Genomic DNA, 72089 nt, shown 5'->3' with positions numbered 1-72089 from the left:
GAAGAGCGTGACCAGCCATGGGAAGTATCTTTGGCCTCAAGGGACAGAAAAAAAAAAAAAAAGACAGGAAGCCCTGGAGAGACACTGCAGGCCATCGTCTCCACCTCCTCCTCCTCCTCTCCCTCCACACCACTTGGCCTTTGTCTTTGCTTGGCATGTGTGTGTGTGTGTGTGTGTGTGTGAGTGTGTGTGTGAGAGTGTGTCTACATGCGTGTGAGTGTGTCTTTGCATCTGCATCCTGTCCTTGCTGCCTGTCCCTGGCTGCACCATTGGAGGCAGCTGATGCTATCTCATGGCCGTATTGTGGCGGCCCCTGCTGCGAATAATCAAAGGCAGCTGTTTGGAAAATACCAGAGATGCCTAATAGGAAGAACTGACGGCCTGGATTCACTCTTTTTACCCAGCAGCCCCTGACATCTAAAAAGACATGTAACAAATCAATAATTATCATTCAGAACTCATGCTCCTTACTTCATATCATCTTCTTGAGAAATTGATTTTAAAGTTTAGAAAAAAAGGCCCACAGACTGAACATTTATTTGACTTTAAAATAAATGTCCTTCTTCCTCTTGTTTCCCTTTTTCTAAATGTATTTTTAGTAAAACTGCTGCTAATAATTCCTGCAGAATGAGCCACATCCCTTGGTTTTTTTGTGGAGTAAAGAGGGGAGGAAAAGACCCATTATTTCTATTATTTGGATTGTGCACCAAGACAGCTTTCGGGGTTTGATTGTGTTTTGTTTGAACAAGTCAGTTAATGAACACAGATCGCGGGATGCTGGTAGTTCTTGATGCATATCTGCTGATCTGGGGGTCCCAGCAGATCTTGGCCAAACACCGGGAGAGGCAAAACAAATCTGTCTGTCAGTATGGGGTTAGGAGTCCTAATTAGAGGTCCTGACTCTCTTTCCACGGCTCCAAGTCAAGCGTCAGCTCTCCCTGATTGGTACAAATCTCGTTTTTTTAAAGCCTCAGAGGTTCAGAGTGAGGGTCAGCTGCTCACCATGATGGTGATTTGCTTATACCTCTAAAAGGCCATTGATTAGGTAATAAGAAAGAGAAAATGTATTAATGAAGGACTAGAATTAGGAGTTAAGCAGTTATTTTTTTGTAAGTTGTGGGAACTTTAGTGCAATGACTGTGAATGCATAATGGGGAGGGCAGTTCACTCACAGAAGTCAGAAAGTTAGCATGGAAACAATGGGTAACATAGTTGATTTTCCTTCTGGTGAGAAGAACAGTAAATTTATCCAATGGTGCCAGCAGGACTCTGATATAGTCAAAATGAGAAAAAGATAAGCCCGACATCTAGTTGGTTGTTCATCAATAAGTCTGGTTCTGCTTGAGGTTTCTGCCTGTCTAAAGTAAAATGTTCCTTGCCACTGTTGCCAAGTGCTCATCTGGGCTTCTTCATCTAATATTACAAAAATACTTGCTCTAGAGTGTCATGAGATAACATTTGTTACTATTTGGTGGTATGAAAATGGGAGAAATTGCTTCCACTTCAGCGTAACTCTTTGATGCAACTTTAGGAGCCTTATAGTTTCATGAGGACTTTTTAAAGAGCTTCTGTATGATGGGCAACAATTCTCAAAGTTCTTTTTATTAATAATGGAAAGAAATGGTTTTCAGAAAGTACTTTTAGGAAACACAGCCTCGTCACTTTTGTTCAATACATATGATTACAACCAGAAATAAGTCCTGTAAAGCGAGATTCTGGTCATAGCATTTAAAACTGTAAAAAAATACATGTGTTTATTAAAACTCTATTCCATGGTATATCAACGTACAGAAGAACACTGTGAAGAAGATCTGTGGGTGCTCTCTTGGTTCAGTTGATGGAGAGGGCTCCCAATGTGCAGCTGTCTGTCTGTCTGTCTGCCTGTCTGTCTGTCTGCCTGTCTGTCTGTCTGTCTGTCTGTCTGTCTGCCTGTCTGCCTGTCTGTCTGTCTGCCTGTCTGTCTGTCTGTCTGTCTGCCTGTCTGCCTGTCTGTCTGCCTGTCTGTCTGTCTGTCTGTCTGCCTGTCTGTCTGTCTGTCTGTCTGCCTGTCTGCCTGTCTGTCTGCCTGTCTGTCTGTCTGTCTGTCTGTCTGTCTGTCTGCCTGTCTGCCTGTCTGTCTGTCTGTCTGTCTGTCTGTCTGTCTGTCTGCCTGTCTGTCTGCCTGCCTGTCTGCCTGTCTGTCTGTCTGTCTGCCTGTCTGTCTGCCTGTCTGCCTGTCTGTCTGTCTGCCTGTCTGTCTGTCTGCCTGTCTGTCTGTCTGTCTGTCTGTCTGCCTGTCTGTCTGCCTGTCTGTCTGTCTGTCTGCCTGTCTGTCTGTCTGCCTGTCTGTCTGCCTGTCTGTCTGTCTGTCTGCCTGTCTGTCTGTCTGTCTGTCTGTCTGTCTGCAGGTTATAGATGGTCTGGTTGTGAGCAGAGGCCACATGCACAAAAGCAAAATAAACTGCAGGGGAAGGAAGTGGTTAACATTAACAAGGATCCAATAAGAAGATTAAATGTAGAACGCTGGCCTTGGTAATTGATGTGTTCCTAACTGTGTGTGTGAAAAAATGCTTGGGTCTTGTACGTTAGCATACGTGTGTGTGTGTGTGTGTGTGTGTGTGTGTGTGTGTGTGTGTGTGTGTGTGTGTGTGTGTCTGTTGTTCATATGGGCTCTCTGTGTGGACATAATTGCTCCCAGATCTGCAGCATAACTCTATGGGTTGATTAGCAAATGTCTCTACTGTAAATAGTTGCCACTAATCATGCAACACCCGGTTATTTGCATAACTGGGAAGGGCAGACATGGACATTGAAAAAAAAGACGGCCTTATGTTTCTGTTTTTCTAGAAAACAGTCAGAAACAGTGATGTAAATTAAATCACATAGTGTAAGATTGTGTCCTGAACATCAAGTTTGACCTGCAAATGATGAGGCCATCAGAAGTGCTCCTCTTCCTGTCAGACTTTTATTGTTATTTTAGACTGAAGTTGATGGACGGAAAGATAAGAACAAATCCTGATTGTTCATTTCCTATCCACCCATAACCACCGAGGACAAGTCTGTGTAGTCGGCTGCTTTATTGAAAAGAGTGAAGCAAACAGAGGCACAGCCTTAAAGGTACAGTTTGGTCATTCCAACAAAGAAATGTCATCCAAATTAAAGTAGATACTACTTTTGCGAAAATACTGATTACAACCAACAACCTGATGTTTGTTTGTTTAGTGATTTTTTTAGGGAGGGGAGGGGGGACATGAAAAGACCAGGGATCTGCATTTTCAGCATGAGAATGGTTCTGGATTCTGTTTGTAGTGCATTTGTAGTCCGAGTTGTATTGACCAATTATGTTTCAGCAGGCTTTGGTGTGTGCAGGATAAACAGTCGATGTGGACAGCTAAAAACAGGCAGAACTTTTTTTTTTAAATAAATGGCATAGCAGCTCCGATCTGCATAAAAGTGCAGCTTAAAAAAACAGATCTAACATTTTAACTTGAGCCTCAAATCAGTTTGGCGCCGTGTCATGATAGCCAATCAGCATTCAGAAGTGAACAATCTTGACTAACTTTTAACAAACAGACTTGTCAAAGGTTGACGTTTTACATTTTACCTGTCAGCATCATGATGATGTTATTGTTATCAAACTCAATTCCCGTTCATTGCAAATAAATCACAAGAAAATGGGTTTCTTTTTCACACTGAAGTGAAGCCACTGTACACTATAAATGGTAAATGGACTTGAGCTTGTATGGCGCTTTTCCTGTCTTCTGACTACTCAAATAACTTTTACATGCAGCTATCATTTGACCCCTTCACACACTGAGGGCAGAGGTCACTATGTAAAGTGGCCATCAGAAGTTACTAATCCCATTCATACACATGCATACCCCTCCTGACACATCAGACATGTTGCTCTCTTCTTCTACGTTTAGGAACAGAGTTACATAATGATAGCAATAAGACCTAAGCCCTTAGACTCCCACTGAAGGAACGTTTACATTTATTTGTCTTCTGAGTTCAAATACTGACAAACTTTTTCAAGGTAATACAAATAAAAATGTATCTCTTGACATTATAAGACGGTGAAGGTCCAATCAGTTCTTTAACCAGTCCTACTTTGTATTCTCAAAGAAATTGAAACAGATGAATTTACTATAATATTTAGATAATATAGAATGATATGCTGATAATTTTGTGTCATATTTTGTCACATACATTGTTAGAGATGATATTGGTTTCAAATGAATGCTACTTAAAATTTCAGAATGAAATGTCTGCCAATTTAAGATTTATTTTACACCTGAATTATTTTTTACTTGTTTATCATAAGATCCATACTCATACAACCCGATCTTTGCAGGTTTCTTTTGAATCTACTAGTTTTCAAATGATAAGGCAAAAGTTATAAAGTTTCAATTTAATTTTTAGAGATACAATAGTGTCATCATTTTACTATCTGTATCAACGGAAATCAAACATGTAAATGTCCCTTCATCATTGCCTGTTCTATCCCTTATGAGTTTTTGAATGTAGGCTGTATTGCAATGGACGGTTGCATGTGTGTGTGTGTGTGTGTGTGTGTGTGTGTGTGTGTGTGTGTGTTTGCTTGCGTGCTTGCTTGCGTCTCTGTGTTTATGCAGATGATATGGGATACTGTAGGATAAGAGCTGTTCTTAGGTTTATTTAATGTGATTTCTCTCTACTGTATCCCTGGATGTACAGGAAATCCTCAAGTGACCTGTATGCAAACTGTGTAACACCAGCTGCTTTTGTTCATGTTCATCACAGAAACACAATAGCACCTTGCATGTCCTGTCCTGTCAACCGGGCTTATTAGGTGCTATCAGTTTGTCTTGAAATCCGCCTACATTCATGAGAAAGAAAGCTTTTAAGTCTTCTATTGCTGCGAATCACAAATAAATTGTCTCTCCTCCAATGTAAACAGAATGCTTTTCAGCTCTCATAAACAAGCAGATAGCGTGCTATTCGGTTGCCTTTAACATGCTGCCACTTTCAATGCTGTGTTAGGGTGACAGAAGCCCAAGGCAAAGTTAGAAAGCACTAAATATATGCCATTATGGTTAATAGATTGAACCAAATCCAAGACATTCTGAGATTATCTATTGAGACGCTGTCAAACGGGGACAATGCGTACCATTGCTGTTCCCATACACTCTGCATTACAGTAAAGCCATACACCTTGGTGTGGAGGAAAATGAGACACATAGGGAATCAGGGAAAATGAGGATAAAAATAAATATAGGATAAAGATAACCTGAGGGCAAGGCGAGTGGATTTAAGCAGCCGTTTATTTCTCTCAGCATGTTCTCTGTATACTGTAGATCCTAAATCCCATGTCCAAAGTGCTATAGAGACTCCATGCAAGGGTATGGATAGTGTCGGAATGTTAATGGTTTTCCGATAATTACCGCTATCTGTGTTCTGTAATCCATCATTCGGAGCAGTTATAAACAAAAAAACTACATCTGTTTATTTTCCCGGTGACAGGCGCAGCAAGCTCTATGCAAAGGTTGTTACTGTACTAAAGTTTACCCGCTTCTTCTAAATAAAACCAAGGTAATCTCCGCTTTGAACCGTGACTGGCGTCGCACGATACCGCATCAGTGGGTGGAGCATGGCGGAGGCATCAAGGCGAATTCATGAGGGGGGATGCAGCTGAAGAAAGTACGAGAATCGGAAATAGTGGTGAAATTGCGGAAACATGAATAAACGTGGCCACCGCCCGGCTGATGGTGGCTTTAATCCTCATTGGAGAGTTGTTGCAAAAGCTTTTTTTTGGACACTAATTATTTTTGCTTAACCATTCGTCCGTTTACTTAACAGTTACTCACTTAATGCATTTAAATGAACAGGAAATGTAACATACATACAACTTGATGTAAGTCACATGGATAAATATGATTACAAATATTTCATTAATAATCATGCCTGGTATGGAAAATGTAGTGGATTTAATTTGTTTTCAGCATCGGGAACACAATTCTAAATGCTGTACTTTTACTTCTACCTGTTTTTTTAGTTGTTTATTAATTTTTTGAGAATTACTAAACCATCACTCCAAACACAATGTGCTCATGACTCTTTCTCACCACCTATCATCAGCTGAACCTGATTATTAACAGCCATTCACTAAAAAGCTGGACATGACATATTCATTTATAAACCTGTCCCAAACAATGGCTCGTCTGCGCCGCTAGTTGCCAAGCTTAACACATTTAACCTTTCGCACGGGATTGGCCATCTTTGCTTTCAACTCAGCGACACAATGTCAGCCTGGTAGTAATGAAGACAGGAAAATCAATCGATTGATGAATGAAAGATTAGTCTATAGACAGAAAGCTAATTAGAGCCGTTAGGGCCGATTGAAGAGTGAGCGCAGATGGATGGATCCCAGCTCCATAATCAGGATATACTTCATTTGACACCCCGAGGAGCATAATTGAAATAATGATTTTATTGATGTTTTGGACGTCAGTTTATTTGTAAGAAGATGTGTGGCTTTGTCAGTCTGTGTGATACATTTGTGCACCATGTAATCATACACCGGCCTTTCTTTTCTTTGTAATTAACTGGACTTTACAAAGTGTTTGGATTACTTTATCACCACCACTGTCCTTTGATGATCAGCCAACAGAGACATGTAAATTCAAAGCCTCTTATGCTAATGGAACATTACAGCTCACAGTTGGATGCTGCGTACTGTAAATAGCATGTGTTGGAGAGGATGTTGTAGAGCACATGCATTTGTCTTCTTCATTTATTGTGTGATATCCAAGCAAAGCGACGTGTAAATGTACATAATGCAATTACAAGGACACATTCAACATTAAAAAGAACCTGCATGATCTGCAGAGCGTGCATGTTAGCATACATACCATACGCACAACACCTCCATTTGCAAGCAAACTGTAAACACTTACTACATTAGTGTTTATATTTTACACCCACACACTCAATGACTGACTTCATGCATCCCATTGAAAGTGTGTGATTAACTATATTACGGCTGATCTGCAACACAGACCTCCTTAGCATGAGTAATTGATTTGTGAGAATTATGGCTGTACACTGTCTTTTGCCTATTCATTAATCATGCGAGCGTTGTTGGAGTAAAACAATGTAGTGAGTAATGATATTGATGAAGTCTCGTCTGCACACAGTTGTCTGGGGAATGGAAATATAAAGCTTAACCGAGCAGATGTCTCATAATACCGGAATTAAGTGATTAGAATAATCGCCTTTGTGCAAATAATCTCAAATAGCAACATCCGCTCTGCCACAGCTGATTGTGCGCTCTTGTGATGCTGAGAAAAGACAGGAGCGCGCCTGTTTTGTTGCTGCTACAGCTAATTTCCCATAATCCACTCTGATAAGGCCCCATGGTCCTCATCTACCTATGCTGCATGGCAATGTGATGCACATTAGTCAATTAATAGTGTGTTAAATGACAGTGGTTCCAGTCAATTGAGTTACTCTTGGGAACAGGGTTGCCGTTGTCCCACAATTTAAAAAGAAGAGCGAGATGAGGACAAAGAAAGGAATGCTGGGAAAAACATGCACAAAAGATAAATGATGATGATAAATCCTTTGTTTTAAATAATGATATAGTGTTCTGATTTTACACCTGCCTAATGTCTCGTTCAAGAGCAACTTAGACCAACATTTTAAACACTGATCCATTTTTGCATGCAAGTAATCTCACATAAGTTAGTAGTTTTGAGCAGTAATGTATCACACTTTGAATATTCAACAGCCTCATATCCCATCCCCCCAACTTCATCTACCCCCACTGCCTCACTCAAAAGGATTGTGGCCCACATATCAAATGGAGATCTTTAGAGCCAAGCATTCCCGCTGGAGAAAGAAAGGAAAATGGCCCCCTATTATGTGACCCACAGTCAAGGCCTTACCTCATGACAAGGGTATTAAAATGAAATAAATCAGCCATTAAGAAGCGGGCGCTGGCAATTGAAACCCTATTAATGCGGAAGGCAGAGAGAGGTAGCCCCAGTGTGATGTGACAATGGAGCACCACAGTGGCCCTTTAATTGCATTTTGGCCAGGTTTTTGTTCCCCGGACTGGGTGAGGACGGCAGGTGTACGCAAGAGGTGAACAGACAAGTTATCAATGAGTTTTAAATGTTAACGTTTTTTGCAGTAAAGTAAACATGCATTCCTTTTTTTTAAAGTCCATAACCTTAAACAGGCGTTACTGGTGATGGTCACTACTTCACAAAGCCACCAACACAAATGTCCGTGAGTTTTCAGTATCAGGCTCCATCAATGTTGCATAGGTTCCTTTCTCATTACCTTCCACAGTTAGACGAGACACTGGGTGATGGATCATGGCCCGGACTGGACCTCATTTGGTTGATGTATCACTTGTGTTCCCCTGTGAAGTGTGTAGGTGATTATACATGGACACAAAGACAAACACAAACACTCGCACACGGCCAAACACAACAAATCGGTCCTCTGCAAATTTAAGGTTCCCACTTAATATGAGCAAATGTTTTGAGTAGCAATTCTTTCCACTATTCTAGTTGTACGGCAGACTGTTGTACTGCAAAACACCCAAAAGGAGTTATGAGTTACTGTGTATGCAGGGATGAGGACATCAAACCCAAGCGAGGAAAGAGGCAGAATGAAATATGTGTCTAACTGCTATTTTGATTTATTTTTCAAACGTATTCTCAACTTTGAAAAGATATATATCATGACTGTTTTTGTTAATCAGGTAATTTAATTCCCGGACTTGGCAGAATGTGATGGAGCAAAACAGATGAAGGGGTCCATGAGAGGTGTTGGAGCTTATTTGAAATTTGGTCAGGAGCACTCCTTCACCTGTCACTGGTTATTGATACATTCATTAGAGGGCCCTATTCTCTTTCTCTGGTATCAGTTTCTCTTGACAGTAGCACTGTTGACAACATCAGTCAACGAATCACTTTACAATTATGATTGTTGATGGCCCATGACACAAACTTGGAGGGGATGTCATTATATGAACATTAAAGTGATACACAGGGATGCTGGGAAGGAGGACCGGAGTGCTGCCACCCCTCCCCCCACTCCTCTGATGCCTTCATTTGAAACAAGAGCCTGTCTTGTATGGCTTTATACCTCAGGATAACCTTATCATAGTTTGTTTTTCTCAATAGACATCTGTAGCTCTTCATCAGATGGTGTATAATGTAGAGTAGCTTTTTGTAATCGTATAGATCAACATTGATTCACATGCTGTGTGATTTGTCCATTCAAACCAACCTATTGTTCTGTTATGATTAACGTTGTGTTGAATGAATTAAATATTTTTAAATTGATACCTCTTTTTTAAAGTACAGGGATTTATTTTTTGCTTTACCAAAGGCTAGTATGTGAGGGATTAAGGTTATGCATGATTAAAGGTTTGGACACTTTGAGTGAAAGGGGTTTTGCCAGAAGTCTGCTAATTTAAGTCAATCATCTTGACCTCTTAGGTATCCATCCTGCTACACATGCTCAGCTCTGGCCTAAAATCAACAAGGCTGGCTTTATGCTATACCTGAAAATTTACAATTATCCACCAAACAATCAGGGCAACAGCAGCCTATGTTACAATCTGTATACCATGTTAATCTCTTACATTTATCTGAGTACTTTTATGGGTTGCCTGCTTTTCTTAACTTAAACTACTATCTGCATTTGCTGCAGTAAATAAAGTCCCAAAATGCCCATGATTATAGACATGCCTGGTCTTGTTCCATTCAGTACAATCTATGTAAGAGTGGTAAATGAGATAGAGGGAAGTTTTTCCACTTGTGTTCCGCCTCGTTCAGAGTGCAGCATGGCTTGTAGCTGCAGTGCATTCTGGTCTATGTTAAAGCTACTATCAGTGAGGAAATTGGTTTCTCGTCCTCTTCTGTGATCTACACAACCGCAAAACGCTGAGCGACTTCAGAAAAGAAGCTCTTTGATTCTGAGGGACCAACATTTGGCCAGTCATCACCACCACTAGTTTGTGGTTTTAGTTTCCCATAATACAGGCATGCGCTAACCTGGGCTATCCTGACCGAGTGTGATGACCTAAAGCCAGGATGAAAAACTTTTTTCAGAGAGAAAATGTCCATGGAAACATAATCAGGGTTGTTGAAATATTCACAGGATGAAATGTTGAGTTCTTGTGGTTCCCATTTGATCTCTATATGGGGTCTGTATATTAAGCTGCTTGTAAATGTGTTCCTCTTTGAGATAGACTCTCATCTTCGTTTCTCATTGCTCTCTTTCTCCCAACACACACACACAGAAACACACACTCACACAATGTGCTGGGCCTTGTTGCCATAGCAGGCTAACGGGTTGTGGTAGCAGTAGATTTGATTGCCTGCCCGGCGCTGAAGTGAAGAAGAGGAGACAGGACTAAATGAAACTCCATCCATCTTAATGAAACACAATTATTTTCCACTTATTAATCATTGAAAAATCAATATGTCTCTTCTCGGCCCAGTGTCGGCTGGATTTGTCATTCCAGGCTGAGCTGTTATGTATCATCCTCTGACGCCAGGACAGTCATGGGTTCAGTCACCTGTGTCCTTTAGGAGGAAGGGGAGAGAGAGAGGGAAGGGGAGAGAGAGAGAGACAGATAGAGGATGAGGACAGTGGACAGATACAGAGGTGGGTGGTGGATGATGTGTGGAAAATGATTTAAAGACGCAAGAAAAAGAGAAAGAAAAAGGAGAGAGAAAAAAAGGATATAAATGAGTGAAACAGAGAGAGGAGAGAAGGATGAAGGGCTGCTCTTGGAGACAAATGGGAACTCATTAGTGGCTGTTGGTGATTGTGTGTTTCTTCACAGATCAATTTACTAAACACATTGTTTAATGGCTCATTATTAAAGTGTAAGGCCTCGTATTGACTGGGAGAAAGGATGCAAGGGAATGAAAAATTGTAGTTGTGTGATTAAATATGATATTTCTCATTAAAGTGAAATTGACTCAAAAGAAAATAATTTTGTATTCATTAACAACCTGTTGTTAGGATTATAATAGAGCATGTGTTATATCCAAACCTAGCAATGTACTCACTGACAACCAGGGGCGTATCCAGAAAGGTGGCCAGGGGTGGCATGGGCCCCCCTTGAAATCTTATTGGCCCCCCCAGGTCATCCAAAATCCTTTACTGTTATTGGCTATTCGCCTTGCCAGACGTGGGACCACCAATCAGGCTGTGTTGCAACAGGTAAGCTCATAAATATCAGTGTGCAGATATTTGTTTGAAATTTTTAAAATGAAAATACTTTAAATTGTGCCTCTGGACGTACAGATTGTTTTGAGTCCTTGAAAAATTAAGCTTAGAAGATATATGTTGCTGTTATCTTGTGTTACTTAAAAGTCCAATTGATCAGAAGGGATACCCTTTATTCAGCTGTGTACACACAAACGTCAGGCCACCCCTGCACAAGTCAGTACATAAGGCCACCCCAGTCCAAAAAATCTGGACACGCCTCTGCTGACAACTAAATCTTTTCTTTGTCATACGGAAACAGTTTTAGTATAAAAGGTTTCCAGGTGCATCACTTCCGAAAAAAGAGTTCAGGAAGTTTAAATAGTGGTAATACAACAAGAGAAAATAATTAATTCATAATGGGCAGGCGATGCAATTGTTTTTGTGTTTTCTTCAAGTGTTCTCCCAAATAACAGATCATTTGAACATTTCACATACAAACTGTGATTTCTGCATTTGAAGGTTTTATTTGAAAAAAAAAAACAATAAAGTTGAAATCTAGGCACTGTGGCTGTAATGAGACCTCTGAAAAATCTGATTTGTTTACCAAATCAGATTTATTATACAGATTGTCTGTATTTGTTTTCCATTGTTTTTTTCAGGAGATCAGATAAGATTTGGCTTTTGATCTGAGAAGAAGTTTGTTTAAATGTTTAATGTTGGGTGCTTTGGTTAAGTGGCACACATCTATTTGTTGTTGCTGTTTTGTTACTAAAATATGTGTAAAACTCAACAAAGACATCAAATGAAAAAAACAACAACTATTTTACAGCTACTATAAAACTGACTGCTGCATTGTAATGTGCACTGAAGAATCGCAATCTGTCATAAGTAACTTTCTCAAACTCTTGAAACATAAGAAGTCTTATGTGCATCCCTCTTGTTTTTCTCTTCAACAGAGGAATGAAATCCATCAATCTGCCATTCATCAATTTTATCGCCCTTGCTCCCCTCCTCGGCCACCCCAAAACCCCAAAAGGAAAGCTTTTGGTGCTGTTTTGAAAAATCGTCCCAAGAAAAAATGATTCCAACCGGCTCAACCCTTTGTTTTCCCTCTCAATAAAGCAAGCGACAAGGCCTGCGCTTGATGTACGAGCGTCGTGGGCGCCCGGGCGTGCAGCAGAGCGCATAAGCAAAGCCATGTTTCACGGCAAACAGAATGTTCTTTACAGTCACCACGCCACCCGGATGAGAATATAATGTTCTACAGCACATAACTGCTTCAGGTCAATACTTGATTTGCTCCAGCATGTTGTCGAGCCTCTGCTCTGGCAGGGGTCTGGGGATGCATTAGGGGCCCCAGAAACAGGACACAGAGGTGGTGGGTTGTGGAGGGGCTGAGGAGGGGTAGGGGGGCTGCTTCTCAGTGTCAGAACTGCCACATTCCCCTGAGTCCTTGAAACCATTTCCAGGTATGTGGGCCTACATTTGTGTGTGTGTGCGAGAGTGCAATTGAGATATACTGCTGCTGAGATTCATGTGTACAGGCTGCATATGGGCAAATCATTTCAAACTTGAGATGGCAAGATTGAAGGAAAAAAAGAAAAAAAAAGTCCCCCTGTGGACATCCTCAAGCAGCAAAAAAAATCAGATCATCATATTATAAGGAAAATTAAGTCAAGTACATTACAGTCCATATGCAGCCTCATGCAAACCATTATCAAACAAACTATTTCCTAACATTTGCAGGTCCACAAATAACTCTCTCTGTAACCGATTCCCTCCTGAGTGTAACCTTTGAGGATCTTTGCTTTTTTTTATATTTTTTTTTGGGGGGGGCGAGGGGGGTTTCAGATATTGGATGTTGCCTGTGTGTCACCCAGAGACAACAATCTGTGAGTGTCAGAGAGCACCCAAATAATGGATGAGGGCAGGACCAGCTGCAGAGGATCCTTAAATATTAATGCTGTTGAACTGCAGTCCATCTCAAACCCTGACACAGCGGTGAAGGGAAATCATTTGCCCTTTCAATGAGATAAAACACACTGTAGACATATCGGTGGACACATGACTCTATATAGAGGGATAAAAGACATCATCACTTGTAATGACGCTGGAGCTGATTGACAGAGTGCTTCTTGAGATTGAAAAAATGGCAAACACTTGCTTGTTTGGAGTCTTACTTGTGAATTTTGTACCTTGACTTCCTCTTTCTTTCCATCTTTAACCTACACATATCAAAAGAAAGTGGTGCCGTGAAAATAGTGAAAAAAAACATATATTGCTATTCTATAAACATCTCACATTAGTTCTTATTTTGTAAGAACTCCCAGGATTATGTTTTTAATAAATAAACTAGCAAATTAACATAAAAACATGCTTTCCAACATGTTCCACATTTTCACAGTCTCAGGAAAAAAAACATGAAACAAACAAAAACAGCAACATAATGTCCAATAGATCTTTCTATTTATATTCTAAATTAATGAGCCTTCTCTGGAACAAGTTTGCCTTCTGGAGGAAACTATTAATTTGCAGTATTGGCCTGTAAACTTTTTTTTTCTCTTTCCTTTGGCTTTTTTTTTTTTTAAACAGAGCTTGTCACAGTTGCAGGCTTGCAGCACGCTAGACCAAGTGCAGGAGCCTTTTTTTATCGTGGCGCTAATCCAGAGCCCCTGGGTCCCCTTGCCACATTGACCAGATGAAAGGCCTTGCTCAGATGTTTACAGCCTGTGAAAGTGGCGGGGAGCTGGTGTCAGATGCTGGCACAGCGCGCCGACAGACAGAAAACAAGGCCGTAAAGCCCCACGCTGTTTATGTAGAGTTTAGGAAGCAGGAGGAAAGAACGCATGTCGAGGGGAAATGATGGCGTCGTAAGATTTGAGGAGCATGCAGGTATGTGTGTTGGAAGGTGTACATACAATAGTGGGGTGCAGGTTAATCTGTTACAGACTATGATACAAAGCAATTCAATATTCCAAACCACTCCCTGCAGTGTAGCACAACAAAAAGCTATCCTCAAAATCTGGAACACCCTGCACAATGACTGTAGTCCCTCTAACCGACCCAACACGGCACAAACGCTGAGTGAATGAGCTCAGTTGGTTCAGGTCACAGTTCCTGGAGGTGTCACCTTGACCCCACTTTGCCAGATGGCACTCACAGTGGCACTGCCATTCTTAGCTCACTAACCTCCGTGTCCCTATTGAGAATGTGTGTTTGTGTGTGTGTGTGTGGGTACCTGCTTGAGTGTGTGCACACATGTCTTTGTGAATGTGACACTGAAGGTCTGTCTCGCCCTTCCAGTTTGTCTAAAGCGCTGGCCATCTGGTGCCCTCTGTCAGGGTCTTTTTTTTTTTATATATAAAGCTTTATCTGATAAAACCTCAGAAACACTGTGTGTATTAAGACAGACGTTCAATGACATGGCCAAGCTGTGAAGATTCCAATGTGAGGTGTGCTATTTTACATCAATAACCAAATAAATGTTAAACCAGATGCATTTGGAGAAGTTACAACTTGGACCAAGGAAGACTAGATGGTAAATGGAGCTCTTTTTCTAGTCTCCTGACTACTCACACCTACCCATTCACAGACTGATGTTAGAGGCTGCTATTTAAAGTGTCCAGTATTTAATCCCATTTGTACACATTCACACACAGCAGAAGAAACTTTGGGTTTAGTATCTTGCCCAAGGAAACATCATACATGTGCCTGCAGAAGCTGGGGATTGAACCCACAACCTTCTGGTTGAGAGACGACTAGCTCTACCAACTGAACCAAAGCCGCACAATGGTAATTTCTATTCTTTTTATTTTTGTTTACTATACATGGCCCATCATTTACATTACACGTCATACGACTGCGTATGAATGGGATTAGTTTCTTCTGATAGTCTCTTAACTCAGCAGCCTCTGCCATCAGTGTATGAATGTGTAGGTGTGACCTGCGGTGTAAAAGCACTTTGAGTAGTCAGAAAACTAGAAAAGCGTTACAAGCTCAAGTCCATTTACAATAAATAAGGCCGAAACCAAATCACAATTAATGGATAAGCAGCGCATGCACTACTCCAAAAAAATGTAGCTTGGAAGATTAGTGTATGTTGTAACTTAGAACTTTTAACTTAAAACTTCTTTTCATGTTTTTTTAAAGCAAGCAAGGCCAACAACCTCCTTACATGCAGATCAGGGATTTTAATTGGGCTTTAGTGTTTGTTTCTAAGCAAGAATTCACAATGTATATTAAGCTTTATTAACCTCAAAGCTATTGACCTGATCTTGCGTTTGAATGTTTGTGCAAAGTTCGGCCTCAGGGCCCTTTAGTTAAGTGTGGAATTATGTAGATGTTGCCTCATTATTGCAATAAGGTCTTGTGTATACCAGGATGCTAATAAACAAATGAGTAAATTGTCTCAGGGAGGGTTTCTCTGACTTAAAATGAAGCAACATTCTCACCTCTCGCCTCCCGTTCACCAGCCCCAATTAGAAAACCTCGCTAAATGAATGTGCTGTGTGTTGCCGACGCCCCCATGTCTCGTGACTTAATCTGGATTGAGCAGGGCACCATTTTATTAGATTACGCGCGGCCGCAATGTGTCTTGTCACTTTGCAGAGACGGTGGCCGATAAAATCCGCTGAATGGAATTAGATTGTCATTGATGTGTCAGTGAGATCGTGAGAAAAACAGATCGATGACCGAATCACTGAGGGATATGTGAAGATGCAGAAGATGGATAAATGAACAAAAGGAATTCAGCAGGGGAAGTTTGAGGAGTCTGTGTACGGCGCGTCTCTTTCTCATATGTGAAAACAGCACCAATGCACACACACATGCACACACAAACAGGTCTTTCCTCACACTTTAGCTTGGAGCGATCCTGCAGCGCTGAACAACAGAGTCAGTGAGAAAGGGAGGGGAAAAAGAAGCCAAACCAATTCCAATACAGCACTAATGGGCCACATCATGCCAATACAATAAATAATGGCCCTTTCAGCTCAGTCAATAGTGAGTAAATGAAAATTTAACCTTTCATTAAATGTGGTCGTATTATTTCCCCCACTTGCTTCCCAGCTCTATTTCCCTCTGACACTTTTTTTTCTCTATTGTGAACGAGAGCCATGTGCAGATGTTCTAATGTAGGGCTGCATGCTGGTGTTACATGGTGTATAGGAGTATAAAGGTCTACAGTCTTAGGTCACAGTTCATACAGTACCTCATAAAAGAAGGTGTTAGCATTCAACTTTATTATATAAGGTACAAGTGTGATGGCTTTCTTTAAAATCAATTGATGACATACTTTGCAAGCAGTCAGTTACAGCAAACTCACAGGAGACTAGAAAATGAAAGTCTTATGGCAAAAACTGAGGCTAATTCCCTTCACAGAACACTTTTCATATGTAGCATACCTGTTCCTAAATCTCCACTGACCGTGCAGCGGCATTATTGGGAGAGGAGGCGATAAGTCTCTAGGCATCCTGTCTGCCAGTAGATGAAAAGGCTCAGGGCCCACTCTCCACTGTGGCCAACCTGCCCTCTTAATTAATTAGCGCTAGCAGGAAGCACGAGCCCACGGGGGAGAGGAGGTCCCTCCAGAGGACTGGACAAGGTGATAATGTCCTAAAGGGGAGACCAAGTCCTGGATTCACGGGTAGCTGGCTGATGCTTTCTAGTTGGAAATGTACAGTATGAATGTCTCCCAATGTGCATCAAGCAGCTGCTAGTTAGGCCTCAACCAATCTAGATATTTTATCAAATCTGTGAGGGTGTAGTTGAATGTAGCCAGCGGCAACATTCGGTATTGAAGATGAAATAAAGAAGGAAGTGCCAAAAATTGCAGTTCATTAAAAGGCCACTTGGTGCTGGCTGCAAAAAAAACGGGTCAATCATCATTAGGCCTCATGTTCAAATATTAAACTTTTGGTCTCTATGGCAACTGTATGTTGGGTAAATATTTATTCATAACTCTGCTTAAACTTGTGCATACTGAGGGGCAGAACCTACATGATGGTAAAAGGACTTGTTTGACCATTTTTTCTGGTCTTCCAGTTTACTCAAAGCTGCTTTTATATGTAAAGCACCCATGCAGCAGTATTAACTAATCCCATTCATTCACCACTGGCATTGCCACTCAGGGGCCATTTAGGGTTCAGTCTCTTGTCCAAGGACACTTCCACATGTGGTTACAGGAGCTGGGGATCGAACCCCCCGACCTTCCAGTTGAGCGATGACAGCCCTCTGATCCTCAGCCGCCCACAGGTTTGGAGCTATAGCTGTCTGCTAGCTTTCACCTAAGCTTTTACCAGTCATTGTACTAGACACTGCGGCTGTGTTTCTGTTGTTCCTGTCATACAAATACTGGAAAACTTGAGACCATGAACACTAATTTATAGATATAACTTTGTAACTAATTCATGAACAACTGTGAGACCAGGCTTGTTATTCTCAAACCTCAACCGGATGTTGTGACCAAGTAACTGTTCAGTTGTGCTTTAGTTCCTTTAGGCTGATAAGTTTACAAAAGCATGAATGAAAAGTGAAGAAATAACTGTTAACAAATGTGTTCATTTACTTAACTGTGCAACTTAGCACATGCATTCATGATTGTCAATATCCTCAATATGCTACTAAAACTGTGACTGCATTCAATTTCTAAATAATTATTGAAAATTAGGAGTATGTAATCTTGGAGAAATGACTTAGGCATCTCAAATGGTAAATGGACTTTAGCTTGTTAGCATTTTTGTAGTCTTCTGACGACTCAAAGCACATTTACACCGCAGACTACACCTACACATTCACACACAGATGGTAAAGGCAGCTATGTAGAGTGTCCATCAGTATTAACCAATCCCACACATTTACACGCCGCCAACAGCATAAAGCAGCGGGAGCAACTTGGGGTTAAGTGTCTTGCCAAAGGACACATTGCACATGTAGCTTCAGGAGCTGGGGATCGAACCCCTGACATCCGGGTTGAGAGGCGGCTGAACCACAGCCAAACATTAATCAAACATTAATACATCATCATTCATCTAACAACATGCATCTACACCTCAAACACCTTCCTTTCTGCCATTCTTACACACTAGATTTCACACCATGTTGGATTGAGAGGTGAATAACACAGTTTCATAATGTATGCTGGACGAACCTGTTGTTTAGGGTTCTTGTGTAAAGCTTCATGCAAATACAAGGCTTGCATTATGTTGCATTGTGTTGCTATTATTCTAACAGAACATTTACTCCAGTCCTCACTCTGTCACAAAAACAGTAAAACTACAAACCAAATATGCTCTCCGGTGATCTGCATGTAAGAAAGTCAAACATTCAGACGACTCGTGTTATTAGTACAACTGTTTCCACTGATCCTCGTGACCCATGTACTTTTAGCATACAAGTTGCGATTCATCCTCGCTTTGTTTGTGTGTGTATGTGTGCACATGCTCAAGTGCGTGTGTGCAAACTTCACTCTCTCTCTCTCTCTCTGTGTCTCCAATAATGAGCATGTGCACCTTTTCCGCCCGGGGCCTTCATACACAATTTAGCCAGAAAGCCATAGCTGATCATGATTTAGCTTTTGACACGGCTTGCCCCGAGGCAGGGGGGGACTAATACAGATATCTGACTCCCAGACTGCGATGGAGGGAAGGAGAGAGAGAAAGTGAGGGGCCTTTTATTGACTAAATGATAAAGAGGTTGGTAATGATAAATAACAGTCATTTTATTGTAGAATTCCCAGAAAAGACACATTCGACACAATATATAAAAAGAGAAATAATAGACGAGGAAGTTGCTCGCCTGGGTCTCGACGTGCTCGTTCCCTACAGAGCGGCCCATTGTTAAACTCCAATATTCTTCTGCTGGGGTGGAGGTCACAAATTGTGTTAGAAGGACCTGCTGCTATGAATACTACATAAGGCTGATGCAAAGTGGCAGCGTCCTCCCTGTCTCTGGCACTAGAAGGAGGGCCTGAGCAAGACAGCGCCAGTCTCGCCCATGGGCATCTTTCTCTCCTACTATCTCTATTCTGTGATTCTCTCTTCCTTCTCGTCTTCAGTCTCTCTCTCTCTCTCTCTCTCTCTCTCTCTTTCTTTCTCTCTTTTTCATCCGCTCCCTTTCTGTCTCTCAGCATGCTTCTCGCACTGTTTTCCCAGCACATCAGGGTGGCAGGGGAGCCTGTCTCTGCTGCTTTCGCTCTCCGCCGCCTCCGAGTCTCCAGGCCTCGGCTATCACTAAGACAAGATGGCTGACCCTCTAAGGACAGATAAAGTCCTCCGTGGTGCAGCATGAATGACATTAGGCGTAGGGTACGAGCTCAGTTGGTTGGAGGAGCAATGAAAGGAGATGGCGTTGCCTGCATTAATGCAGTTTATGAAGAGTAATTCCTTCAGTTTTAGTGCAAAATAAAGAAAAATACGACTGTTGTAAACATATTATGTCCTTATTACCTCTGGCCAATAATGAATCAGGGTAGGAGCTGGTATATATCTTAATTATAAGATCTTAACCTTACATATCATCACATATATCTTAAAATCTCACACACAGTGAATGTATGACATCAGTTAACAAGGTGTCCAGTGTCAGATCCAGCTGTGCTATCTAGTTGGAAGTTCCCCGCTCTGTTGGTGTGAGAGACTGGTGGCAGCCAGTGTGTGTGTTTGCCTCGGGATACCTCCGCAGCTCTGCAGTTCTTGAATACTGAGTGGAGAGTGGCCCAGAAATGAGCAGTCAAATCCAATTAAATTACTCAAATTAAATTGTACAATGGTTATGGAATACCTGATCGAATTACTCACATTCAGGGGATTTCGACAGCAACCAATTAGTTCAAAGTATAAAGTTCACACGCTCAAATTAACACCAAGAGAGGACAGGGCCTTTATTTGAGGGAAATGATACATCATAATTACATCACGTTTGAAAAAATCACAAATTATACAGCATGCATTTAATAAGAAAATGGAAATGGTTAATAGGTCTTGATAAGACAAATCTAGCCCTGTCAACGGTGCAGCGTGGCTAGGTTGGCTAAATGAAAGAGGAGTTAGAGGAAAGTTATTATTGTTTCAAAGGAGCTTAAGGGCCTATTGTTTGCTCAGTCAAACATAGGCGCCACAGAACATGGTCTGCCGATGTCAGAAACAACAGGGAAAACCAACATGAAAGACAGAAACCTGTGCTGCCTGTAGTTACCTCTCCTCCTCTGGTAATTGAGATATGTTGAAGAGGCTGGTCCGACAGTTGATAAGTTTTAATTTTGAAGCAGGTTTTTTTCTTGTTGGATTGGCTAAAATAGACACTCGCTCATTTGCTCAATAATGATGGAATTCTTTAGAAACTCCTGGATTAATTGTACGGGGGACTTCCTGACCTTTTTTACATTTTAAATTTAGCTCCTGAAGGTGCCTTTCCAAGGTGAAACACGTGAGTAATGAGATACAAAATCAGCCCGTTAATTGACTTCGAGCAAATTTAGATCTGCAAGACCAACGTATGCATTCCCCTCTTTTAAAAGTGAACCATTTTAGCTAATAAAGTTATTAATCTTGCCCATACAGTAATTATCTCTGTAATTATGCTGTAATTGCACATACATCAAGGCCACCTCATATAGCGGGCAGGCGTTTTGATTTTCCTCACATCGTGTAAAGACATTACTCACAGAAACTGAAGGGATAGCACCAGCTGAATTGTAATATGAAAAAGTTTGTTTAATTATTTGAAGACTGAATAGCACAACACACACGATATTCCTACAGAGATTTAATGGCAGTTGATTTAAAATATATTATGAGTGTTCAAACATTTTTGACATAATAAAATCACTTGATTAGAAGACTGAGCAAGAAAATGATCTTTCACTGTCATCCCTGCTTGCATGGACGGCATTGAGCCGCAGAAGCAGCATAACATGATAATGCTGCTTTAATTACCCCTTGGTCAGCCCACTTACAAACCTATTGCCGCAGCAGTCAATATCCCCAAAGATCCATTCATGCCTCGGCTGATGGTTAACTTGGGAGCCTTTGCTGAGTGCTTTAGCCTAATTGATATCCTTATTTAGCAATGAGCCAGTGGGAGTCGGAGGGGAGTTAAATGGAGCAGTTTACCAGGAAGCAAGCACGCTAAACAGGATCCCTGACACCACCACCACCACCACCACCAGCACCACCACAACCAGCACGGCTCGCCGCAGCCCCAGCAATGATTTATGCCAGCTAATTTGCCGTTTCAAATTTATGAACGCCACTTTTGTTTTTGTTTTCACTAATGATTTCACCATGTTCTCCTTTCTATCCTCCTTCAATAATACACAACCCACAGCAGCTTTAGCCACGGATATTGTTTTACAGCAAATTACACCTATTTATGACAGGTGACTGCTCCCAGGCCGCTAACTAACACCGGGGCCAGGTCACAGGAGAGACAGAGGCTTTAGCAGCTTCCTAAGGGCATATTGAACTACCTGCTGCACATACACTAAATCAACTCTCCTTACATGTTACATGTTACTCATTTATTTACACATGATGCAATATTTGACACATGTTTGAAAGCACAGTTTGCAGAGCTGCAGACTTTGACTTTGCCTCTCAGTGCAGAGGAAAACAAAAGGTATAACCCAAGCTAGACTCAATCATGAGAGAACAATGCAAAATCCAACAGGTCAAACAAAGCCATCGGGAGCAATGGGAAAATCAGATCTTTCTTTTAAACTGGGTTTGTAGGTCTCTCCCTCCTGCCTGTCTCCCCAGATATGTCTCCCTTAACAGCTCAAAGTAATTAGCAACGACCACATGCCAAAGGTAGGGTAGCTAGCGTACACAGAGTAGGCAGACCTTATCTTTAATTTGAGACGTGCGATGCTCTGTGGGGGCTTGTGGGGGGCTGGGAGCTATAAGGTAGGCATGCAGGCTCCCCCAATCCCAAGGTCGCTTCAGTGAGACGAGCGAGTCTGGGGACAAAGGATACCCACTGCGTTTGATCGCGCCTTTTGACAGTTTAATTAGCAATTTTACAAGCAACCATATTTCATGCAAACCCAAAAGTTGCATAAAACCATAAAATATTGGTCGCCAAAGTCCATCTGTAAATGCAACTCTGCTTCTCTTCTTTTCGCTAGTTCAAACTTTGTTTCTGAGTGATACCTCCTAAAGTCCTGCAGGGCTTTCCATTAGTCACAATCTTGAGCACAGAGCTCAGCAACAAAATGGCCTCCAATCTTGAAAGAGCGCCGTCAGCCCATTCTTTATACTGTCAGGATGAAGAAGAGCATAAAAACTCTGAGTCAATAAAGTCATATGAAATGGTTGATATCGAAACACGGCGCAGGGCGGTGACTGATTAAGCGTCCTGGTCCAGTTGTGATGCTCTTGCATCTCTCGGGATGAAAAATAGAGGAAAAAGAGAAGCCTTACACAGGATTCTGCTCTGGGAAAGCGTGTGTTTCTGAGGCATAATGGCCGTCATTGTGCATTATGTTTCCTGTTTTCTTTAAAAATGACAGAGTAGTGATGTAGAGATTGTCTTTCATCCATACTTTTTTTGGTATGATACTTGGCATTGGACTGGAACATTATTATTTTGCTTTAACTTGATTACAGTAATCGTTGTAGTTAATGATGGAGGCTGTCTTAATAATAACATCAATTGAAAAAGGATGAAAAACATGTGCCATAAAGACAATTATTTCAACTTGACTTCCTTTGTGAGAAAAATGTCTGGCATTGAGACTTTTTTTTTCCAGCTATAAGTCAATATAGACTCAAGAGGAAGACGATGAGATGAGAGAAGGGAATGACAGAGATTAAAAATGAAAGAGAGAGCCACTTTTTGTCCAGATAGTAGGTTTTAGCCTCCAGCACCTGACTGATCTTTTCTTTTTTAACTCAAATACTCCGGCAGCATTCGATCGAACTGAAACTTAAACATCCTTTATGCTTCTGACAGATCCCTATAAGTCAAGAAGTCTTCCAAATGACTGTCTAAACTTTGGTAAAAAAGTTGGAGATGGCACTTTAAATTTGCCTGAGAAAATGTTGGCTTCATAAGCAGCGATATACAAAGTAACCGCTATGAAAGCCGACATCTCTGCTGGGCCCAAACATGACAGGAATTTGACTGTTTTAATGAGTCTGAGTCATATTCAATTTCCACCTCAGAAAGTCAGAAACCACAGCTATGATGTATTTCAACATGATGATCTGATAACTGAGAACTTAGTATCTCCCTTGCGTTTCCCCACATGGTATTTGGAAGGCGTTTTACTTCTCGGAGTATCAAATACAAACACTTTCTGTCAGGATGCAGCTCCAATTTGACATTAACACAGCAACATTCCTGGCTTGAGTGAAACACCAACTTGACATAAATGTTTTTGCACATGCAGGAAGAGAAAGAGAGAGAGAGAGAGAGAGAGAGAGATGGAGATAGAGAGAGAGAGAGAGAGCGGTGCGGTTTTGGACAGACCGTGTTAAGATCAGTGCTCGGGGCTAGGCAGGTTGCTATGCGCTGAAATGCTAATAAGCTTCCTGGCTCTCGGTGCAGGTCGGCTAGCCTGTGTCGACTCGTCTTGACACTTCACACACACGCTGTCTTCCACCCTTTTTAATCATTTTTGATAGGCCTCCCTGGGATGCCTTCCATTTAATTTGAAAGGGTTGAGCCACCCAAACATTTGCACCATCTTTAAATAGAGGTCTGCCTCGACATGCCTGCTGCATTGTGACCCGACAAGGTGAGAAGTAAACTGCTGTTTGGGTTCAGGAGGATAATATTAGGCCACATGGGTGAGGGATGAAAGAACGGTATAAAGACGAGAATCTCAACAACACACAGGTATAGTGAACAAAGGTGGATTTACACAAGAAACAAATAAAGTCATTTTTGTCAATGTTTATTTCTTCTGTCATGAATTTGAAGACAACATATTTTACATAGAAAGAGTGACTTCACCTCTGGACATTTTTATAAAATTGTTGAAAAGAAATGTGAAGAAAAATGCTTCTGAAGGCATGAAAAAATTAAAAACACAAGTCTGCCTTAAACAGCTGCAACCCAAGAGGGAATAAAAACAATATGGGTCAAATATAATAACAGCAGCATAATGTAGCAGCTAAGCTTCCAAATCAATTTGCAAAATCATTTTTGCTGTTGAGAAAGTGTGGGAATGTGCACTCCCTGACAGAGTTTAACAACCACTGTCTTCCTCTATATGTCTTATAATTCTCTGTGAAAGATCTCAGAGCCTGCAGCCAACACAGCACGGTCAGAGACAGAGGCCGACCATGTTGTATGATTCATAGTGAAGAAATAACATATTTTATTGGAGTCTGAGAGATTTATTTGCAGGCGTTGTGCTGGATCTGTAAGGGACACGATCACCGGGGATTTCACCAACCAATTTGCCCGTGTACTCTTCTCCAAAACATCAGTCAGAAGAGATGGGACAAATTCTACAGAAAAATAATCATAAACAAACTATTACATTGCATTTTGGGAATTGTCAGGAGACGCTGTTGACGATGACTATCCGCTCAGAGTCGGAGGCAGAAAAGCCCAAAAGGCAAGTGGGGATGTCTGTGTGCTATATGATATTACCGTGACTCCAAAGATAAAGATATCATACATTATTGGTTTAGACTGGCAATGAAAGAGAGAGAGAGAGGGAGAGAGACCGGCACAAACAGAGAGCGGGGGCGAGAGACACACACATATAGACAGAGAGAGGGAGAATGTTCCAATATATTGCCTCTTAGCTTTGAGCCTTCGATGCCAAACAGCTGGAGCTCTGCATGAAAACCGCACTCAGCTCCACTACGAGCCTGCTTGTTAGTCTCTGACAGCGACTGATCAACTTTTATACCCTCCATGCTCCGTGTGCACCCTGCAACATGTACAGTAAACCATTATTTACTCCAGTCTTATTTAGCTGTGTGTATTTGCATGCAGAGAGGCACATTTCTAAGACACAGTAAACAGAATTATCGTGCATGCGTTTGGTAAAAAAAACACACACTTGCAATCATGGCCGCAAACCAGCATGTTACCAAAAGCTGGAAAAAAGGACTTGACATAATTATTAATTAGTCAATATTACTGAATGGAAAAAGCCTGTCTTTGGTTTCCTCTCTCCAGTTTAATCGAACGCAGCCAACATGAGGCTAAGCTAAACAACACCAGGCAGTTAATCTCCTCCACCGTACAGTTTAGATGCTGATAATGTCCACGGGTCTTAAGCCAGCGAGCGGGGCCCAGCTTTTTTAGATTTACTTGTTTGCTGTTGTTTGCTGTCTGTAAGTGGTCTTTTATTAAAGCCAGCCATCTTCCACAGAGCCTGAATGCTTTTCACTATTCCTAATGCTAATGACGAGCTGAGAACGCATTATTCAGCATTAGTTTCATTCCCCTTTGAGCCTCAAATGGCGACAAACTGTCTTGTAACCATTAGGGTTTTTACTTGCATGAGGCACGCCACCCGCAACCTTTGACAACAAGGTGCAAATGACAGTGGCTACGTTTTGACTTCACATATATGAAGCAAGCCGCTGAAGAGAAGAAATCAAACTTTTTTTTGTGGAAAAGAAAGACAATGTAATTCCCGATAAATATTTACAGACAGTCCCCAAGGAGGAGGCAGAAGCTGGAATCTGCAATCTGTCTCTTCTATCTGACTTGAAAATGTGCTGTTTTTAATGCTTCAATTGTGTGTGTGTGGAAGGAAAGTGTTTTTAGTTATAATTGTATGTATGTGGGCAAAACATCGTCTCTAGAGGTGTGCTTTTTTGTGTTTGTGCATTTGTAGAAAAAGGTTTAAATGCCTTTGAATGCATAGGGCTTTTTATAATCAATCTACATGTATGTACTGGTTCTGATGTGTGTGTGCATGTTTGTATGTGTGCGTGGGTGTGTGTATGTGTGTGTGTATGTGTGCGCATGAGAGAGAGAGAGAACTCCCTGCTGACCTGCTGTTTGGCTACAGACAGCCAAAGTGGAACTGGCCATATTACTGTTCTTACCCTGCCATCTGCTGGCTCACATCATTCCAGGCCCTGCATCCACCCCACATCATAACTGCTCTCTCTCTCTCTCTCTCTCTCTCTCTCTCTCTCTCTCTCTCTCCCACACACACACCCCTTCTGTTTCCTCCTGTTTTATCCATCTTTCTGCTTCACTGTTTCTCCTTCTCTACTTTATGTTTGTCTTTGTCTCTTTTTGTTCCTCCCTTATTTTATTTCTCCGTACGCAGGAACATCATCGGCCCTGCTCGTCCCCCCTCCTCGGAGCGTTACAGAGAAAGAGAGAGAGGGAACCAGAGTGGAGCGGCGGACAATTGTTATCGAAAAATAAGCATGGTGTTTGAAAGGGATTTTAATTGAGGCATTTGTTATATTTGAAAAGGTGAACTCCGGAGGGGACAGAGGGAGAAGAGCGGCGACTCTATTCATATCCTCAGACATTCATGAAGAATGGCATCTTTTGACTTTCCCTTTTAAAACCGGGCAACCTTAAATGGCCTAAATATAGAGGAGGGGAGGCAGACACGATAATTCCCTGCACCTTGGGGGGTTGCCACCAGAGTACAGAATGGTGGGATACAGTCGAGGACTCCAATTAACAATGAGGGAGGGTCCAGCCACCCAAAATAATAAGGGAGATGTCCTCTCCTCAAGGCCCTGAAGGAGACATCAACTTCTTCTCTTTTTTGACAGATTTCAACCAATTTTTTTCTCAATATTTATTCGCATCTTCTTTGCATTCTGTTCTGTTCTGTCTTCTCTCCCCTTCCTCCCCGTCTGTGTGCAGCTATTATATCATTAATAATGTGAGAGCTGGATGATTGTCCCTCTAATACCGCTTGTCCGGTCTGTATTTCTACAGCTTAACTTCGGAGGAAGTCAGCAGGGCGCTCATTTGTTTTTGTTTGCTGAGGTCGGCTCTTTATGAGCCCTCCTTAGAGAAGCAGACGACCCCTCTTGTTTTCTTTTACTCTGTTTTGACCGTCTGACCACCGAGTTAAACTTATATTGTTAGTTTATTATAAAGTTGTTGTACAGGGACAACAGCTCGAGGCAACATACAGTAGGTGTGTTGGTTTTTCTCTTCATGCTGTCTCTCCAATTCCATCCTGTCTGCAGATCAGTCCACATGTGCAGTTCTGTATTGACAACGGTGATCACCCTTTAGCATCAAACTTGCTCCCTCCTGTCATTCGATGTCTGATGCAGTTTTGCTGTGACTATGTGATGAAGTCTTCCTGTATTATGAGTAGAAAGTTTTACCATAACGCGTTGGGAAATAACCCGCAGGCACCGCTCTGTGTAAGCAGCCTTCATGATTTATGCAACGTTACTGTAACCAAAGCGGCATCCTTATGATGAAGTTATAAAAGGTTGTAGGTGGAGCTGAACCCTCAGAAGGTATTTCTCATCAGGCTTTATTTTTCATCGTCAGGATATCTCTAGCATCACACGACATCTGTGAAAACTTGTTAAATAAGAGACTGAAGAGCCGTTCAAGTTATTACAGCCACTTGTTGATAAAATAAGCTCTTTTGTTCTTGTGTCCATTCATGATGAAGATAACATTCCAGCAGGAAAAAGAAGTGATGCCAGGTTAATGAAAGAGCTTGACTTCTCCATACAGCTCTATTAGTTTTCTGCTCACTGTGCTCCTGATTGGGTAAAAACGGTTGTAATTAATTTGTGTGTGCTGCTGTCAGATTATTTGCTTCAAAAACTCTCCCTGACATTGCGTGTTGGATGGGATAAGGCATGCTTCATGACTGGATAAGTGTTGCTGTGTCAAACAGCGGGTAAGTGAAATAATGACAGCCAGATGATAAAAGCTGCTAAGATTAAGTGTTAGTGGGAAAAATGCATGTGCATCTAAAAAACACTTCACACACACATAGGTGCAGATACTTGCAGAAGAATGTGCACACCAACACATTCACACACACGCAAATACTTGTTCTGATCTTACAAAATCCTTGATAACAATGCTGATAATAATCACAGCTCAGTCATAATCACTCATAAAAACCAGCCTCAGCTTTTCACTGAGCTCCTCGCCAAACAAAACCCATTCTTTGTTGCATTTAATTTAGACTTTTAACAGTGAGCAATAAAAATCTCCAGTCCGGCACGCTGGCCAAATCTAACTTCCACTGGTAATGACTGGGGTGTTTGTCTTGAGTCTGATGGGATGTATTATAAAACTGCATGTCTAAATAAGGTGCAGATTACTGGTTGAGATTTCAATTCATGTGATAAGAGTTTTAATTGACTGCTATTGAGGTACATGTTGTGCAGTCGTCTGGATGAGGAACAACATTCTTTACAGTCTTGACCAACAGCCAAAGGCTTTTAAGAAACAACAGTCTTGTAAGTGACATGCACACACTCAAACACCCCATGCATACCTGACTGTAAGAGTGCAGAACTATATATTATCATGCAATTTGCAATATGCATACACTTGCATGCACAGACATTCAAGACCAAATCACACATCTGCACTTCAACAGTTCATTTGTCTCATTATTTTGCAAATAATGGAAACATTTTATTTGATGAAACTCGCATATGACTAAAAGCCAAAAAAGATTTCTCATATTGTGCATGCTATTTTACAGAAAAAACAAACAAGCTTCTGCACTAGATTGCGCACCAATACTCATTTGCAATAAAGGCACATTTCTAATATCAGAGAGCATGTTCTGAGCAAGTGACCAAGTTGAGGTGTGATCTGTTATTTAGACAGGTTGGATGCACTTCCCCACAGCCTGAAATTTCCCCCGGGCTGTCTCCCATTTCTCACTGTCATGGATTTGAATCTTTTTACCACTGAACTCTTACAATTACTGAACATTCATCACCTGCCTTCCTTCTTAGCTACCTAGATACTGTGTGTAGACCAGAGATATGGGGCAGACCGGTGCAGCCGGGAATACCAAGTAACACTGCCGCTAACACGGTAATGAGTTCTTATATGATGGGATGGCAGGGATCTTATTCTTTGTGTGTTTCGGTATCCATGTGTGCATGTTTTTTCTAGATATGGAAATATTTGACAAGGTTTGATCTCCCGTATTTATCATTCTTTTCAATGTTCAGATTATAACATTTAAATGTAACATGGAATGTTTATATTATACATTAACAAGATGGCGGGCAAAACGTTGACCCAGTTTAGAGTTAACTTTTGGTAGTAACATACACATATACATCGGCGGAAGTATTGCCTATATAGACATCATCATATTCACATTTTTTGGGGAATTATTCCTGTTTTCTTTTGCGTCATCCTTCTTACAGCTGTATTTTTAAGATGTAAAGATAATTAATGAAACATTCTCCAGTTTTACCTCTAAACTGTCACAAATTAATTGTTAGTAATACGAAACAACATCACATTGATAATCAATCCACTTTGAAGTGTAGCACCAAATCACAGCAACATTTTCTCATGACTTTGTATTAAAAATCCAGCCTACACCATACTCTTTATGAACAGAAATCCAATATTATTAAACCACCAATGAGCAAACCTTGCAGCAGTGGCAAGAAAAAACCTTCCTTTTAACAGGCAGAAACCTCGAGCAGAACCAGACTCATTGTTAGAAAGCAATCTACCTCAACCTGCTGGGTCAAGAAAGGGGGGATAGATAAAAGAATGAGAAGACATATAAACTTAAAACATTCCCATCCATACCTTAGCTTTTCATTTGACCACAGTAAAAAAAAAAACGTACACTGTGTCAAAACAAAAGGTTGCTGGTTTAGCTTTACAGTAGTGCATTTGTGAATTGTTTATTAAATATTGTTGATGGACCGTTAGAAGTAATTTCAAAAGTCTTTCATTCATCTCCTTAAAAATGTTGACCTCTTACGTTTTGGTATCATGCACCCAACTGCAGCCCTGTATACCTCTGCGGCTTTCCCCTCATGAATAAAAGACCCTCTCTGTGAGGTGACACGACCCCCCCCCCCCCCCCCCCCACATGGCACTCCAAGTCTCGCCCTCCAGTCCTTTGTGCTACTCACGCTCACTTGTAGAAGTCCCTTAACGCTAACCCAGAACGCATAAATATATTATAATCTCATCACCTGTCCATTTATACAGGTGTCACCCTGCCTCACAACTTGATTTCCAGGAGGGCAGCAGTTTCTCCTGTGGCGGTGGTTGAAGTCGCAGCGTTATTATCAGGCAAAATGTATTCATGATAGCAGAGGTCCGAGTGCCCTGTGGGCTCAGTAATATAATACCAGACCTCTTTATCAAATTTAACAGTTTATTGGAAACAGCTTGTACACATGATTTAGGCGCAGAACAGCACGGCGAAGCTGCGGGTATCCTTCTAACACATCTCCAATACACACCTCGACACAACCACACAAGCACACATTTTGACCAACACATTCCGCGCACACACACACACACACACACACACACACACACACACACACACACACACACACACACACACACACAGTGACGCTCAAACACACACACACATTTAATCACACATCTCCCTCCTCCTTGTCTTCCTCTCAGCTCTCCGCATCATATCTAATGCAAAAGCTCTCATTGGATGAGGCAGCGTTTTTTTTTCTGTTGGACTCTTTTGTTGTATGTTTTCTCTGAAGAGCAGTGCGATAACAGAAGCGTGACGTAACAAATGGACTTTATGCCCCGCAGCCAGATTTAAGTGATAGGTTAGTGAATGGGAGCTGCCCTCCTATCTTATTTATACGTCTACATACACAAATGGGGGCACATGTGAATTGACACACAGACACTTGGATGCAGCAGGCCTGTGTGCAAACTTTAAAAATGTCACTTTTATTTACTATTTCATCTTATTTCCAATTTATTTTTACATGCACTTAAACCTTTAACTCTAAACTTATATCCTTTAAATCAACACAGATTTAGATGTTTTATGTAACTTATTTACTTAGTTTTTAAGGCACTATCTGGCGCTTTTATTTTTACCAAATAAACATCAGGATTTTTCCCACAAAATGTGTTTAATTTGAAAGCTCTCTTAGCCTATTTTGATCCATTTGCATCTAAAAAATGACAAATCAAAAGGACTTAAATCAACGCAACAACTCCAGTGTCACAGCATCCTCACGATGAGTCTTCCTCTTCTCCTGAAGGTCTCCTATGGGGACGCTAAATAGAAACCATCAGTTGGCCGGCTAATGATTTAAAGGGATGGTCAGAGGTCGAACGCCAGCTATTAATGATCCCTTTTAACAGAACACACGCACAGGATCTGTCCAATCAGAGGGAGCCGAGCAGACACCCGAGGCCTGGAGAAGAAAATCTGTCTGGTTAAGGTTAGACTGAGGAAGAGCAGAGGCTGCTCTGATGTATGCAAACTAAAGTGTGTGTGTGTGTGTGTGTGTGTGTGTGTGTGTGTGTGTGTGTGTGTGTGTGTGTGTGTGTGCAAATAAGTTAAAGGTCAGCCAACTGCCTATCAAAGTGTGAGAATGCATCTCTGATCTGTTTAATGTACTGTTCACCTCATTTGTTCTATGTATAGCTTTTTATGTACTTTACCTTTATTATATATATTTAAAATGTTTAGTCTTAATGTAATGTTGTGCTTTAAGATAAGTTGGTTTGTTGACATGACAACACATTGGTCTGTAGCCCAACTGCAGTTTGTCTTTGACTAAATCATTTGTGTACTTCATCTTACATGTCAAATTCTAAAAAAAAAATCACTGCAGCTCCACATTTACCAGACACATGGCTTCTGGATAAATCATTTACATTCACTCAGACAAAACTGCCAAATTCTGAATACTAACCCAAAACCTTGCTGGCCTGCCGTAGCTTGAGGTTTTCAGGTTATTTAGCAAACTCAGGGATTTAAGTATAAACTTTCATTAATCCTTTCAGCCATTTCTGCCCTCAACAGTTTGTTGTATGATGGAGTTTATCTGTACAAGCTTCTGTACAAGCTTTGAGCATAACGGACCCCAGACCTCTGTCTGTCAAATGTGATCTTTGTCAGTGTTCTTGTGGTTTCAAAACACGTCTTCTTCTACCATTTTTCTACTTCTTCTATTCTAATCTGTTGTATTCTATTCCTGTTTCCTCTGACTAGGGTGCCCATCAGTCCTGTGGAAGTTAATTATGGGAGCCAAGCTGTTGAGGGGTTGAGGAGAAGCTTTTTTGCCTAAATACTGGATACACACCAAGTCTGGCAACGCCAGCGAGCATTGTCTGCCGTGATAAAATATGGACGGAAGTGCTGCTAGGCAAATCGTTTATCAGCCAGGTTTAGCATGCACATGTGAAAATGAAAGAGTGTGCTATCTGCATAGGTTGTGTGAGCTTAGTTTAGTGTAGCCAACACCGTTTGTTGTGTATAAATGGCGTGCTGGCTGTCGCCCCTGTGGGACGTGATCAATCACACATTGCCGGCTTTGCTCTCTTACAGCTATGGGCAAATCTATTCTAAATATTCAAACTAACATTTCAGTCCCACCTTAACTGCATGCTTTGTTGCTTTGTTGCTTTGCTACTGTGTGGCCGCTCGACAAGACTTTAAAAACCTGATATCCTCTTAATGCATATTCCAAATATTAAAAAATCATCAACTTATTATCTCTAATCTCTTCTGACATGCTCTGGAAAACTTCACCCATTCAGCACCACAGCACTAATGCTCTGTTATGATAATTAAATCTAACATATTTCTTCAACCCCGGACAGGCCATTATAGTGAGCATGAGCTGGCATGTTTGCTCAGTCACAAAGCGGCCTCTAAAATAACTCTGCATGCTCAGTTTAGTCTCCTATTCCCAATTTGCCTTAATGAGCTGGTTCAAGCTGTCAGACACGGGGAGAAAGGAACTGTGATGACTGTCAATCCACGCCGAGTGGAGGGGAAGACGGGGAGAAATGGATGGATGAAGGGAGGGAGAAACAGAGGGAGCTTTAAGGAGGTGGAGAAAGGTCAGGCACAGATTACACTGGCAGTCGACAAAGCTTCGGGCAGAAAAGGGCGAAAAGGATGAGAAAGAGTCGAAGAAATCTGGCTGTTGACAGCTTATGTTCACAGAAAAATCTACCAGAAAACTTTTCTATTTAATAAAATGAAACACATAAATATGTCGAGATTATTGTCGCTTCAAGATCACTTCACAGATTTTTGTATAAAAAAGCTCAGACAGTTTAATAAAGGCAGCAGGGTGCTATAAATCTACATTTCACTTGAAATTCTCCTTAACATATCTTAATGACTTTAATCATTGACCCAAACAATGTCATTCTCATAAAAAGCCAAATTCTCAATGTTTTTGTCAATTTAGAAGGGGGGACCTTTAGTACATGGCTATTAACAAGTAATCACAAGAGGTGTAATAATGAAGAATGCCCTTCATTTTTGCAGAGGGCAAGGTAGACACCGGTGTCCAGCCCTCGTCTTCACAGGAAAATATGGAGGGAACTTAGGTGTTTGATGATGCGTTTAATTCACACAGGAATACATTAATATGATAGTCAGTGGAGCGGTGAAGCCCTCAAGTAAGGTTCTCTCATTAGTATGTTTCTCTATTTCTTTTTTTAATTATTCAAAAAAAAAAAAAAATGAGGAGCAGCATGACAGATGTATCGGTTGTGTCAAGAAGGAATGATTTGAATTTGAATTGTGCATAAAAATCGTGCAATTAAGAGGCCTCATTTGTGTGTGTGAACAAAATGTTCACACGAGTGTTGACTAAAGAGTCAAAGGATGGAGCGCATTTTAATGCAATTATTCTTTTTGAAGAATTCTGCCTTACTTTGAGTTTTTGTTGGATTCTAAAAATGAATGTAAGGGTTATGACAATATATATTGTGCTCATAAACAGCATCCCTAAAAAGTCTAGCACACCCTTTGGCCTCACTGACTTCAAAAGAATACCATTCAGAGTGTGCAACGCCCCCATGCAAAGTGTGACGCTCTCACAAGTCATGCTCAGATCATCTCGGTGAGCTATTATCTCACGTTGCTACTGTCACAACTGGTTGGAGAGCCTTTCATCCAGCTCGTAAGCTAAACACCTGATTGGCACACACTGCACCATTGTCTTCAGCGCTCTGCTTAAACACCTTATGACACCATAATCAGAGGAAAAGTTTGGATGTAAACTATCAACGTTTCCTTACAAAAACTATATGTCCAGCTCATCTGCAACAAGTTTGAAAAAGTTGAATAAATCAAGGAGTTGGAGAATTTTCTTTTAAACATAAAACAGCTTTACAAGTCTGTAAACTTTGTGTATTTATGAGGGAGTTCATCACTTATAGTAAAATGTGTTGGATCTTAAAACACGGACTAAATTGGGGGGTTTTTTTAAGCAGTTTTCTGTATGCAGTGTTTAATGTCAAAGCTTCCAAAACAGAAAGCAGAATCCTGAGCTCTCTTGTTACATAAGCTTTTTTTGTCATTTTCATTTTAGCTTCCTTTTTATTCCACTCAAGACTCTTTGAACCTTTGTCTTTTATGTTTCCATGCAATGAAAGCAATGTTAAAGCCTTCAATGTGTTAACACAGGGGGTTCCCAAACGTTTCAGCTTGTGACCCCAAAAATAAGGGTGCCAGAGACCGGGGACCCCCACTAACACTGGTTACAAGAAAGAACAACACAAAAAAAACCAACAGACTAGAAAGAGGGAAATTATTTTACATAGTCATTTACGAAAAAAAGGCTAGAAGCAGATAGAAATTATTTCCATGTATAGACTTTAGCACTGAGTGGGTATACAACACATTACAAACACACAGGTGGGTGCATCTTTATGTGTAAAGAGGAGACCGACTTTGTTGCTGTCATGTTCAAACTTACATTTGAAGTATTTTTACAAATTCATTTCAATTTGATGTATCTAAATAAAATGTTTTTTCTTTGAAATTGAACTCCTTTTTTGTATCTTTTTTTTTTTACAATAACAGGAAAAAATATAAAATTTAAATTATTTTACATTTTTATAGGTTTTCTTGGAAAGGGGCACGACCCCCACTTTGGGAACCACTATGGTAACATTCCTGGCCAATAAAGATCATTCTTACAAGTATGCATTTCTTTAGCTTTTATGTGTTACGAGATCATTGATTACCTAATAAATATAAATGGTTCCTTTATATTTTTAAGGGATGTGGATCTTTGCCTGACTCTCGTTATTGTCTCTTCTTAATTCACCCTGACACTGTTAACCATAGCGCCTGAAAAAGGTTAGGTAGGTAATTCATTGCTTGATTAGACTCACTCTGCAATTAATCATGCTTAAACGCAAACCCTCACAGTGAACATTACGCAATGATGATTAATGAAATGTCAAATATTTCTCACATTTCACTTCTTATTGGGCAGTGGTATTAATGCGGGTCACAGCTGTCATGAGGTACGGAGCTGCCGGGATCGAGCTTAAAGAAGTTCTCAACAGTTACTTCTGTCTTTTTTTTTTTAGTTTGTGTGTCTTCTTCACTCTTTGAAAAGGCAGCTGTGTGAAGCAGAGTGCAGGAAGTGCTTCTCTTTTTGGGGGGGGAACGTGCAAACATCAAAATACAGGTGCAAGGTCGAGAGGACGAGCGGCGCACCTCGTGGGCATGCGGGGAGGACGTGTGAGATAGTTGTGTGTCAGTGATTGTTGAGTCAATTAATTATTGAACTTGGCATGAGATCAATCGTTCCAGTAAGGTGATCCCATTTCCAACTGGCAGCATATTGAGATGGTAACCTATGACAATATTAATCACTAGCACAACAGCAGGCTAATTCCCACATGTAATTAGTCTACATTTTAATTCATTGAAAACTAGCACTTTTCTAAACTCGCTTAATTATGTACTTACACTTAATTATACCCCTCCCTGGTTTGTTTTCAGTGCCACAGATGGAAAAACATATTTATTTTGGGGAAGAAAGAGATAAAATAAAAAAAGTCCACCTGGGAAAGGAGCGGCAGGTCTCTGCTGAGTTGTGCTGCGTCTGGTAGGAATTTACTGGATTAGCTCAGTCACAAAATGTGAGATGAACCACATTGTCAATCACCCTCAGGGCAGAGCAAGAGAGGAAGAGCTGTCAATCAAAGCGGGTCTTCAATCGTCCCATTCACATCGCCTCCTGGAATCAGTCTCTCCCGCTGACTGCTCTTTGACATTTCACGCACTGGGGCCACGAGGATGGAGAGGGAAAAACATCCTCAGATCCTCCCTTTTCCTTTCTTTCTTTCTCTCTCTCTCTGCGTCTGTCTGTCCTCAATCTTTGTGCCTCAGCAGAGTCGGTGTGTGTGTGTTTAAAATAATGACACTGTTCCTTTAGCGTGAGACAATGCAATAGCTGTGAGGAATAACTGAAACACAGTCTAAAGGTTGCAGTAACTCTTAAAATTCAGGGACAATTCTGTGCAATAAAAGCACAATGTATTGGACTTTGCTGTGTTATGTATTGTTCCCATTCTGATGAATTTCTTCTAATATTCTTTTGAGAGGTGGAAAAGATACGACTTTCCTGCACAGTATCTCTTTTTCAGTTTCTACTTTTCTTCGGAATGCATTATAAAATTCTCACAAATCTCATCAATAAAATACAGGGCATTTACTAAAGCTGCAACAATGAATGCACCCACTTTGCTAGAAGTGTCCATAAAAGAAAGGAGGAAAGAAAACAAACGTCTGAGAAACTGCTAATCTTCTGAACAGATTATTCCTTCTTTCTCTGGAAGATGCTGCCGGATGAAAAATCCGACTGCAGTTTGTTGTCGTTTTTATGTGCTTTCTCCGCTCTTGTTGGTATTCCGGGACGGCCGCCTGGCTCCGAGTGAGGCGTACAGAGTCATTGCTCTTTTGGCTCCCGCCCTGACACCTTGTGCCCTCCAGTGTGGACTCCTTAGCCGCGATCTGATCAGCATCTTTATAGTTTATCAGCCTTGGGGTTCAATTTTGGCTTGGATGCTTTTACAAATGAACGCAATCACTGGTGAGCCTTCGCATCCTGATTGCATCGAGAGGAGCGGGTGGAGGAAAGTTTAGTGGATTACCGTGCCACTTGAGGATGGAGCACAAACACACTGAGGCAGCCGCAGAGGGGGACGCCTGAGCCTCCACCCCCCCCCTCCTCCTTCTGCCTCGGCTATTGGCACTTGCTGCTTGTACTCTGTCTTATTTGACTAAAATAATATAATTGTCTCCCATCTTATTGCTTGTAAAGCCATCTTGTGTCTGCAGGCGATGTGTGTGATCAATGCACTATCTAACAGAATCAATTCTTCCAGGAATACCTTGTGTTTGTGAGATGATTCCAGGCAGCTGCAGCACAAGACGATCCGGTGGTACCAGGATTAGTTTAGCGACTTGGACCCTCCAGTTCACACTGAATAGCGTGGCTCGGTGCCCATTTCTCATGTTGTTCAGGGCGTGTATGCGTATGTTGGTGTGCAAGTGTGCAAAACAAGGCTGCCAAGGGAATTCACATTCATATTGGGAGTTATGTGCATGATCCCTCGAACATCTTCTAAGCAGTTTATTCCACTTGTAAGTGCTAAAGTGTGGCTCCCCTTGAGATGTTTTCTTCAGCGTTGGAAAAATGGTAATAGATGTGATGTCATATGTTTGGTAATATAGAGAAAATGTCCAGAAGAGCAGCAATTTTATTGTGTTTTTATCACACTAAGTATTTATTTCATGTGTCAACAATGTCACCGCTGTAATAACAATATGTGTTCTCTACAAAGGAGCACAATCTCATATATTGAGATGTATATTGGAAAATGTACTTTATTCAACCAGGAAGTAAACGATTGAATCTTGATGTACTGGTAGTGAAATATTTTACATATAAATACATTTCCCAATATTACAACTCCCCTTGATGTAAAACATGGTTTAAAAGAACCGAGTCAATGTGAGTCAATCACTCATAAATCAATGTTCCACTGCCGATCTCTACTGTCTGTTCCCAGCGTGCCCCCCTCCTCTAATTCAACAACTAAACAATGATATCAGAAGTGAATTATGGGAGACCTCTGGGGTGAATCGAGGAGAGTAATATGCCAAAAATGTATTAGAGGAAGAAACTATGGGAATAGACCCCTCTGGAGGAGCAGGAAGAGAGTGAGAGGAGAGAGAATTGGGGAGCAGGATCAAGCCAAAGGGAACCATTTTGGCAGGTCAGGACGTAATTGATTGTCAATGCAAATCTCGGTGGTGTTTCTGCTATCATAGGTTGTGTTTTTCTTTATTTTTTACGAGGAAGAAATAAGAAGGAGAATGTCTTTTAAAACACCTGAGAAATTGCATGATAGCTGTTTTGAGCCATTTGCAATATGGTGTAAAGTACTGGTTTGAAGAGCCTTCAGCAAAAGCCGAATCTGTCTTAATAAGCATGGAGAATTTCCCAGGAAGTACCATGGCATATTGAGTTACTTCTACACGCTGAAAAAAAAGCTCACTTTATGCAAATTCATACTTGCCGTAGCAATTGTCATTCAGTTGTTTAGTCCGGTGCTTTAATTCGATTTAGAGGAAAACAGCGATGCCAAATTGTGTCTTTCGATAACATCGCAGCAATGATTGAGTTATGTGTTATTGCATTTGAGTCTCCTGCTTGGCCTGTTGCTCTGCAGTTTGAGGCTTTACCTGAGAACAGCTCAACCAAGCAAGAAGTCAGTTCTGAAATCCTTTCATTTCCTCTGTAAACCACATGTCATGTTCTATATTAGCTGGATAAAGGACGTATGTGCCTTCATGTCTGTGCACCTTAGATCTGGCTTGAGATTTCACCCTCCCCTCTTCGGGTTGTTTCCTCCCCCTCTTTTCTTCCGCTTTGTTTACTTTCCTGCGGTCTCATCTTTGTGTGTCTTGCTTTGTCTTTTTTTTTTCCCCCCCTCCTCGTCTCTTCTCTCGCTCTCCTCGCTCTGTCTCTCTCCGTCCTACCGGAGCTCTGCAGCGCCCCGGCCTCGGTCCAATCTCTGGGTAGCACAGGAAGTGAAACTGTAACACAGAGTTCACTGGTAATTGGCCACGGTCACGCTAACCAAACAGGAAGGAATCTGCAACTGATTAGAATTCTTCCTCCTGCAATAATAGTCCCCTACCCCCCCCCCCCCCCACCCCCCCACCCCCACCCCCCACTACCCCCTTATCCCCGTCCCCCCACAAAATTAATTACATTCAGGGGTCTATTCCCACTATTGGTTTTCCTGTTTTGAAGCCGCATTATAGAGAGAAAAATCCCCAAGACAACACAGTCTAGCTAGTTTTTCAATTACAGTGAGACGGGTTAAGTCATAGAGCGCTGAGGAAGCGTAGACAGGCATCCGTCTCTTCATCCAGACGGGCTGGTCAGATCAGTCAGCAAGTCACAGACTGCTGAATAATCTCGTTGTGACAAAAAACAAACACAAGTGATTGTACGAGGACATACACACACCTCCCTTATGCTTTTCAAGAACAATCTGTGGATCAGTTCTTATCCAATATGTAATACATGTACTGTGAAATCTGATCTTTTTTTTTTAAAAGAGATAATCTGCCATTTGTGTAACTTTAAAAAAAAAATTGGGGAAAAAAATCCTACATTTTGTAAGAAATGTAGGATTCAACAGTGAACATTTTCAGGGTTTACTGTGGCATGTAAAAGTGTTCTCTAGCACCCCCCCTTGAAACTTTTTCAATACAGAGTTCTGCAGTTTGAGGAACACATTCGTAAAGTTTTTGCCTATTTTATTTTCATGCATTGCATCAAACTCTAGAAGCCTGTAAAATGAAAATGCATATGTACCCATGCATTAGGAATTGTTTGTATAACCATAACCGAGTTCTGCCAGCTGGCATCAGTATCACAGGATCCAGAGGAGTCCAGCGTGTTTGTGTGCAGCCGTGTGAACGCTGCCCACCTCAAATTGTTGTGATGTTACATTTTGAACAAGTGTGCTGCTGGATGTGACACATTCATTTTCACAAACGAGGTTAAGCACACAAGAACAGCGGGACGCCGTGGCGCACATGACGTGTTGAAATACTGCCGTGTTCAGCACCTTTCACATGAAAATGAAAGTCAAATTGAAGAGATGCATTTTCATCTCATCTTCACAGAGAGACACGGAGAGCCAGGGCTGCCTCAAAAATAAATGAATGCCTAACAATGTTTTTGATGTCCTATATTTAAATTTGTACGCTTACTTACATTACTCCTACTTCCCTGGTCTTGGAACTAATCCGATTGATATGGAAATGGGGTGCTCTGTTTCATGACAGAGTTGGGGAGCAAGAGAGAGGGAGAGAGAGAGAGAGAGAGAGAGAGACAGAGAGAGAGACAGAGAGAGTTCCCAGGTCCGCTCCTACTCAAAATGTGCTGAAAACAGATTTTCACAATCCTCTGCCTTTATGTTATTGGTTATAGAGGATTACACAAACCACTTAAAGCTCGACAATGAGCTACTTTTTTTTCAAACAACAAAAAAGTCCTTCATCCTGGACACATTCTCCACAGTGGAGAGGTTAATCAGGAGCAGGCTAAGTCAATGTTGTGATTGAGTCAGGTGCCATTAACACATGCCTTATGTATAATGGTGCTCATATGTTAGATTTGTTAATGTTTCAGATTTAAGGTGGGAGCAACTTTAGGTAAAATACTTACTTACTTAAAATACACAAGAACATTTTTTTTTTTAAATATTATTTATTATCATTTAATCATAGTCATTTAAAGCCACACATGAAAGAATAAGAGAGATACAAACCTGTGGCAATGTCACACTCAAAATGAAACTTGCAGAAATATATGGGAAAAAAAATAATAATAACTATGTGAACATTTGTTGTAACATGTTGAAAGTTTAGACATTCCTATATTTATTTACAGCTCCATCTTAACTATAATGTTTGAGTCAGTTTGACGCAGCTCTCCTCTTTCTAAATCGTTTACACGACAATGTTACGTTTTATTTTAATGCAAAATCTACTTTTACAAATTTCACAGAAAAGAAGCACCCAAACAATAAGGGAAATATTGTTTTCTATATTAAAAAAATACATTTAAGTCAAGAAATCAATATATAATCAATATTTGTATAAATATCATTATTATTATTATATGTATTATTTGACAGTGTAGTAAAAGTATGTATCATATTCAAAGAAAATCACTTTTAATTTTAAAAAAACATTTCATTTAGTAAATAATTAAGATAGTTCAGATTTTTTTTGTTTACAAAGAATTATAAAAAAAAATAAAAATATGTACAATAAGTGACTTTTTTTTTTTTTTACCAGAAGAACCTCATTGAGATTTAGAATCTCATTTAAGAGTGTCCTGGTTCAGAGGGGCAGCAGCACAATAAACAGGTTACAAAACAGACACAGATCAACACGTCCTGAGTCACAGAGAAGAAAAGCCATTATTCAAAGCATCGACAACCTGAGCACAGAAAACAGCTTAACAGTATGAGACAGAAAACATACATGATGGTTGAGGGCAAAATAAATCACATTCTTTTTGTATTATTGTTTTTGTTTGAAATAACAGCATACACTTTTTCTATACATATGTAGTATGAAAAAAACATTACCAATATGTGACTTAACTTTGACACAAGTAAAACAGTTTGTCATTCTGTTCGTACAGAAATCTACAGCAGAGTGTTTCCTGAAGCTCATTGACGTAAATCACATTAGTGGAGCTTCTGCATCGACACATTCACCCGACTCACAGCTTCCCCCTCACCATACCCGGGCCAACCCTTATCTGCTGTAAACTCCTCTCTTTTTTTTTTTAATCTTAAACAGCATTTAAAATCATCACTTACCAACTCCCTTCTTCAGCCCGAACAGCCATTCAAGCATGTGTTGTCTGTCATTGGGGTTGAAAATTGGGGAATGGGCTGGAAATTGGAACCACCGAGGATGTCGTCCTGGAAAAAAAGAGGAAATCAAAGTTAAATGAGATCATGCATGCCAAGAGAATGTTTAACCAAAGGGCAAAAAGGAAGCTGGAGATAACAGAGAAGAGAAAACCGCTTAATGTTGTGTTGCTGCAGCCTGTTTGGAGGCTTGCATGCGTGTGTGTGTGTGTGTGTGTGTGTGTGTGTGTGTGTGTTTGTGTGTGTGTATTTGGAGGGCAGAGGGGGTGTAACTTGTCAATGCACATTAAACTGTCATTTTATACATCTTTATGTATATATATTTGTGCAACTCCATCTGAATGTTTGCTTCAGTGAATACATAACAAAGTTTTTGTATTTGAAGATTAAAGGAATGTCAGTGTCTGCATGCATGTGTTTTTATAGCCACACAGGAATTTACCATCATTACTTAGCGTGTGTGATTGTCTGTGGGTGCAGGTGTGTGTGTGTGTACATAGGTGACGAAAGGCCTTGCAAAGGTTCATCCCATAACGCGATGTCTAAAAGGCGTTTGAAGTGGTGCACCACACAAACAATTAATCTTGAGCCTGTGATTGAACTGAACCTCGTTGATGCCAATTTCCCATGACAGGTTCACTTCAAAAGACTCAAGATTCCTGCCCCACCCAAGAGCGCCTATGGTTACATGATCGACAGGCTTTGTTTTAACATGAGAGGACACGGCAACGCAGCGAGCGGGGGATACAGATGGCATTGCAATTTGAAAAGATGCAATTGTCAGACACTTTTTTAGGCAATCACGCTGGGAAAAAAAAATGAAGAAGTCAGTTGATATATTTGCTATTCCTCAGAAACATAAGCAAACAGAAACAAGATGAAGCACTCGTGTGAATGTAAGCTTCACATTCTGCTATCTGTCATCAAAAGATAACAAAGGAAGCAATAATACCGGTTCAGTAAAATCACAGATTATCTGGCGACTGATTAAAATTCTCTTTATCACAACAGCAGTGAATAATCCTTTATCTGACACCGGCCTTTTGCAGCTGACATCTAATCTTTGCGTTTGTTCGTGCGCCTCCTTTCCGATGGGATCAGGGATCCCTGCGCAAGTTCTCCCTGACAGACAGCCTGGAATGGAGCATGTCTGGATTATGTTTATTCAATTTAAGCGAGCATTTATCCTCCCAGGTATTGCTGCTCCTCCGTGTGTGCTCTGTGTGGAAGCTGAGGGAGTGATCATGAGAAAGAGAGAGAGAGAGATGACAGGAGCAAAGTTTCCTCTCTCTGAGCTGAGGTGAGGGTGCACTGAGAGGGAAACACACAGCCAGCCTGCACATGTCAAGGTCAGAAGACACATTCTTCTGAGTAATAAAGGGAGAGGTAGAGACAGATAGAGATCTCCTTCTCATCGTGTTGATGTGGCTCTGATGTTCTTTAAAACAAAGGATCTTCAAAGTCTGAGTCACCCATACACCAGTCAAACACAGAAAGCTCAAATAAAGGTCCATTTGATTCAGATGAATACAAAACGCGTTGATTAATGTCGTTCTCAGCCTTCATTTCATGTCCTATTACTTTTTATTAATGAACTCTTTTTTGCAAATAGATTGATCTCACCTAGTTTAAAAAAAAAAGTTAAAGAACATGAAGTTGTCAATTTAACACAGGGTGATGTCATGTGAACAGAATACCTGTGGGTGTGTGCCATCACTTCACTGAATCATTTGGCGCTTCACTTTACTTCTTAATTCTCATCGCCATGAAACACTTCAGAAAGAATATCAACCCAGAAGCAATATTTTTTTTCTGCGAGCAAAAACTAGTTCAAAGACATTTTTTTTTTTTTTTCCCCGACTCTCTCCCCCTCAATCCTCAACTTACTGTCCTGGCACCTCGTCAATTTCCAATTTGCGTTGACTTTTACAAGATTTCTTTACTGATTTTGCTGCAGAGCTGAAGCCACCCGCCCCGGGCCAGTGGGTCATATAATTATAATGTGCAGGAAGTGATAAGCGTGTTTTAAAAAGTGAAAATGAGCTTTAATTGTGGTGTATGGTTGCAATGTGAGCATGAAATCACACAAGTCAATCATAGGAGACGTTAGCATTCTTTAAACGATTTGGTCTGATGTGATTTTCACAGAGCTGAGATGTTTCAGTATTACATGATGGTCGCGGCCATATTTAAGAAAAAAAATGTTTTTCTCATTATATTCCAATATGTGCCCTAAAATATGATCCCTATACAACATAAATATATTTCTGTGTATGTGTGTGTGTGTGTGTGTGTGTGTGTGTAAAGATGTGGGTCTTAGTATGTTTGCTTACTGTATGTCTATAGGCTATACTTTTGTGTTCTTATAGGCTTGCAATGTTACTTTCCTTTGAGTCTTCTCATAACAGATCCAACACATTCACAGGTTATCCATTACTTTAACTTATAACTGTTTGTATGCCGGTAATATCTTTGTCATTTTCTCTTTTTGAGAATAAAGTCAAAAATAAAGAAAGAAATAAAGACAAAGTTTAACATGTTTTTGCAAGGTCTTCATTATCTTGTTACAGTTTATTGCCGAGTGGAAATAAGAAGCAGATTTTAGTAATATCAAGCTGGCTAAAGACGTCACTCTACAGTTCCTGTTTCAAATAAAAGTAGTCTCTAACCTGGTGGTTTTACCTAGCACCCCCCTTTTGTCCTTGACTTGTGTAGCAGCACCATCAGAAAATCAGGCCAGAGTCAAGAACTAAAAACACATTTTCGACAAGTCCTTTGAGTAACCAAAGCAACGGTGAGACAATTTCCTCCTTTGTCACTCTTTGTAGCTTTACAGTGAAGGTGAAAAAGCGAGCTGAGAAAAGAACGTGTTGTCGGCCGGACTTAAACACTGTCGGTTCTCCTGCCCGTGTGCGTGAAGCTGACATCCAGTTTCCTGAGTGAAGTCATTTCCTCTGTAGACGTTTTGCACAAACACGGGGCTAATATCCGAGGGGGGTTAGAGTTGGGGGGGGGTTCAGGGGCACTTCTACTGATGACAAACATTCACCTTTAAATTGAATTTTACCCTTATAATGTTGAGCACAGATAAGAGAGTCAGTAGCCATGCTTAACTGGGAGGATATTATGACAAATAGACTTTTATTAGCTCTTCTTCCCATTATTCATGACAATAACAATACAATGTTCTCTGGCGGTAATGGTGCATGTGTGTGGATGCACCAGCGAGAGAGGCAGGAGGACTTATTATGGAAACAGTGCATGATGAATGTGTTAGAGCAACTCAAACTTAATCTAAACTGCATTACATGTTGTTTTGAATATACCTCCCTGATACGCCTCTCTTTAATGTACCATCAAGTGCAGGCTGCAGAATTGCTTTAGTCTCCAAATTCAGAGCGGCGGAGAGAGCGAGAGAGGCTTTAAAATACTGTCTGTGAGAAATGCAAAATTTATGAATACCCCCCTCACATCTCAGCGTGATTTATGTGAAATAATAATACACTATTTAATGCTTAAACATAGCTAGGAGCGATCCCTGGCTATCAAGATGTACAATGGAGTAATGGGGCTGGAAGACAAATCACCTTGTGGACTTGTGATGCTTATTTAAAGGTGCTCAGGCAGATATATTAAACTATATGTAATTGTACACTAACTCTGTGCTGTAGGCAGAGGCGGCAAACACAGGAGGAGGCCGGTCGTGATGCAGATGGAGTGGTGTAATCAATTTGACTCGAGCATCAGCATCCATGTGCGGAGAGGAGGGTTGAGCAGGGGAGGAGACGAGGGAGGACTTTTTGATCCGCTGTGCTGTCATCTCATTTGCTTTTTTTTAGCCTTCATTCATACATCTCTCATCTTATATTGGGTTAAAAACTGAGAAAAATAAATCAGTGAAGTAAGGCGTTTATAAGATAAAAAAAAAAAAAGAGTTCTATTTTTGCATGAAGTTTAAGAAAAGATACCACATGCATCTTTAATTTAATTATTCACATGCTCAGAAGCTACAGTATATGTCTGAGTCAAATGGAAGTTTTAGCAGGATGTGTGTCAGCTTTAAAAAGAGGACCAGGTTCCAACAAAGCCAGTGGTCACGCAGACATGATTAATGGTTCACTGATTGCCTCATTTAATTAAAGTAAATGGCAAAGCCAGAGCAAGGCCAGATTGTCCTAATCTGATGAATTGGCCCCCGTTTTACCACCATAAGCAGGTAGGGTAAATAAACAGGGTAATTACAATGGTAAATGAAGCCTCTGTGAGCGCGCCCTGTGGGCTGCGGGTGGCTCACCCAGGATGCACTGAAGAAGTGAACAAACAGGCGTTCCAGTAACTTTCTTTTATCATCTCCCCTCTGTATCTCAAAGCCCAGCCGTGCCAAGAAAAACATACTCGAAATACACACAGACACCTAGCAGGCGCACACACACTCTCACTCGCACAGTGACACACAAACCACAAACTCCTCCCACCCCTATCCTGGTGCATTGGTGTACAATTATAGCAACGGTGATCCACAGGTGTTGAATTCTTCTGGCAAGCCATAAAACATGATATGCATGATTTGTGCAGTCAGCCAGGTCTGTAATTTCATTCTCCTTTTCTTTCATTTTCCCTTCCTGGGCCACACGATCCATTTCCCTGCTTTATGAGAGTGCAGACACCCAAAGAGACTTTCAGGATGATTACATGCCCCGTGCCATGGGGGGTCTGAGGAGCCAATGCGCCAGCCTAAGAGCCGTGTCAAACCTGGGTGAAAACATCTATTTGAATAAGGTTTTGAATATTCTAACTGCTCGGGGTGAGCTTCATTTATCCTCCTAGACATTTGCCGATCCCTGAGTGAAACTATCGCCTTCTAGACAAGCATTTGATCCTATGGTTCTTTTGATCCACTTAATATTAGAATATATATTATTGTGCCCAGCCGACTGTCATAGAAGCGGTTCTGATTTAAGATGAGGACACATGCCCTTGTGGGGTGTCTGGCAGAATAAATCAAGCGCACCTCACATGTATCATGTACTTAAGGAGACATTAGAATCCACACAGACCAGGGCCTGATGTCACAGCACGTGTGTTTGTCTGCTGGCAAAGAACGGCGATGTCCTCCAGGGGAAACCAAACAAACTCTGTCTGACACTTTTACTGTGGTGCCTAAACGTGATCGGTGTGAGAGGTAGGTCCTGTGCAGCACACACACACACACACACATACACACAAGTTCACACATTTTTTGTTGTATTTTTAAAGATGCACACCTAGAGTAAAATGGCCAAAAGAGAAAATAAGAAAAATTGGAAATGAGCTGTTATTATAAATTGATCAAAGACTCAGAAAAGCACATTTCTAATATTACACTGAGATTTACTGAGACTTGCAGTACACATAAAATTTATGTTAATATGTATGTAAATAACTGTCTTTCATGGATTTAAGATGAAGCCGTGGTAAATATAAATGGGCGCATTAGGATAAATAAATGTCAAAAGCTAAATAGGCCACAGAGTGTATTTGTTTTTTTTGCATATCCTACAATCCTATAAAACAGAAAGAAGTCCTCCAGCTTCAATCCATACGAGTAAATAATATCCAGACGTAAAGCTCAGCATTAATCCTGGTGTGATTGACATTTCATATCTGTGACAATACTCCAAATAATTAAAAACAGAAATCTTGAAAGGTAATAGCTTCTCAAATCCATTAAGTAGTTAAAGGTTATGAGAAAAAAAAAACACAACAGGATTATTGCTCACAGCAAAACTCCTAATTAAATGACACCACGTAAGTTGTTTCTCAATCCCTTTCTCTTCATCAGCACGGTGCAGGTTAAACGAATGGGCAATGAAACGTGTGTCGTTTAACATCACTATGAGGAGACAACAAACGTGTGTTTTTTTCACATTTTCTGTCTATATGTATTAGAGCAAAAAAGCGAGTATGGTAGATTGGATAAGCAGAAACACAAATCCTTGTAAATTGTTTGTTTAATTACTTTTCTTTCCTTTTCTTGGGTGCACACTTGTAAAGAGGGATGCTTCCCCCTCCTGGCTGCTCTTAAGAAAGCTAAAGACTCCCCGGTCTTTAAGTGCCACACATTCACTCAAATGTTGCTGCTTATGACCTGTGAGCATAAAAGTATGTTTCATTCAGGTGTCTGAATGTGCAGATTAATGCAAGAACTCACAAAAAATGTGCAAAAGCATTTTGGACTGCTATGCTCACTTTCATTTCACTTCAAAGTTTAGATTTTTACTGACATTCTTGTGATTGCTTGTTTGACATTAATTTACACACTGAAGTACAAATAAATATGAGAAGGATTTGGGCTCTATGACTTTTAAAGACACATGAAAAAGTCAAAAAAAAGGATGGGCTTCAAAATTAAAATTGAGGATTCAAGACATGACTCATCTCTGCATCCTTTTCTTAGTTAGTGGTGTAGAGGTTTAATGTATCATCATCTCCTAGTCTGTATCTCTGCGATGTCAAATCAAAGCAAAACTAGAGTATGAAAAAATTTAAAAATATATATTTTTATACATAAATGCACTTGTACTGTAATCATGGTTCATGATAGGCATTGCATATTTTAAGGTGTCCTTGATATATTTGTAATACTTTGCACTTACATGTATGGGGGGTGGGGGGGGTGGGGGCATAAAAACAGGCTGCAACTCAAATGTTTCTAATTAATGATTCATCTGACAGTTTTGTTGACCACACGGCCAAAAAAACTCGACACTTTGTTTGGATGATGAAATGAGATGTCGGACTGTCCTCTGTGAATGTCGACTGTGAAAATCACAATTCACTGTTTCTTTAAGGCCAAGTTGACCTAAATACAAAGAGGGTTGATGCAACTTTAAGTAAACTACTATAGAACAAAACTGATTTCCCAGTGTTGATAAGACACGTAGTTGAGTATGAGTAGGTTAGTATCAAAGGGGTCCGTATTAAATATTTAGTGAGATATCTGCAGTCTGAGGTCCTGGTTGGAACAGCCTGTTTACTGAATGGGAATTGACCTCAGCTCTGATATGAGCCCTCCTCTGATGGTGAAGCATACTAAATGGAGAATCTAAGAGGTCCAACCCACCATGCACCCCGTGCCCTCTGATGACAGAGAACAGATGAGCTGAATTTCAAACGTCCACAGCCACCGTGAGCCAGTCTGGACTCAGTCTCTGTTCTCTGGTCACTGGCAAAGAGGATGGAGGATGGAGGATGGAGCGGGGTTGGGGTGGGGGGGTTGGTGTAGGAGGGGTAAGGAATTGAGGGCGTGAGACGAGGGGGGAAAGAAAAATGTAAGAGCAGTGAGCCTAGCAGATCAAAGAAAATAACATGGGAGAGGATATGAGCGCTTTGAGAAGTAATATAGCCGAGATAGCATCTGTTTTCTGTAGCATGCAGGAGGCTCGAGACAAGCCCAGGAAAAAGACAACGGAGAGCGGGTGCACTTTAGCCCAGGATAGTCCAAACACAAATGGCTTATTAAGGAGCCCTCAGTGTAATATCTGGCTGACATTAAAGTGTCTCCTTTTAAAATGATCCTCTGCTGGGGATAGGAGGCTTATTATGATACTGTTGTTGAATAAATAAGATGAATGATTATTATAAGGGAGTGGGTGTTTATATGGATGGACATGTTTCTTTAAGGGAAAGAGTTTAAGAAGAAAAACAGAGATCAACATTACCTTCTTGGACAGTTTACTAAACCCCAGGAGTCTTGTTCTTCCACAAAAAGCCCCAAAACAAACACTGTTGATGCTTGATAAAGATTAAACGCTGAATTCATATTCCTGAGTCTCATCTCTGCAACAACCACAATTATGTTGTAATGAAGAGAAAATGAAGGGGATATCTTAAACCTTTAGTTGCATTATGAGGTGTGTATAGTGTTGTTCAACCTGATTGTTCCAACTAGAAACCATATTTTCAACTTAGTTTAATAGAAAACAAAACAAAAATGCTTATCAGTCTTTATTTTTAGCGTCATATAAACATATTTTGTGGTTTAAGCTGAGCAATAATCAGATGTGGAACCAAACTCTAGGGAAGAAACTCATCCTGTTGTCTATTCTAATTTCTATGGTCCATATAGTATATCAAAACCATTCATAGGTCGCGCTCCCATATGAGCCTCCTGAAGATTGAATAATGTCCTTCCTGATCCGCTCTGCAAGAGGCCATATTGGATCCAGATTTCACTGGTTCAAAAGTCATTTCATTCCCCTTCATTTCTCCCCCCCCCTCCCTCCCCTCCCTCCCCTCTCTCCCTCTCCCCATTTTATTCCTCTATGTCGTTCTCGAGCCCTCTCTATGCCTGCTTTATTTATTGCAGGTCCGGTGGTGTGGTGCAAAGCCATTACCCGCGCATATGTACCTTTTTGAATAATCAATAAATAATTATTTTATTATTTAATAGGATCGTATGGGAAAAGGAAATGGGTTTTATTACATAAATCCATCATGCATGATGAATGGGTACACTTGTAAAGTTGGATGGGGGAGCGGGGAGAGTGCTCGGACAGGCCTGCACTCACACCGCTGTGCATTGCTGAGCACTTTCTCCATGCCAGGTTGTAAATATGACATTTTTTGTCTCGTTGGGACTGTCAATTGGAGTGCAAGGGGAATGGGGGGGGGGGAGGATTGTAAATTCAGGGAGATTAATTAACCTTTTACATTTGCGATTCAGCCCTGCATCTTTTTCTGTATATTGTGACCCCTATGAACAGAGGGGTGAGAGACCTGGCCGCAGATGTCTCATTCCAAATGAGTTATTAACAGAATTTTTTGAATAGATGGAAAAATTGTAGCCTGGCCATTTAGTGTCATAAAGGCCGGGTTGGCGAGGCGGCAGGGGCCTCCCAGGGACAGGAGGCAATACCATTACAATCAAATCTGAGATGGAAGAGGGATTGAGCTGTCCATTCTGAATTTTTATATTGTCAGAGGGCCGGGGAGGAAATAATGCCATCCTGGAGTGTATTAACCTCTGGCTGGGGAAAGAGGACAGGGAGAGGGAGAAGAAAAAAGGCTGGTGGAGGGAGGGATTTGAGATTGGACAGCCAGGAGAAGGGGAAGACTTGAAGAGTGAGGAGAGGAATTGAAGGGGGCAAAAGAGTTTCTTGCCTTATGCTGAAAGCCAAACAGGGGGAGACAGGGATATGAGATGGCCAAGAGACAGGGCCAGAGCAGAGGAAGGGAGAGGAGGGAATAATGCAATAAGGATTCGGAGAGAGAAAGGCTGAAAGAAAAGTAGGAGAAGGGGGGGCAGATATGGACATGACTGCAAGGGGGGTAAAGTCCAGGGAGAGTGGATGAGAAAGATAGTGGAAGAGGGAGTCTGGAAGGGGATTGACATGAAGGGAAGAGATGGTAGAGGAATGGTCGAGTATGGAAGAGAACTTGTGGGGATAAAGCTGCACTAAGGAGAATTTTAAAAACATTATAAAAGCTAAGTTTGTTTGACTATTTTTGTGTGGATGTCCAATCAGTTCTGGTGATTCAATCATTTCATTCAAAGCAAGCGTTCTTGAAAACTGCATGAGTCATGCTTGGAGTGCCTACATGTACCAGGATGCACTGCAATATAGCTGAATTTCAGAATCAATCAAACGCATCCTTGTCCATAACATCCTCTGCAATTACATTTCTGATGCATTTTTGTTGCAGATGGAAACTGAACTAGCGTGTAATACAAGCAAATGTAGAGTCTACATATTTAAGGTGCAAATGCCTTTAGATCTTCAAGGCCACCATCTACATCAACACAGAGATCAGTGAAACACAGAACATTAACCACAACTGTAGGAATTTTGTCGGACACACTTTTAAAAATTAACTTGGTAAAGATCATTATGAGCAATGAACTCCTCACAAAATGTTAAATGTTGGGCGTTGGATAGCCTCATGGTCATGATGTGCACCCTACAGAGTCTATAGACCTCATCACAGCAGTCATAGGATCGAAGCCCACCTCGACCCCCTGCTGCATGTCACCCCTCACTCTCTCCTCCCACTTCAAAATAACTTCTTCTTTTTTTTTAAGTAAAACGATTAATATGTATCTAACTCATTGTGGGTGTTTTTTTTTGTTTTTTTTAAATGTGTGTTTTAGACACAAAAGCAATTGTTGTCAAATCAAAAAAGTATGAATGAAATAAAATAAAATAAAATAAAAGCAAAACATTTCCCGCTTGAATTAGGTGGGATGTAAGTAGTAATTTAAAATGTAAAGTACACAAACATTAGGCCATAAATATTCAAACAAATGAATGGAATGACTTACCTTCTGCCCATTGACAAGTTTCTTCAGCTTGATCATCAGCCACTGCAAACTGTACACTCTTATGACTATTTATTGTGAATGATAACTGGTCCGTTGAATAAAGATGGCATGTATTTGATTTCTGGGAAAGGAGGGAAAAAAAACATGTGAAGAAGACAATTACTGATGGGAACTATACGTTGCCAAACTGGACACACCAGCCAAGCTTGAATTTATAGTCCATTAGAGACAGCAAACTCAATGTGTGCCTGAACATAGACTGTAAATATATTATTATATATAATACATAGACCCTTCATCACGTGCAGGAGATACAGCCTGAACTGTTTTACTTTTTAATAAACGTTTTATTTCTTCATTACGCATGTCAGTGTCATTTAAAATCATTTAGACCGATTGTAAAGTTGTGTAAAACTTAAATCAATATCGTGTAGACTACTGATTCACCTGCTGCAGCGCGTGTCTGTGCCGACCAATAGCATCACAGTTCAGAGGTCGGAGTGGACCGGAAGTTGTTGGCTGCAGCACCAGTGCAGCTGCAGCTAGTGCAGGCAGCTCCTCGTAGGCTAACACGTTTCTCATCGTGTTTCTGCTGTTCGCCATTGAAAGGAGGATCGTGAAAATGTCCGAAATGATCGAGAGAGGAAGCGGGCGCGTCCAAGGAAATGATTTTCAACGGTATCGCCTCTGAAGAAGAGGACAAGCTAACGCAAAGAAACCCGGAAGTGTTGGAGAAGGTAACAAGCCTGCTACTGTTATAGATTGTTTGTTTGGCAAAGAAATCAAAGTCCGTGATTACACCTGTCGCTGAAAGTAGTTGTTTTTGTTTTTAAATGTGACGTGTACTGTCAAGATGACGGATTATTTTTTAACTTGTGTGAATCTTAAAATCACTGAAGTCGTTAGCAACCTGCTTCAGATAGGCTACCCGAGATTACGTCACTCAATTCATCCTTTACGTCAACACAAGCCTCTTACATGGATCAAATACTGACACACCATAAATATATCATCTGTATATCATTCTATTGTTGTTTACCTTGTTGTTTAACACTACATCTAAATGTACTTTCTCATCACTCCCCTACAACTCCTAGTTAAATGCAGGCTGTGATAACTAATATTTAAAGAACAAATCATCAAGGAGGTCGTTAGCAATTTGAAAAATATCATAACCGCTCATAAATGCAATCAGGTTATTAACAAACTTAAAAAAAAAAAAAAAAACACAAGACAGATGCTTTAAAAGTGTTTGAACTCTGTAACAGCGTAATGAATCAAAGTGGTGCTTTCAATGTCGTCTTGTGCCTCACCACAGTGTGTTGCTGATGTTTAGTGTGACATCCATCACTGACGGAGAAGAGTTTCTTTGCATAGTCAACCATTTGTTTATTCAAATTTTTTTTTTAAAAAGCTGTCATCTATTTTCAGCTTGATTTCCCTCAGCAGGTCTTACCTGTTCTCCACAACTGTCACTATCATGACTGTTTTAGTTTTCAAACCATGAAAGATCTGAGCTGAATGTGTTGTGTAAGTCATGGTAAAGGTAGTCACCTTTTGTGTTAGTTACTCCTCTCAGTCTGCGACATAAAGTCTTTACAAGTAAGACACGAGAAGTAACTACTCCCCCCTTCTTCCTCAGCTGCCAGCAGCCGCAGACACGATGAGTGCGAAATATGGCCTGGTGGGCTACAACAGTTCACGGAAGCATATATCGATTTCCATCCCGTCATCCACAGAGGTGATGTCACCACACATCAAGTCCGTGGAGGAGCTAAGAGTCATAGGAATCAACTTGAGCAGCTTCAGTCCCCCCACACAGTTCTTCATCTGTGTTGCTGGAGTCTTCGTCTTTTACCTCGTCTATGGATACCTGCAGGTAACTCCAACACTCGTGCAGCAGACATTCTGGTAAAACCTTTTTTTAAAGCAGCTTGTTAAAGCTCTGCCACAGTGATGAATATACAGAGTTGTATTTCGGCTCTGTGTGTCAGTCAGACTTCCAGATTCAGCGGGCCTCAGAGTTCTGTCTGCTTTGTAAGTCTTTATTTGTTCCTCCACCCAGGAGTTGATCTTTTCTGTGGAAGGCTTCAAGCCGTTTGGTTGGTACCTCACTCTGGTCCAGTTTGGCTTCTACTCTACGTTTGGACTGGTGGAGCTTCAGCTCACGCAGGACAAACGCAGAAGGTAAACAATTCCTGCTCCCAGTGAACAGCGTGTACTTCTCCATTATTTATTCAGCTTCATTCAGTCTTTGCAACATTTCATTATTGTGGTATTGATATATAACATACATATGAATTCACAGTGTGAGACACAATCTTCAGTTTTTGAAGTGATTTTAGTTTCTCAACTTCTCTATGTTTGGATGTCTTCCAGGATACCAGGGAAGACCTATATGATCATAGCGTTTTTAACAGTGGGCACTATGGGACTGTCCAACACGTCGCTGGGCTACTTGAACTATCCGACACAGGTCATTTTCAAGTGCTGTAAGCTCATCCCGGTCATGATTGGAGGAGTGTTTATACAAGGTGAGCTGACTGTCTACTGTGTGTGTTAATGTTAGCACAGACCCTACTGATGAAACTACTTTTGCTTTCTTCTTCACAATATTTGTGTCCTCCTCCCTTTGTGATGAATGTGTGCTACTCTCCAGTTGTGACTATTGAAACTCTTATCTTTAGTTTTCTGTCTTCATGGAGGACTTTGGGGCTTTCCATAAGAACACTTGCAAGTGGGGAAAATATCCAGCTAGGGTTATCATGGGGTCTTTTAGTGTCCTTTAACATCGGGGTGGTTTGCATGAAAGATGCCCCACTTAAACTTTAGAATCCTGTCTAATCATTTTCTGAATTAGCCAGTCTAACAAGTCCTTCACCTGTTACTGTCGTCAACACAAGAGTTGATCTGCTCTCACTTATTATGCTAATATTTGTCAAAGTCGTAAGACAACTTAGCCCTCTCTACTAGACAGGTTACAACCTCTAAGTTGTAACACACACACATATTAATATTGTGCATTTAGGGATGGATTTATATATTTTCTTCAAGCCACATTTCACTATCTTCTTACTCACGTTGTATTAAAGTGGGAGCTGGTGGTCACAAATTGCAACTTGTTTGTTAGAATTATTGAAAATATTTAAGAGCATACATGCAGAACTTTTGTTTCTAGTAACTCGTTTCCTACTTCCTTATTTTAATTCTACCTTTTCCCCATTTACTTTGTGTTTACTCACAAACCTGACACAAAGTGAGAGTGATTGTCACTAGAAAACAAAGGGTGAGAGGCAACTGTCTGCTTATTAATCAATGGCGGATGAGTCGGTTTTCTGGGCTGGATTTAAAAAAGGTGTTTGTAAATCATCAGAAATTTTAAGTAAATTATATGATAAAATCTCTAACAAAAACAAAGCAAAGTTGCGTCATTGCTTAAAGAGATGAGATGTGTGTTGTTTTCAGTTGTCAGAGCTCACTTGGCTGTGTTTCTCCCTGCCTTTGGTTCTTTCTGTCCTTTCATCCGCAGACCAACCCCTTTAAAGGCTCAGTGTCCTCCCGTCAGACAGGGTTTCAGTATTTCGCCTCTCTACTTCTCTGTGTCTGTCTCTCTCTGGATAGGTAGATGTGAGGACCACGGTCCCTGAAGGGGTCGTGTGGAAAACAGAGTTTGTTCACTTGGAATGCAAAGAGGAAAGAAAGTGAGAGAGAGAGAGATTGAGGGACAGATGAAGGAAGGGGTGTGGAGTTGCATCTGATTTGAGGGCCTTCAAAGGCGAGGCAGGGAATCAAAGGCGACCACGGCCAACCTGATGCTCCGTCCCCTTGTCATCCTCTAGGCATCTATCCGTCAGCCTGTTTTTTTGGAAGACTCCTTCATCCTGTTGTTTTCCTCCCAACTTTTGTTTTCTTGCTCTCTGGTGCATTGTTACATGCAAACCCCCCCCCACCCCCAAAAAAAAAACTTCAAGTTGTGAAAACTTTCTGTCAAATCTTTAACGTCAATCCAAAATCATCTCCTTTGATTTAAAAAGAGGTGTCTAATCATTTGAAGATTCCTTTGCTGGAGGGGCAGTCGCCTTCCTTTTGCATACCTTAGTTTCTTTGTGTTTTAGATGTTGCAAAAGGCTTAGGCTGGTTTAACAGGTTTCACAGACTTCTGTAGAGGTTTCATGCTGGTTTAACCTCTTGTTCATCGTTTAGCTTCTTGGAGATAGAGTTTAGACTCTTGATTTCAGAGTTGCAGACAGATGTTTAAGTTGACTCATTGTTTTTCTTTTCATGTTCCAGGTAAACGCTATAACCTGGCTGATGTGTCCGCTGCTCTCTGCATGAGTCTGGGACTCATCTGGTTTACTCTAGCTGACAGCAAAGTGGCCCCCACCTTCAACGTCACAGGTGCTTTCTTTTATAGCAGACTCCAGTAGTATCATGGAAATTCTCTTGCACATAAAAATGTTCTTAATGATATGTTCTCATTTTCATATTCGCTTTTACTTATATGAAAAGTGGAGACCTACGTTGCATCTTTGGCTCGTCTCTTAAGATATACAGGTTTTTAGTTTTGTATGTTTATGTGTGCAGGTGTTCTCCTCATCTCCCTGGCACTGTGTGCTGACGCGGCCATTGGAAACGTGCAGGAGAAAGCCATGAAACTCCATAACGGCTCCAACTCTGAAATGGTACCTACATGTGTATATACAGTATAAGTATATACTGAATATGAAGAAGAAGATGTCATCACTTCGACATCTTTGGGTTCGAATGCTAGTTATTTATAATTGCTGATTCGTCTGTGTGTGATGTCACTGACTGGTCACATGGGCTTGTGTTGACAGGTGCTTTACTCGTACTCGATCGGGTTCGTCTACATACTCACAGGCCTACTCTGTGTGGGCGGCCTCGGTCCTGCAGTGGCCTTCTGCTCAGAGGTGGGTATATATTAAGACATGAAGACTGGATGCTTCTGGTTGACAACAGACTGATTTCACTGAGGCTGAATGCTTCTATTATGCAACATGTCTTAACCTTAAAGGTTTCAAATTTCCGTTTTTAAGATTAGAAGACTAATTAACTGGTTACTGGTAACTGGGCTGTATTTGTAGAGCTTGTTTTTCCCTCTGAACACTTAAAGTGTGTTTTAAAACAGGAAAACATTCCTCCTATCACACACACACATTCTTACACAGATGACAGATTGTGCAGTGGAAGTATGGACTCTAATGCACACCCACTTCTTTTGGAGTTTGCTTCTTGAAGCTGGCTGATCTTCAAATCAGTCGACTACTGCAGCACTTCATCTCTACCTCCAGAGACACAGCCACGTATAGTCTTTAGTTCTTATAGATATACCTCCTGGTATATGACAAGCGTTACCTTTCAAGTTTAGACTGTATATACACTTATAACATGATTTAATGGCTTGTAGTGGGCACTTCATTTCATAATTGTAAGTCCAGATGTTTTATACTGACAAAGCGGTTTTCACCAGACATGTTGTGAAGTTTGATGTTGAACACTCTTCTTCCTCCCAGCATCCTGTGAAGACATACGGTTATGCATTCTTCTTCTCTCTTACGGGTTACTTTGGCATCTCCTTCGTGCTGGCCTTGATCAAGCTGTTTGGTGCCCTGGTTGCAGTTACAGGTCAGAGACACTTTTTTTTTTTTTTTTACTCTTTTTTTCATTCTTGGATAGTTACAGACGTATTAATTATAATAGAATGATTGGCTTTATACTGTATATATTCTATAAAAAAAAGACACAAATTTGGGTAAAATCAATTAAAATATATAGACTGACTGTGAACTAGAAATATCATTTTGAACATTTCTCACAGCTTTAGTTTATTTGTAATAAAAATTGTTTTTACTTTATTGCAGTAACCACTGGGAGGAAGGCCATGACTATCGTACTTTCCTTCATGTTCTTTGCGAAACCTTTCACTTTTCAGTAAGTATGGTCACCTTTTGACTTTGATCACTTTTCCCCCTCATTAAGAAGAACAAGTGTAGTCTATGCTGACCTCTCCTTTTAACAAAGGAAGCTCTCTGTTTGGCTGCCCTGGCCCTGCTTTTTCATGTCCTCAATCCAGTTCAAGACCTTGACCTCTCCACTGCTCTCTCCTCTAGTCCTTTGCTCTGTCTCACTCACCATCGACGCGGTGCTGTCAAAGTGGTCTCGTGTGGTGTTGTACCTCTGCTGCTATGATTCTGCATCTTGACTTTGGACACTCATACACATCAATACACACGAACACACAACACATTACAACTTTTTTTTGTATCCTCAGAGCCAACTTTGTTCTCCCTCCAGCTGGTGTCTTCCACCATTTGTGGACATACAGTAACTTTCCTGGCTGCGCTTTATGCTTTTAACCCAAAAGAAGTGATTAGCGAGACATGCAGAGATTGGTCAGTGACACAACTAATTACAGAAAAAATGTACAATTTGTCTTAATTACTGTAAAACAGACAACTATACGAGGTCAAATATAGAGTATAAATAGATTAAAAGGAAACCTGAACATTTAGTATCTTAGTTAAGTGTGACTATCAAAAATGATTATCCCAAAAGAAATTCCCTCTTTTCTTGTAGGCGCTGCAAATGCATCCATCCAAAAAAAAACACAGTGGTGGTTCAAGGCCATAGCGTATTCTTTAAATCATCTTGTAACTCATTAAACAGTTCACTGACCATTCATGTCATCCCAGAAGAATCTGCATTATAAATTATTATAAATAATTTCTTTGCATTAGTTTGTCTTTTTTTTTTGTTTTAAACAACCATGATTTTTTTTTCTATCAAACAAATCCCAAAGATCTAAGAATATTGTGACTTGCATAGTTTACGTCTATAGTATATAGATAGTCTTTCACTTTTTTTCTTTTTTTTTTAAGATTTATTTTTGGGCCTTTTGCCTTTATTTTGAAAGGACAGTGCATAGAGCAGGAGATCAGGGAGAGAGTTGGGAATGACATGCGGGACAGGAGCCACAGACTGAACCCGGGCCGCCCGCCTGGAGAACCATCCGTACATGTAGCGCGACTAGGCCACTAGGCCATATGCGCCCCTCACTTTCACATGCACATTGCTTTTTTATTGTATCTACTCATTGGAAAAGTGTGATGAATAATGAACTCGCCCATGCCCAAAACAACACTGCATAAAGTTAATTGAATCCTACTCAATTTCATACTTTCTATCAAATGATTACATCAGCATAAAGAAGCATATATGTTTGTTTGCACACACCCTTTTTATTCCCCTACATCTCTGCCCCGTAAAAATATCTGATCCCTCCTTTTCTCCCTCCCTCCTTAGGTACATCTGGGGCGGCCTTCTGGTGCTCTTCGGCATCTTCTTGAATGTTTACAGTAAAAACAAAGACAAAATGAAGCTTCCCTCCATCAAGGAGCTCAAGAGCTTGCTGCTGACGGGAAAGAAAGTGCGATTTCTTTCACAGGACGTATAGAAGGCACCCGCCGGCGTAGCTGAAGACCTGAGCTGGCAGATTGTACATCTGTTCAGATGTAGAGTCGGCCCAGCTGTCCCAGGGGATATGCTGAAGCATATGCCCCTCCTACAAACCTCTTCAACACCACCACTGAGTGAAGGATGGCTGAACGGGGGTTGAAACGCCAATCAGATTCAGATTCAGCAACAGCACGGACAAAGAGTGGTGACGGAGTTTCATCTAGTTTTCAGTACACAAGTGGTGTACTACTCAACGGAAAGAACTCAAAACCATCTGCAACTAACTGAAGGAACAGTAACTATGTGGATCAATGCCACTTCTTTAAAAGACCAGCTACAGAGCTCTAAGAAACATTCCCAATATTGAGGATGACACTGAGGACCTTTAAGACTTTAAAGGGAAGCCAGCGCCTTAGCTAACCAAATCGCACAGTTTTGCACTGGAGATGACCTGACACTTAAGCCCTTGAGTGGTTTGGAAAAAAAAGAAACTGACATTTTGGAAGAGAAGAGCACAGAGCGACATGTTAACTATCATTTCTGAAATGAATGTTGCCCGCCACCCCTCCCCACCCTAAGAGACAATAAAAGGCAAATCTGGCCCCGCATGTGCCAGTAAGACAGAACAAAACACTTCGTTTCATATAATCATTGTCCTGATCAAACTTTATTGGTCCATTTATATCGGACTGTGCCCTGATTCATAAAAAAAAGAAATAATGTGGAATCTGTGTGATTGTTTGGTGGAACTTTGGGGAATTATGAAGACGTTTGTTTCAGTATACAACGATGTATTTAAAGGTCAACTGCCACCGTTTGCTAACCATGTGTTTGTGTGGAAGGGTACCACTGTTTTTACATTAAAACAAACTGAGACAATTCTCCTCGAGTGTGTGTGTGTGTGTGTGATCAGCGAAACCCTTATTCTCTCCCTTTGCACCGCTGAGAGAAGAGTTGAAATGTTGCCAAACTGTGTGTGTGTGTTTATCCATCCTGTGGCCTTAGGCATATTTGATTAGGAGCCCTGAAAAAAAGATAGCACTGCTAGACAAAAACTAAACAGGACTTCACTGTGCCTGCTGCCCTGTTCGTTTAGCTCCATGTGTATACATGTGTGTCACCTACATTAATGCCTGTGTTTATTTCTCAGAAAGATGATGAGGCTAACACAGGTTCTTCAGTGATACACGAGGGACTCAGGTATATTACTCATTTTGACATCTCAACGGATGAATACAGGTAAGAAGATGGGTTTTTTTTTTCTAGCTAGGTAGAGTCAGTGTTGTATGACATACATTTACATACACAGTTTTGAAAATCAAATGTTTTATTTTTTTAACTGGTTGGAACTCTTCTCAACCTAACCAAGGAAATGCTAAGGTAAGCTCGGGATGGATTTGAAAGGTTTGCTAGTCTTTTGTCCTTGATGATCACATTATGTGTGTGTGTGTGTGTGTGCGTGTCTGACTGTCATAGCATGGTGTGAAATGACAGCAACTTGCCAGCTCAGCAGGAGGCAGCTGAGTGTGGCTCTATCTGTGATCCTAATAGAGGCCCAGATATTACAGTCTCACTTCCAGGCGGGAAACCTAACGCTGGGCCAATTAGGAATATGGTATTTCATAAAACTTGGCAGCTTGTGTCTGATGACAAACCGACAGAGATCCTGTCTCCTCCAGGGAACTTTTGGCAGTACAGCAGCACACACACACACACACAGTGAGAGCTGCTAAGGTTTTCTTCCAAAGCAATGTGGCGAGTGTTGAACATGTTAGTAGCACAAAACTCAATTCAAAACAGAAAACAACTTTGGATGCATGCATGTCTGGCTGAAGATTCACGTTTCACACAGGCGCAAAAAAAAGAAAATTTCCTTCAAGAGGCTTTTATTTTGACATACAGCTCCCTGCTAAAGTACTTTGTTTTATATGATTGATGAACAGTAAAACAGTCCATTTGAGGTGGAGAGGTCATGTTGCAGCGTTAAAACATTAGTTGGCCATTACATACACCTTTATTGTGTAGCGTACAGTACTGCTTCATCGCTGTGGGAATGGCTGTTCTCTTTCAGCTCCCTGAAAGGTCATTATGGGATGGGAAAGCCCAGTTGACCCAAGGCAAAGTACATCATTTGTCTTTTAGCACCAGGAGAACACACCTAACAAAGCAGGCTGACCCCTGTTAGAACACTGAGGATTTGGACCATTTTTCAAAGCCACACAGGAATTTGCCTTCCTCTGAAGTCAGCTGTTTTTTTATTGTTTAAAACAAACATTTTGCTTTTTCTATTTCAATACAAATGTTTTTAAGTGGTGTGTCTTTAGTAAAGTGATAAATTATGAACAAATTCAATGTATCTTCAGTTTAAAAATGAAATATGAAATGAATTCATATTTCATCATTACTTGCACTTAAATTAAATTAAAGAATCATTTTTGTTTTGATCTTTTCCCTTTATTTCTCATGCACCTTCTGCATCCTCATCTTCCAGCCTCATATTTTTACACACACACACACACACACACACACACAAACACCCACCTTGTAACCTATAGGCCATTCAACCTCTGCTCTCATATAGCTACAGCCTTTTCTAATAAATAATGGGAGATGTCCAAAGCTCATCATCCCAGCAAATAGGCTGCTATATAATATGTGGTCCGACCTCCGATAGCCACAGCGGGGAGGGCTGGCAGCCCATTCATTACGGGTGCAATCGGTTCAGCAGGGGCAGCAAGGTGGCTAGGTGAGCGATACACAGCCGCTCTCACAGAGACATGTACACACCTGCTCCCCCACACACACACACAATACTTGTCGTCCTTGGCTAAGAAGGTACACAAACAAACATAGAGACTGTATGCACCTGTGTGGATTCCTATTACTATAGTCAGTTCAATTAAATCCAGCTATTGTATAGTTTCAGATTTCACTTGGGTAACGCTCTGTAGTAGGGGACATGAATTTTAGAGAATAAAAGCATTTATGAAACCATGTATTTATGATATCAGTAAAACACAGAGGCTATTAGAAGTATCTCATGTGCTCTGGCTTTTTTGAGGGGCCACAAACTTTATTTAAAAAAAAAATTTGTGTCAACATTTAAAGTCTGTATTATTGATCTTCAGTTTATGTTCAGCAAGATGTTGGTAAATCCACTCATTCCCTGTTCCCTATACAGCCAGCAACCAATTAGCTTAGGTTAGCATAGACAACAGACTGAAAATAGCGGAAAACAGTGAAGGCTCTGTAGCCTATTGGTAACTAAATCAGTTTACAAGTGGCGTTAGTTCACCAATAAACATTTAATGTCTTTAAAGTTAAACCACATTTTTGGTTTTACACTGCTACTTTTTTTTGGCAACCAGTCGTTCAGCGGTTCAATAACTAGCTAGGCTAGCTGTTCTACTGCTCAAAGTCTTTACTAATGTGTTGTTGTATGTTTATTTATGTTAAAATCTATTAGCTCTCAAAGAAATTCCCTGGGTTGAAGTTGTTTTACACTTAAACAAACAACATAGAAAAGTGTCAATTGCTGAGGTTTTGTGCTGTAGGGTGATTTTTTTACAGATGGACTGTGAGCTGTTCGCCCATTTCAGGCCTGTTTGCTATTCTATGCTAGTGGTATCTTCTTCTTTAATGCTCAGTCAGAAATCCAATAAGCCTATTTTAAAAAAATGTAAAACTACTAAATAAGCAATAAATTGATTTTCACTTTATCTTTATTTGCCATCCTTTCTTCCTTTTTTTTTCCATTTTCCAAACACAGAAATAGGCCTGTACTGTCTACACCTTTTTTTCCTTTCACTTCCCTCACTTCCTTCATTTCCTACGTTCTCCTTTCCTACCTTCCTCTTTTACCCCTTCTCCACATCTTTCTCCTCCTCTTACCTCAGACTCATTACACCCCACCCACCTGAACACCAGCCTCAGCGAGAAGCTTGCCTCGTATAATATGATGGCCATCTGCTAGGCAGAGCCACGCTTTCCAAAAGCCCCGGGGCTGGATGTTTATCTGTCGTCCCCCTCTCAAACTCTTTTAAGAATGCAAAACATATCAGCCATCATTGCCACTACAATTAGCACAGGTGCTGCTGAGCTGTAAAGTGATCGGGAGAAATGGGAGGAAACATAATTGAAGTGGATTAGAGCAGAGAGGTGGGAGGGAAAAAATGAAATAAAAATTCTGGAGGCTTGGACAGCGGCCCTTGTCTACACTGCTGTTTAAAATTCACTGGGCTGTGATTAAAACTGGTGCAGAGCAGTGGTGGAAGTCCTGGCAAGGAGTTTTAGTTTTTAACAGCTGTCTAGTGTTTTGTTTTTTTACCACACTGTTTCTGTGAACGTGGTCCTGTCAGGTTGAAATATGGAGCTTGTGGGTGTTAATATGCATTGTATAGCCATGATCCTGGCTTTTTTATAAATGCACTGCATGTATTTTTCAGTTTCACTTGAGGAGTTTTATAGCAATTTCTGTGTCTGTGTGTGAATGTGTGAGCGTGTGTGTGAGCGTGTGTGTTCTGAGTGTACTGTCATGTGTTACTATAAGAGGACAACCAAGAAAAACCAAATCTGATTGTCTCCCACCTGTCAGAACCGCTGACAGCATGCCGGCAAACATTTTTGCACATGCATGCAAACACACACACACTCACCCACACTCACACATAACATTTTGGTAGCTCGAGCAGGGCCGAAATATTCCGCAGCAGTCACTCATGAAGAGAAATTCTTAATAATAAATATCCAGCCAATAATGAATGTGCTGCTGGCTGCAGTTGTCTTGGGGGCATAATATCTAATTTCCTCCCAATGTTTCATATCCCTACTCCTGCATGTCGACACAGTCCATCATTACACTCCAATGCAGGTTCCTATCACTTTTATTTATTTTTCAAATCAATATATAAATCAACGCCTGGACAGATGAGATCCAATAAATTACAGAGTGGTGGACAAATGCAGAATGTTAACTGTGTACCAGAAGAGAAGATTCCCATGGGTGCTGCCTGGGCTGTGCTGTGTGCTGGAGGAAAATCTAAATGTCATATTAAATCACAGCTAACTTGAATATTACTCTGCGCTGTTTTCAATATAGGTGGAAAAACTCATACAAGGCCTAATGTGAATAAGTTTTGTAGATTTCATTTTTCTTCCTGGGGTTTTGTATATCTTAGCTCATGTCCTATTTCTTTTGATGAATATCAAAGAGAAGGAAGATAGATGATGGCGTCCATTGTGTTCTCAGTGGTAACAGAAATGAGAGATAAACACTGAGTCAAAAACAGCATTTTTACTCATGTTTTCTGGGATTGAGTTACAAGATACAATTTAGCATCCCTCCATACAAGGTATTCATTTAGATTGCACTCAGGGATGCCAAATGGTACATCAGATCCCCTGCATGCTAACCGGAATGTGTGAGTCCCCCTTCTATTTGAAGCTCAGCCACATGGAAAAATGGGCCGGTTAGTGTAAGAAGGGGAACAAACAGGGGCAAGCGGACAGAGAACCAGGTGAAATAGAGCATAGAGAACAGGGGAGGAGGTGTGCACCCTTGAAAACCTGCAGCTGCCATGTTGAATCCTCACTGCGGACTCACGTAGGTGCAGGGGTCTAAGTAGTCAGCTCGGCCGAGGACCCGCAACATGAAGGGCGGGCTCAGAGGGCACACACACACACATTCCTGTGTACCTGAGTGTGGAAATCATCGCTATCAGCAAGGAATATGCTACCATCAGGCCCCATAACATCAGAGTACACCTTGCTGCTCACACCACATGACATGCATATGTGCAGGGGCAGCGTGAGGCGATGCCAGGCAAGGCAGCAGCAGGGGTTTGAAGGAGATTCCCAGTGACAGTGGTCCAGTGGGGGGGAGAGGAGACCTCCTCTGCAGAGTCAAACAGTAGACCTTCTTTGCTCCATGCAGAGGCAAAGGATACAAACAGAATGGGAGAGAAGTGTTCAAACCTTAGCTGTCAAGCTTTATGTAAATTGATGAGTGTAAAATATGTCCATTATGAGAAAAAATGAAGTATGACAGTTTTTTTTTTTGGTGCGTTTAGTTTTTGAAATTTTGCTTATTATTCCTCCCAAAGACTGATATAAAGTTGTACAATTCTAAACATTTACAAGTCATATAAAAGCTGCATTAGGAATCCAGCATTAGTCCATTACAATCTACGCAGGCCTACTTTTTCATCATCATCTAATCTGATGTTTTGATAAAACAATGATTAAAATAAATAATTGAATCCCTTGGTAGTTGAATTGTATTCAGAGTAGTAAAATCTGACTATTCAAAGGTAACCAGGTGAATTCAACAGTAACGTATGTTCTATCGTTTTTCAGTCCACTACCACTGATCAAAACAGTCCGTATTTACAGGGTGATCACAAAGGATACATGTAGGCTTATTCACCATTTTGTATTTGACCCTTAAGTCTTCCGATCTCATCCGATGTTAATGGGACATTACAGAATTCATCCTTCCTGTTTTGATCAAGACTCTGGCAGCGACACATGATGTAAGGAATGAAGACACTAGAAGTTACGGTTGGACCAAAGCTTACTAATCACAATTCACAGGGATCCTTTCTTAGTTTAGCCCACTTAATTAAATGCGAGTGGTCAGGGTTAGTAACACAGCAGTACCTCTTGTTCAAACATAATGTTCAGAGCGCTGGCAGTGTAACCCACTGTTCCTCCAATATCTCACATTTGCTTATGAAACCCCCAGCTTTTGAATTGGTATTTTTTTTTTTTCAATTAGGTGATATTATCTGGCTACATGTTTTTCCAAAGGGGGGGCTTATAATAAAGGCAAATACATTTCTGATCAAACATGGAAAGACAGACTACCAAACCTCCAACCATGTGACATTTTGGAACATTTACACACAGTATCTTTTAACGCAACACTGGGAAACAAGATCTCATTTAAAAAAAATAGCAAGGCAGAAGGCAGTTCTTCCAATATGGAGAATATAAAGAATAAATAATCCAGTTGTCTGCAGCGCCCAACGCAAAGCAATTTAACGCATCAGTGGCAGCCGCCTATTAATTTCGTGTAGAAGAAGAGAGGGGGGAGGCTGGGAGCGCTGATTGGAGGGACAACACAGCAGCATCATGTATCACTTCAGTTCAAAACAAGACACACAAACAAATGCACAAATGCAAACTTGTACACACACATAAATACACACAGGCGAACACATGCACCTCATGGTGCTGTTTTTTTTCCCACTGTCAGTGGTAGTACGAGCGAGGTGGCATTATACGCTTAATGATAGTGAATTTAAAATGAAAGCCTACAGATAAAGAGGCCCATATGTGACTCTTGTCCTCGGGGTGTTGCATCAATAATAGTCCCCCCAGGCAGGACGTCTCTCTACTATGCATTCACTGGAAATCCCAGTCTGCTTTAATTAGACACCCAGCTTCCGACCCCTTCCCGGCCTCCCAAATAACTAGAGAGAGCGTGGCAGCACCAATATCACTGGCACTGATCCAAACAACAACACCTCTTTCAACATTGGGGAGAAAAAGGGGGAGACCATGGAGCTATAAATCCAGAGGTATTTGGACAGGAGCCACTATCGGTCCCAAACGACCACTGAGGTGGGGATAAGCATGCAGGGAGCCACAGCAACACAAATGTATGATCTAAAGACATCCAAGCTGCAGAACCTCTTTCTGGAGTGTTTATTCATCATTAATGTAGAACGATGTGTGTTCCCCATCCAACAGGCTAAATGATGACTTCCATCGCAGTTCCAGGATGCTTAAAAGAAGAATGATCTTCACCAGAGGTTTTAAATATTGGCCTTCAAACTGATTCTGTTTACCAGCAACAAACTGATTCTTCATCTTTGTTAGAAAACAGCAACGCTGGACCGTCCTCTGCCACTCTGCTAGCTATTCATTTGACCTGTCTCGTAGAATCAGTGTTTTGTCTGATGCATGGTTTTTCATTATCACTAGGGCCCATCATTACTTTCCTCTTATTATAGTCTGGGGGACATTCGAGACAGTTCAGAAGAGCTGTGGATGAGGGACAACACACACACACACACACACACACACACACACACACACACACACACACACACACACACACACACACACACACACACACACACGCACGCACGGTCTTTCTTTCTTTTGGGGGAGAAAAAAATGTGCCCCACAGACATAATGTCTGTGTTTTCCTGCAATTAATTAATGGGTCCCCAGCTAGTTAGCAGTAGGCAGCACTTGTTTCACCGTGGCGACTGAGAGAGGGCGAAAGGGGTTGGAGCCAGGCTCGCCTCGGTAGCTGCAGGCTTTTAGTTGTGAGCCACTGGATTTGGACTATTTTTAACAAAATCCTTTTATGGATAGATAAATCTGATTTTATGCAAGAAGAGTCTCCTGGGTTTCAATTAACTGGGGGTCACGCTGCAGATCTATCACAAAAAGAAAGAGGGAAAGGGAGAAAGAGAGAAAGGGGGAGAGGAAAAGATAGAAAAGGAAGAGAAAGGGAAGAGTAAAGCCTTTAATTAATACGGTCTAATTAAACATTTGTGAAATGCATTATCTGCACTCTTTTTTTTTCATGATGAGCCATGGTTGCCTAATTGTCTGCTCAGCCCCCCTCCTAAAAGTTGTTTTTCGGTTACATCATGGTCGTTAATAATGCAAAAGACACTTTGGAGTTCCTTTTAACTGCAGTTTTTCTTTTTACAATTGAGGATTCAAAAAACACTTGTAATTGGGAATGCTATGTTTGTGGCCCTTCAACTAGAGTCCTCTGGGTTCCTCTCGAAAACATTTTACTAACTGCAAAGATTTGGTGTAAGGGGAGGCGGCTCTGAGAACTAATTTGATTCCTAAAACATGCAAGATGACAGCTTCCCGCTGCACGGCGGAGGTAGATTTGACTTTGAGTCATGACACACTGTTTAATCACAGGCCACAAGGCATAGCAAGTCGCTAGACCTGAGGAGAGTCACATAAAGAGTGTCAAGCATGCGGGGGGAGAGATAGAGAGAGACAGAGAAAGGGCGAGAAAATCCATAACAGATTAAACAGTGTTTGGTCAAAACACACAGCATGATATGTGCGTCTATCACCTCAGCACGCTCTCCGTCTCATTGCGATGCATATTTCTTCCCAGCAAGCCCGTTCTCTCATTGTTAAACTACCCACAGGGCACTTCTTAATGTGAAGTTGATCTCAGGTTGTACTCGCTCGCTCACACACACACACACACACACACACACACACACACACACACACACACACACACACACACACTCACAGAGGTTTCACTCAGCACACTCAACCCCCATTGCTGCCACGACATTTCTCTCCCTATTCAATTCCCAGCATGTGCAGCAGTCGCAAAGCGTATTATGTCCATCTTTCTCTCTCTCTCTCTCTCTCTCTCTCTCTCTCTCTCTCTCTCTCTCTCTCTCTCTCTGCATAGTGGGGGAATGATTCAGTTCAGCAGAGCATGGAAATATAGTCATATACTTTTGGCTTAAACGCACACACATGCTGGACCAGCACAGGTCTATTTCATACTTATAGCTAACACACACACACACACACACACACACACACACACACACACACACACACACACACACGTATAATGCTGATTAAGCAGGCAGATTAATAAGTGAGTGGGTTACCTTTTATTATCTTAAGGACGCATAACACAAAGTATGAACCCGACCAAGTCTTCTTTTGAGTATGGACATCAGATGAATATCATGGATTAACTGAAGCCTAAACATACCAAGTAGTATCATTTTCATTGCCAGTATGTAGATTCATTTCTTACTAAGTCCATTGTCATGGTAAGTAATGCTGTCCATCTAACCTGCTCTACAGCTGTCACTGTAAATAGTAGATATTTGTCAGAATTGTGTTTCCTCAGCCTTCTAAATGTCCAAACAGTAAGTATAAGTAAATGCAGGTTGGAAAATAACAGAATGAAAATAAGACTAAAAAAGTCATATGACATTTTATTCAGAAATAGCTTATTATGATTCTTCAGGGCATCCAACCATACTGTGTTTCACCAACAGTGATGTCACAGTACAATGACCACCGTGGAGGACGCTTGTACATTACTGCAGAAGGATGATGAGTTAAACTATAAGAGGTCAGCAAAAACAAGACATTTCAGCTGTTTTACATTTAACTTAAATCCAAAAATGCCTATACCAATGTGTGACATGTAAAAATGTCACACACTGAGGCTTACTGAGGCAGGCATCTGTCGTGAAAATGTTTTACCCTGCTCTTTTTATCCTAGACTTTTCCTTCCACACTTTCCACTTTTTTCCACAAGTTGTTACTCTCATCTCCTCCAACCCTCGATCTCTTGGGAACCGTTCCACACTCTCCAATATTAAAGCCTGTCATTTCTACTTCCAAGGTGCTCTAAGTGGTGGCAGTGTGCTAATGTGCTAGCAGGCTGCTATCAAGATCTGCACTGAGCATGCTCAGAGAGCCAACCTTACTAATTAGATCGCCAACCTTGATCAGTGCTCTCTCTCTCACATACACACACACACACACACACACGCGCGCACACACACACACACACACACACACACACACACACACACACACACACACACACACACACAACCTCTCTCTCTCTCTCTCTCTCTCTCTCTCTCTCTCTCTCTCTCTCTCTCCATAAGCATGTGTATCTGGGCCCAGAAATTACTTAATGTGATATATTAACATATTTCTGGCAGGAACGGCAGGAGGAGGGCGCTCGTTGGAGACAAATTATCTAAATTAATTTCTAATTTAAAATCCTATGCCTTTTATTATAAGCTGTGGGCGCCCTTTGTACCAGAGACACAGCAAGGCAGAGTGAAAAAGACAGAAAGAGAGCACTGAATGAAGAGAGAAGTCAAGGATGGAAGGGTGGAAGGAGGAATAAGAGGGTGCTTTAATAACCTAGGCTGGGTTTTGCCCACAGACCAAATGAATAAACCGAGGAGGATATGAAGACACAGGAAGGATTTAACTGTACATGGCCGGCTGAACTCAGCTCAGCTTAATTCAGCCATGAGAGAACATCCCCAGAGAGGAAGAAGGGCAAGAGGAAAATGAAAATGGGTCCAAAAGTTCCAGGCATACTTGGAATGGATCTCCCCTTTGCCCTAATTAGTGGCCTCACATCCTCACTTAGCCTAAGAGATATGAGAAGCCAGCGGCCGCTAACATGGGTCAATCTTTGAGAAATTGTTATGAATCTGCACACAATAACCCTGGGTGCTAATGGGAAATGTAGGCCCAGAAGCCTCTCGGCAAATGAATGGTACTGGAGGTCTTCAGAAGCTCAAAATGACCAATTAGGGCCATCTCATTATGGCCAGAGAAAATGCAGGAATCAGTCAACATTTTCTGTCCATAATTCAGACCAATTACTGTGGATTAGCCGCAACTCATGTTTTGGAGGGTTTTAGGGGCAACACGGTTAAAGAAATTCATTGAATGAAAAGACATGAATTGTAATTACTGTGCATGTTTGTAAAGACATTGTTTTAAAGAAAAAGGAAAGTGTAAAAATGGGCATGCGATTTGTTTTACATTTAGGTCAAAAGTAGTTATTCTTTTCATAAAACATCTCCTGGAAAAATAGTTTAAAAAAATGAAACTGACAGAGCTACACAGGTTCTACTTCCTTCCCTGTCATAGAAGTGCCAGAGTGCATATATTTCACATGTTCTTTCACTTTTTAAAACATGGAGCACGAGCTTCTGATGATGAGGTTCTGTAAAAAGTTATCCCCTTGTACATTAAAAAAAGTTTTACCCAACTTAGAAAGTGTAGGAAGAGTAACTGGATTCGTTAGCTCTGACCAAAAGTTAATTCTAGCCTCATGTTAGCGCCACAACAGCAAGACTCATGCACTTTTGCAATTTCTGACTGAGAACGATTTCAACTGCAGACATCTTCCTTTGAAGAACAAATTACAGGAAAACTTTGTTTGCTAATTTGTAAAATAGAAGACTTCCTTAGATCTCACATATAAATAGCTAGTTTATCTGTCAATGTAATTCTTGTTAAGCTATTATCAAGTGACGCACCATGCAACACACGAGGACTTGTAACTGCATGTTTAATCACCAATCTACCCAGGAGCCTACAGCTTGTTTCCCACTAATATCAAATAATAGCACAGTTCACCGTGTAATGAACAAACACTCGCTTCCCTACACAAAGAAACGCA

General features: G+C 41.0%; 1 protein-coding gene across 1 annotated transcript; it reads left to right on the top strand.

Annotated features, from left to right (window-relative positions):
• The first annotated feature begins 52855 nt into the window (after positions 1-52855).
• slc35b3 (solute carrier family 35 member B3) lies at positions 52856-60723 on the top strand. The gene is made up of 10 exons (XM_020641652.3): positions 52856-53103; positions 54009-54245; positions 54432-54553; positions 54746-54900; positions 56657-56764; positions 56951-57048; positions 57205-57297; positions 57901-58012; positions 58249-58318; positions 59690-60723. Exons 1-10 carry the CDS (start codon positions 53032-53034, stop codon positions 59838-59840), a joined length of 1218 nt encoding a protein of 405 aa, XP_020497308.2. The 5' UTR covers positions 52856-53031; the 3' UTR covers positions 59841-60723.
• Positions 60724-72089: the final 11366 nt, after the last annotated feature.

The sequence above is a fragment of the Labrus bergylta genome, chromosome 20, assembly GCF_963930695.1.
Source record: "Labrus bergylta chromosome 20, fLabBer1.1, whole genome shotgun sequence".
Classification (NCBI taxonomy): Eukaryota; Metazoa; Chordata; class Actinopteri; order Labriformes; family Labridae; genus Labrus; species Labrus bergylta.
The sequence above is the reverse complement of the archived record's forward strand: the minus strand, read 5'-3'. Positions and strand labels throughout refer to the sequence as shown.

What these genes read in the sequence shown, in the direction of transcription:
- slc35b3 (XM_020641652.3), top strand. Translation starts at nt 53,032, where the DNA reads ATGATTTTCAACGGTATCGCCTCTGAAGAAGAGGACAAGCTAACGCAA. An exon ending in TCGTCTATGGATACCTGCAG is followed by an intron (nt 54,246 to 54,431) that starts GTAACTCCAACA and finishes TCCTCCACCCAG; the next exon opens with GAGTTGATCTTTTCTGTGGA. An exon ending in ACGGCTCCAACTCTGAAATG is followed by an intron (nt 57,049 to 57,204) that starts GTACCTACATGT and finishes TTGTGTTGACAG; the next exon opens with GTGCTTTACTCGTACTCGAT.